The sequence below is a fragment of the Phycodurus eques genome, chromosome 20, assembly GCF_024500275.1.
Source record: "Phycodurus eques isolate BA_2022a chromosome 20, UOR_Pequ_1.1, whole genome shotgun sequence".
NCBI lineage: Eukaryota > Metazoa > Chordata > Actinopteri > Syngnathiformes > Syngnathidae > Phycodurus > Phycodurus eques.
The window spans coordinates 2916233-2987052 of NC_084544.1; the positions used below are offsets into that span (position 1 = coordinate 2916233).

The 70820-nt window shown below is 42.1% G+C and overlaps 5 protein-coding genes across 7 annotated transcripts; all 5 read right to left on the bottom strand.

Annotated features, from left to right (window-relative positions):
• Positions 1–86: 86 nt before the first annotated feature.
• On the bottom strand, positions 87–4983 carry mtdha (metadherin a). 2 transcript variants are annotated; one of them, XM_061665367.1, is made up of 10 exons: positions 4591–4983; positions 4053–4166; positions 3869–3980; positions 3576–3731; positions 3235–3507; positions 3081–3146; positions 2863–2972; positions 2667–2777; positions 1750–1825; positions 87–1666 (listed from the first exon to the last, which is right to left on the bottom strand). In XM_061665367.1, the coding sequence occupies exons 1-10, from the start codon at positions 4933–4935 to the stop codon at positions 1599–1601; spliced, it is 1431 nt and encodes a 476-aa protein (XP_061521351.1). In that variant the 5' UTR covers positions 4936–4983; the 3' UTR covers positions 87–1598. The 2 variants fall into 2 exon arrangements, with proteins under 2 accessions (XP_061521351.1, XP_061521350.1); XM_061665366.1 differs by having other exon boundaries at positions 2863–2999.
• A 753-nt stretch (positions 4984–5736) lies between these two features.
• Positions 5737–12999, bottom strand: rrm2b (ribonucleotide reductase M2 b). Its single transcript, XM_061664471.1, has 9 exons — positions 12024–12999; positions 11254–11403; positions 11075–11191; positions 9370–9503; positions 8792–8886; positions 7482–7615; positions 7314–7418; positions 7113–7226; positions 5737–6580 (listed from the first exon to the last, which is right to left on the bottom strand). The coding sequence occupies exons 1-9, from the start codon at positions 12090–12092 to the stop codon at positions 6428–6430; spliced, it is 1071 nt and encodes a 356-aa protein (XP_061520455.1). The 5' UTR covers positions 12093–12999; the 3' UTR covers positions 5737–6427.
• Positions 13000–13103: 104 nt separating this feature from the next.
• Positions 13104–16893, bottom strand: LOC133395512 (nuclear transport factor 2-like). The gene is made up of 5 exons (XM_061664472.1): positions 16796–16893; positions 14615–14732; positions 14461–14532; positions 13728–13826; positions 13104–13354 (listed from the first exon to the last, which is right to left on the bottom strand). Exons 2-5 carry the CDS (start codon positions 14720–14722, stop codon positions 13229–13231), a joined length of 405 nt encoding a protein of 134 aa, XP_061520456.1. The 5' UTR covers positions 14723–14732; positions 16796–16893; the 3' UTR covers positions 13104–13228.
• A 465-nt stretch (positions 16894–17358) lies between these two features.
• bloc1s4 (biogenesis of lysosomal organelles complex-1, subunit 4, cappuccino) lies at positions 17359–21626 on the bottom strand. Its single transcript, XM_061664289.1, has 5 exons — positions 21214–21626; positions 19664–19735; positions 19489–19590; positions 18517–18651; positions 17359–18058 (listed from the first exon to the last, which is right to left on the bottom strand). The coding sequence occupies exons 1-5, from the start codon at positions 21544–21546 to the stop codon at positions 17951–17953; spliced, it is 750 nt and encodes a 249-aa protein (XP_061520273.1). The 5' UTR covers positions 21547–21626; the 3' UTR covers positions 17359–17950.
• Positions 21627–23856: 2230 nt separating this feature from the next.
• Positions 23857–51630, bottom strand: pard6gb (par-6 family cell polarity regulator gamma b). Of its 2 annotated transcripts, none has more exons than XM_061664288.1 (3): positions 50803–51630; positions 47405–47627; positions 23857–25377 (listed from the first exon to the last, which is right to left on the bottom strand). In XM_061664288.1, exons 1-3 carry the CDS (start codon positions 50872–50874, stop codon positions 24320–24322), a joined length of 1353 nt encoding a protein of 450 aa, XP_061520272.1. In that variant the 5' UTR covers positions 50875–51630; the 3' UTR covers positions 23857–24319. The 2 variants fall into 2 exon arrangements, with proteins under 2 accessions (XP_061520272.1, XP_061520271.1); XM_061664287.1 differs by having other exon boundaries at positions 23857–25380; positions 50803–51629.
• Between the last annotated feature and the right edge of the window lie 19190 nt (positions 51631–70820).

Below are 70820 nucleotides of genomic sequence, written 5' to 3' on the forward strand. Positions count from 1 at the left end.
TACAATTTTCCTTTTTATACTTGTAAGAAGTAAACATAAAAAGTGAAATAAAAAAGTACATTAAAATTCATGAACTTCCAAGGGGAAAAAAATCAAGCAGTTTATTTGTACAGTTTTATGCATACAAACATCATTTGTATCACCTGAATAAAGTATTTTTTTCCCCAGACAAGTAATAGAAATACATGGATTCAATCAGCAGTAAAAATGGAGACCCCCCCCCACCCCCCTCAACAAATCTGCCTAGTAACATTTTTTTGTGTTCTTTTTTTTCCATAAATCTACAAACAGCTGTGTCATTTAATTTGTATTACAAATTTTATTATACGCACTGGATGGACAGACAAAGCCACTGCTTTCGATTCACAAGTCTTAACTATTATTCTTATCAAAGTCATGCAAGAGTCAGTTGACATCAAAATTTACAATTGGATGGAAACCACAGGAAAAAAAAAAGGCTCGCCGATGCACTTTTATGTACAACTAATGACAGTTTAAGGCAACGGAATCAAATTCCGGCGGTTGTTTGTTTTACGTGTTGGAATTAAAGTTGCTTACGCTTTACATTCACAAAAAATTAACGAAAAAAAAAAAAGGTCCTTACAACAGGGGTGAGTGAGCATCCTTTTGAAGGTTATAAAATGCTTATGTAATAGAAGCATAAAAGGGTAAAACTTAAACTAAAACTTAGGAGCAGGATAATCCCACTAAACACAAACTTATTATTTATGTTAAAGTAAATGGTAAAAATTCACTTAGAAAGGTCTCTTTACAGTGTCCCCTTGTGACTTCATTTTTCACATTACTGTGTCCCCTAGTGGCTATTACGTTCAGCTATATTTTGTAATCTTAAATTTACATGTTTTTTTTTCACATTCCAGTGACACAATCATTTTTAATTTTCAATCACACTGGCTCTTTACTGTCATTTTTTAAGGTGTAATTTAAAATTGCATTTAAGTCATTTTTTTCTACATTACAGCACCCCACACTGGCTCTTGATTTATATTAAATTGTTGTTTTCTCATTTCAATTGAACATGTAGAATTTTACACATCTGTTTACATTACTCTTATTTTATGATAACTTTCATTTCATTGTTTTATTTTTTTAACATTTACAGTTCTCCCTGATGGCTCTGAAAAAAAAAATTTGTATTCACGTTACAGTTTCCGCTAGTGGCTTTTAAATAAAATTTGTTTGAAGTATAATATCTCTCAAATGAAATAAAATTGACCACTTAACACACCGTCCCTCACTATAGCATTTTTTTAAACAAGGACGGCAGGGAAGTCATTCAATAAAAGTGTAACTGAACAAGTGCAAAAAAAATGGGACCTAAATATCAATAAATGATAAAAATTCATAAAAAGTCCGCTGTGCATCAACAATAGTGCAAATTAGACTAAAGTCCATAGGACCCCCTCCTCGCCACATTTCATCACTTCACGTCGCCGCGTAAGTGATCATCTTCGTCTTATTATTAATAATAATTAGATAAAAAACGTATTCCACAAAGAAGCTGCTCATTATTGCATCATGACGAATTCCACAATCATTTGCATAAAAAGGTTGGCAAAGGAGTCATCAGGTGCCTTCTAGGTTTCCCTTGGGACCTTTTTCTTGTCTTTTTTTGCCGCCGCCGCTGCGTTCTGCTCGGGTTGCTCTACCAGACACAAAATGGACGCCTCAACACACTCATTCGCTCATTATGAGTTGTTTTAAAAAATATATATAATTCGGACTTACTCTGGGATGATGATATGCTCGGGTTTTTGGAGGCAGCAGCGGGAAGATCTTCAGGTTTGGGTGCAAAGTTTCCCGCCTAACATTGGTCAAAAATGACACTTTCATTTAAAGAGACAGTAAAACATTAATACCCTACTGTAATTATTTAAAGTCATGTTGTGTTCATTTCAAAAGACAGACATTTTTCGCAGAAAGAGACCGTAACCCACTTTTCACCCTACTATATTTATTTAAACAGACTGACAATAACACAGTCTAGGGCATACTGTATTGTTTAAAAAGACAGTCAAATATTCCTTACGCCCTACAGTATTCATTTAAAGAGACGGTAACATAACACATTTTCACTGTATGGTGTTCTTTTAAAAAAGACCATAACCCCTTTTTCACCCTACTCTATTAATTCAAAGTGACAATAACAGTCTCCCTCCTACTATATTGATTTAAGAGATACTGTGTTGCTTTATAGAGACAATAACTGTTTTAACCAACAGTACGCTTGCACTCAAATCTGTATGGAAACGTTACATTCACCACGTTGCTTCTCTGGTTTGACAGCTTTTCACATATTGACTTTAAATTTAAGGTTTAAGCTCAAGGGCACAGCAAGGTCAAAAATCAAAACGAAAAAAAAAAAAAAAGTCATTTCTCCAACTCTCTTCTGTCGATCGTTTCCACATTTGGTGGCCATGTAGTGAGTACAAAGCTGTAGGCCTGTAGTTTTTTTGGGTGAAGACTGACTTTCACCTTAAGGTGATCGTTAAAATCCAGCAGGAAGAAATGTCAAAAACCCAAATGCAGCAAACCCTATCGAGTCACACGTTAAATTAAGGACTCCGAAGAGAACTTTCCAGATATGCAACTATTTTGTAGATACGATCTTATATGACGACATAATAACCAAAAACACATCTTGCCTGAGCCTGGCACAGGGCATCCTCTTCGCTTTTCTTTTTCTTTTTCCTCTTCTTCTTGGACTTTGCGGCACCCCCTAGTGGATCCTCGTTGTCCTTCTCATTCTCCATCACCTACAACAGCACCACCAATTTTATTTCCGTGCGCGCTTGATTTAAAAAGCCTGCATGGCATCATCAAGACTTCGATGAGTTGAACCTTGTTGGCGGGGGGCCGCTCCTTCAGCGGCCTCATCGGCTCCTGGGGCTGCTCGTAGTGGCCCCAGGGCTCCGCGGGGGCATTCCAGTCGGCGCCGGGGTCCACGCCGTCTGCGGCAGACGCACATTTATTCAGGTCTGCACTGGCGGTACAGCCGAAAGACCATGCGTGACTTGCTTGGCATTTTTCAAGACGGCGAGTATATTTGGTACACTCACTTGTACCGCCCCATTGGTCGTCAGCGTGGCTCGTCCACTGCAGCTCCATGGACTTGGACGGAGGCTCTGACGGAGACAAGATGGACAGAACAGGAGTGATTGCTGTACGGCCTTGAGACAGGAAATGTGACGAGGCGTCAATCCTCCGTCCTACCCGCCGCCGCGTTCAGTCGCAGCATGGACAAAGAGAGCGGGTTGACGTCCGATTTCATGTTAGCCACCCATGTCTGAGCGCCACCTTGTGACTTCTGGGTGCAGGACCGGGGTTCGGCTCGGGTGCGGCAGTGGGAACCCCAATTGCTCGTCTCTGCAGAACCCACCTGGGTTACCGAGATCTTGGCGGGAAAGTCGTTCCGCCCTCCGCTGTTGACGCAGTCTCCTCCCTGGCAGGATGGCCCTTTCGCGGCTGATCTTGAGTGCTGGGATTCTGAAAGTGGGGTTGCGTGCCACCTCATTGAGTACACGCACAGCAATGTTGGTATCCTCTAACAGTACCGTTAGCTACTCTGTTTTTCTTCTTCACGTTGCTGGTGGACTCCACGTGGCTCTTGGCAACGTGCGTCCTTTCCGGGCCACCGCAGGTCTCGGGGCACTTCTCCTTCTGGCGCTGCTGCTTCTTCTCACGGTTACTGACTTTGGTCTCCCACGTGCCTAGAAATCAAGAAATGGGTAAGGAACTGAATTTTTTGGGGAGAAATGCAGCGAAAATGGCTCAAAGCTCGGCAGACTAACAACATTTTGGACTCCACATAACTTGAGATCACCCACACGATGTTGGTGGTTCTTACCTTCGTCAGGTTCTTTCCCGTCATGCGTGACCACATACTGTGCCGATTTTACACTCTTATTGCTTTTCTGCTTGTCTTTTTTCACCTGTGCCGGCGGTTGCACGTCGGGCGCCTATCGACAAGCACACAAACGAAGGCATAAATCCGAATTTTGAGCCCGCCAAAGAGGTGAGGGCGGACGTACATTCCGAGTTTTGATGGGCAGCGGCAGCTTGGCAAACAGCTTCTGGACTTTGACTTCCTGTTGCATTATCACAGCGGCAGCAGGCTGTCCGTTGGACTGAGTCTTCTGTTGAAACTTGACAAACACAAAAACAAGTAGAAAATCTGCATTTCCAATGATTATAACTCAAATTTAAAAAATATTGTGGTTATAGTTGGCAGGGGCGTTGAACTGCACAGTGTCATACAGAGAGCTTTACATTTATACGATTAATACTCACTTTAATTGCTGACCTTTTCCTGTCAATTACATTTTTGTCGAAATAGTACCTTGATATTGTATGTTGATGTAATAACAGTCTATGAGGAATTCTTGTGAGTTTCGATATTGGAAATGAACTAATTTGAACGTGACGCGTCATTAACTCAACGATTAGCCTTGACTATTGAATTATGACAAAATGGCGTCGTCGTTCTTGTTGCAAATCAATCACTTTAATTCAACTTAGCTAAACGAGCTAGCCGACGCTGAGTGGTTAACAAGAACTAAAACGTCAAACCTTCTCCGCCGCTTTCTTCACGTTTCTTTTCTTCATCACCTCCGGCTTAACCGTTTTGGTCACAAGGCGCTTGGTGAGGGGCACACCGACGCTGGGGGTGACCGCCGGGATGCTGCGCTTCCTCCCGCCGCAGACGGCGGCCCAGAAGGCTGCCAGCAAGAACAGAGCGCAGACGGCGGCCGTCGTCAGCGTGAGCCAGGTCGGGTACAGCTCGGGCTCCAGACCCAGGTCCAAGCCCAGGTGGCTGCGGACATACGCTTGGCCAGAGGACAGCAGATCCTTCAGGCGCCCGGAAAAGAGCTCGGCTTCTTCCAGCGCAAAGCCTCGCCAGTCTCCTCGAGCCATGTTTGGGCTACGAATGAACTGGAGGACCGAAGCGGCTAAGACCTAGCTGCTAACTGTTAGCAGCTGCATGCTAACGGAGGAGTGACGTCACCCCCCCCCCTCTTCTTCTGTGGTGGTTAATGTTGGTTGGCAAAGTAGCTTTTTGGTACATAACTGCCACCAACTGGAGGGTAGATTGCTAAAAGGTGCTTGGAATAAATGGGATAAAAAAAACCGTAAATATAAATTATACCACACTATAAAATGAAGAAATCACAACTTTACGTCAATCCCTTGATCGAAGCGTAACCACGTTTGTACAATAAAAAAACATTTATTTTGAATTAACCATTAAAATGACAATACCACTTCTTACATTTTTAAATTGGTCAGTCATAGTTATACAAATAATGTATTAAATTAAGTTGATTCATTTTAATTTCTTCTCCTCATAAGAAATTCTTAACAAAAATCAATTTGCCTAAAAATTGCAGTATAAATACCTAAATATATAACCAAAATGTGATTCATTTAATTGAAAAGTCTCACAGCACGTGAAAGAAAGAAAACCTAAATTTCTATATTTTATGTATAAAGTAATTATTAATGAGGATGCTTTTTGTATCTACATATATATATATATATATATATATATATATAATAAAAACAATTATTAGCTCATTAATTATATGAGTTTGCATTTGTATTTATCTGTATGTATTTGGTAGAATTTCTTCACGAACATTTCATAAATTAAAAATATTTGAATAAAATAAAAATAAAAAATTACACCATGTGCCTGAGCAGACATCATCCAAAAAGCACAATATCATGGAACCTGATTTATTTAATGGAAATATCTCATAGCTTGTGAAACAAACAAACACAAAAATACATTTTATATTTAAGTAACTGTTTACTGTAGCAATACATGGCAGTTTTATATCAACTGTATGTTATACTGCAAAATAATTTATATAATTAAAAAATATTTTGGTCATAATATAATTGTTATTGAGTCAAAGTACAGACAAGGATTCCATTTTGCGGAAGATTTTTAGTTTGCATCAACAACGAAAACAAGATAAAACCACGACTGTTGATGCTATAAAATACACTCTTTATACGGGTACAAAACCCTAAAGCCATTTTTTAAAATAAAGTTCTTAGGTTGGAGGTGCAAATCCCACATCCAGCTTTCCTATGTGGCGTTTGCATGTTGGACGTAGTACCCGCAGAAATCTCACGCAAGCACGGGGATTGCGTGGGATTTGCGCGACACATTCCAAAAACAGGTTAGCGAAAATGGATGGATGGTCATAGAAGAATGACATATTTCTTATAGTTTTGCTAAAATGGGTGGAAATGTAAGTCCCTGTAGATGAATGTACTAAATGGTATTACTGACTGTATACAGTACTATAAAATGCTGATGGTTTGGTTTGTTTGGTATTTGTGAGACTGAATTCATGAATAAAATGTATATATATATTTTTAAAACAACACCGTAACTTCAGAAATCAGCATCCAGAGTGAACTTGCAGTCAGTCATGCTGGCCATGACTCCGAATCTCTGGTACTCTCCCACTCGCTTCTCGAAGAAATTGGTCTTCCCCTCCAGCGAAATGGACTCCATGAAGTCGAACGGATTCTCAGACATGTAAACCTCAAATAAAAAAGGTTTAAAAACCTCAATTAACATTTATGGTCATGAATGTTTACCAAATATACTTGTTGGTCAAACGCTCGAGTTAAACGCTGAGCCCATTTTAATTCTGTTGCTGACCAAAACAGCAGCATCCAAAAGGTTTCTGAGATGAATTAAACTGTGGAGTATTGGGACTAAGTTATTGTTTTTAATTCTGGTCAGCAGTAGACAATGACTTTCTGCTACACGGAAGTAGCCTGACACCTATTCAATTCAATCTTATAAACCATTAACGTGATCAGTGTCTTCACATAGATGAATATCATTAATTATTAATCATATCATATAATAATAACACAATTAAAGGCAAGTTCAGAAAATTTGTTATTTCAAAAGTGTCTATCAAACTGGTCTCCCTTCACATTAATCAGTACCCAAGAAGTAGCTCTCAGTTTCCAAAAGGTTGGTGACCCCTGCTATCGATCATCCCTGACAGTACAAACATGATGGAAAGGTCCATACAGTGACTTGATTGATCTGTCAGAATTACCTTGGCGAGTCCCAAGTCAGTGAGGAGGCGGTCAGCCACAAACTCGATGTATTGCTTCATCAGGGAAGAGTTAATTCCGATCAGATCCACCGGTAAGGCCTCAGTCAAAAACTCCTGACATGACAAAATCAGACGTTATTATTGAGGATTATTTATTAGTGTATGATGGCCCATTGGCAAAAGACGCTTAAAATAGCCGACCTGCTCGATGCTAACGGCCTTGGTAATGATGTCCTTCACCCGGTCCTCTGAGGGCTTCTTCAACAGGTAACTGTACAGCAGACAGGCAAAGTTGCAGTGCAATCCCTAAAGAAGAAAAATATATTTTTGCTGTCACGTTATGGCGTCTCTTTTCAACAACCATCTTACCTCGTCGCGGCTGATGAGCTCGTTGGAGTAGGTGAGGCCGGGCATGAGGCCTCTTTTCTTCAACCAGTAGATGGCGGCGAAGGAGCCGGAGAAAAAGATGCCCTCCACCGCCACGAAGGCCACCAGTCGCTCGGCTGCGAGCACAAAAGGACACACTCATCAAAAGTAGTGGGAAGTAAGAAAGAACAAATACTTTGTTACTGTACTGTCGAGGGTTGCGGTATTCCGGGTGAATGTGATTTGTGTAATATCAGTGGCGTCACTAGGTTTTGACATTTGGCGTGGCTTATCCCCCACCTTCAAAAATTGTGTCGAGGGGGGTTCGGTTTGCTGACAGAAAATAATTTTGGCCCAAACCGTAATTGCCAGCCATATTTGTTTAGGGTGGCTGGAGATTCCTTTTTTTTGTGTGTGTGGGGGGGGGGGGGGGGGGGGCCTTGGACTATGAACCTACACCATTAACACATATTAGCAAATATTTTTGTGGGGACCTGAGTAGTTTTTAAGGGGGCTGAAGCAATGCATTTTGAAAACAGATATCTGTATAGCAGAACCTCAGTTTATGAGTAACGTGACTTTTGTTTTAAGATACTAGTGGTTGCTCGGCTGCTTTTTTTGTTTTTCTACATCGTGGCTGCAAACTTCCAAACAAGCAGCAGGTAGCAGAAGAGTTATTCAGTTTTTACAGTCAAACTAAACACAAAACAAAGAAAATTACTCGTATTTAACCGAACCACCTAACCAACGCAAGTGCGCTAGCTTAATCCTAACCCACTATGCAAAACACTATCACAGAAAATCAATATTTGAACAATACTCAAACATATATTCTTCATCCTCTGCCAAAAATGACTAATATTACTGCAGTTTACCGAGTCAGTTGTGAAACTCTCCGTGCATTATGTGTAGCTGGATTATACTGCCCCCCTGGTGGCTGAGGTACACACTGCAAGGAGCACAATGTTAATGGTGATGGCAGCATGAAATCATGATGCACAAACGCTTTAATGCTTTGTATTCTATTACGTTAATACTGTTTATTTTATTCAATACAATACTGTAGAGTGCCATTTTTCTTACTAAATATGCATTACAAGATTTCTATTGGTGTTTTTTGTGGGTCTGGAATGCATTAATGGAATTTCCATTCATTTCATGAGCGCCAAGTTATCGAAACAGGTCTTGTATGTAGTTACCAGTAAAAAATCATTTTCACTTTTGTACTTAAGTACATTTCAGAGTCTTAACTTTTTCCCCCCACATTTACGTAAGTACAAGAGTTGAATGAGCACTTGAAAGTCCTTCCTCACCAAATGTGGACTGGCTGTCGTTGATCCACTGGAGCGCCCAGTCGGCCTTGCGCCTCACGCACGGTAGCGTTTGGATGGCGTTAAAGAGATAGTCCCTGGAAATACAACAGACACGGTAAATAATTGGATGTTCACCCAAAATGGTTGCCGTAGGTAGCACTTCCTGCTCTGTGGTTATAATGACACAACTTTCCTCTTTGCCATCACTGGTAGCCTCTGTGGTGGCGTCACAAAAAAGCCATAGAAAACGCAATTCCACGTGCTGATTAAGTCCACCAAATTGACATCCCATGTGACTTCACCTCAAGGGCTACCTCTAAAATTTGTTTTTTCTTCAGCTTTTGTGTGTGACTCCATCACAGTATAGTGATTCACTTATTGTTTGACATGTGCATGAGTTAAGAAAGTCGCTCCAGGTGCTGCAACCACAAAACATTCAGTAAAGTTGGAGGACGCATCCTGATATAAACAGGTGCACGGCTAAAAATGGTTCCTACTTCCGAGCTACCGTTGCTCACAGGATGTTGAGCCGTTGATGTACTTTTACGGAGGAAAAAACTGAATCGAGAGTAGCGGACCTTTCCTTCAGGTCCCGTATGTAGGTGTTGATGAGCATGCTGTACATCTCCGAGTGCACCGTCTCCATCAGGATCTGGAAGCTATAGAAGGATCGCACCTCGGGGACCTGAACCTCCTGACAGAACCTCTGTACCTGGTTCAACACACACAACAAGTAGAACAATAAAATAATTCACGTCACTATACAGTGGTAATTTGAGATACGACTAATTTCCCCCCGAAAAATAACAATTATTGTAATGTGTATTTTAATGAGGACAAACACTTCATAATATATATACTAAAATATACGGTAATGACAGTTGCAATGAACATAAACTGTTCATTGAGACCTAACTCCTCTGGGTTCATCAGTACAGCAATAATATTAGTAGTTGTGGGATTAAGAATATATGCCTTTGAGTACTGTTGCATGAACGCATGCATGCATGCATGTGTTCTAGCAACCTTTATGTTCAGATATCTGTTGCCTCATGGGTAGATGCTAATTGTTAGCCTGTGTGTCTAGTTTCCCATTGTATATTAGCATTCATCTCCATAAATAAAACGTTATTCAAAAATCAAACTACTCACTTTTTAAAACAAATACTTTTACTTCCAACACTTAAGTTCATGTAATATAAAAAATACTTTTGATAATTAAGGACAGCAAATGTCAGATCATTTAAGACTTTCACTCAACTAATATTCTATAACGGCTAACAAAGTATTTTTCTGTTAATGGTCCCATGCCATTAAAATCCATTTTTTCTACTGTTTTATGCAAAACACAGGTCAAAATAAGTCTGTAAAATTATAAACGTTTGAGATCTATACGGTTTGTCGATTGAATGCAAAAGGCAATAAACGGCATAAGGCTTGCAAAACGACAGGATTTGAAATCGCCGTCGATGTTGTGAGGTAGTTTCGTCAATTCAGATTGAAGTACGTGCCCACCCAGTCAGCTCAGCAGAACGGCAACACAGCATTCCCAGGTTTTAAACGTGAGTCTCAGCCGCTGCCAAGCCATACAAATAGTCTATAAACTATAAATGTCTTGTTTTACAACAACACTTAACTATATTTACAATGTAACTTTAGATGAACTAGTGTAGCTTGCTGTCACTGTCGTCAAAATGTGTGCGAGCATTGAACGTAACGTTCACGTGAATGGGAGTGGATGACGAGCCTACCCTCAAAATATCCCCCTCTCTTTTTATCCTCAATTAGTGGGCCAACAATCCAACTCTAAGTGAACTGTGCTTCACAAAGATAGGAAGACCCCACATAGAAGGATCCAAACATGACGACGCTATGAATGCTTGGCCGCCACGAGCCACAAGACGCCAAGATATCCCAAAGGACCAATTGGACCAAAGCTATTTTCCAAATTATAAATAAGAACAACAGCAATCAGAGAAAAACTTTATTTACATATTGAATATTATCTTAAAATAATAGAACATTATAATCAGAGATGCTAATCGCAAACCGGTTCTTTTTGAGAACCCGTTACCAGCAAGTAGATTCCCAGGAATCATTGTTTTCAGCTGGTGAGGCCGCTTAAAGTGCCTTGTTCTCGTATGATAAGGAATGAGGTGAATGATTCCCAACACAGCGACTCAGCTCATTCCCGACTCTCTAAATCACGAATCCCTACCCTGACGGGATGTATTTGTGGGAGGCGTTTATCCCTCCACAGTACAACATTATACTTAACCTCACCAGGTTCTCGTTCACGATGCCGTCGCTGGCAGCAAAGAAGGCCAGGACGTGCGAGATGAAATGCTTCTCGTCGGGTTTGAGTCGGTCCCAGTGCGGCAGGTCTTTTGAGAGATCCACCTGAAAGATGCCGGTTGACGATAGCAAGTTGTGGGATAAAATTTATTAAAAAGCACACGTACCTCTTCCACCGTCCAGAAGGACGCCTGGGCCTGCTTGTACATCTTCCAAACTTCTGGATACTGGATGGGGAAAATGACGAAGCGTCGGGGGTTCTCTTGGAGCAGAGGCTCATCCTCCTGGCAGTCTCCATCTTTGTCTTTTATGCCATTCTATGAATAAAAAGAAATTAAAAAAAGACTATTTCATTACGTTTCTGTGTAACATTGACAATTCTAAGACATTATTGTATGTTCAAACAGGCTTTTGTTAACTCAAACTGTTGCAATGTTATTGGTCGCTTCTGTTGCAGTTAGATGGGTCTCAATTGAGGAAAATAAATACCTCTCCTGAAATAAACACCTACTTGAGCTCGCGCCATATATACTTCAAACAGTAGAACATCTACTTAATACAATAAATATAAAGGTCAATGGGGCATCACCACTTTTTGGTGAAATGGGGAAGTCTCAAAGGCACCTTATATGGTCATTATGACAAATGAAATGCTTTACAACATTTTCGTCCAAGTATGTTTACTTTTGAAATTAACAATGATTAGATATATACACTGCGGTCGCCCAACGGACAATGCAAAAAGGATGAACGGACACAATTCAGCCGACTTGAAGAACAAACGATAACATTTGAGCTGCTATTTAAGCACACTGCAGTCCATTTTTTGTAAGATTTAACCGGAATTTGCAGGTGTTGGTCTTCCAGTATGCCGCTTGCTAGCTAGCGTTAGCATAGACCGCTAATGAAGACTTGTGAACGACGTTTATCGTCTTACCATTTCTTCGCGAAGGTTGTCCCTCAAACGGTCCATGTTTTCACACCTTCTCCCCGGCGTCGGTGTCATCCCAACCGCCTGGAGTCGACGGGATAGGTTTCAGAAGGTTTTTGCTGCTGTTTATTCCGTTGAGACATTTAAAGGGACATCCTTTGACAGAGGCAAGTGGTGAGTACACTGGCGCCTCTTGGTGGCAAGTCGTCACATTGCATGTCTCGGCCGAACACATTAGGCGCGCTACAACGCGTCACTACTGAATGCAGGGAGTCCTCGGTTTACAACGGTTAGGACGTACGTACAAATTCGGGTTACGTCATCACCTACAAAAATAGAATTGCGTCGAAAACCAAGGACCCCTTCATGTACATTTAAAAACTTGTCGCTTAATGAAATGATAAAAATGATCAAAACACTATTCAGGCAATTTAGTGGTACACAATGCAAAACAATACATTATTTTACTTAGTGACCTGTCCTGTTATATTGCGGGTCAGATTGACCCGATTTTAAATTTTAAAATCATACACAAAAGTATATTTCATTTTCATTAAACCCTCCTGTTCAGGAAGTGCAGGTAAAATGGACCAATTTCCAGTGTAAAAAAAAAAAAAAAAGAATTTTTTTTTTTTTTTAAATGTACAAAAACATACTTTGGCATAAATTTATTCTTTTCCTCTTATTATATATTTATACCTTTTTTGTAATTATTTGTATTCGAATGACTAAACATGCAACAGGTCACATTGATTTATGAACATTTATGCCAAAGGAATATATATATGGTCAGTGAATTCTGTCAATCATTGGTCCTCAACTTTTTCACCAAGGACCAATTACATGCACAACAAACAGTGAGAAAATTATGACAAGGTGTTAAACTGCACCTTGAGGGATTGTCCTAAGTACAATCATATATACTATATACTAACATTGGTAGTTTTTCCAAAACTAAAATATCTGTAAAACTTTTCTTTGATCTTGGTGGTTGAGGACCTCCAGCGTAAATGTCCAATTTTACTCAACCACAATACAGTTAGAATTCCAACAAACAAACAAAAAAGAACACACACGAGACTGCAGTAGTCTGAAAAAAAAAATTTGTTTTTGTTAACTCTTCGTGAAAACTATGACATGACATACGAAGAGGATGGGATGAACAAGTGGGCGGGGGAAAACACTGAGGGACTTGTTTGAAGGCTTGTCCGCTATTGCGACTCCACGGGTATGTTGTGTAAACCCAGGCGGAACACGTCGTTCGTGCACACCCAGTTGCCGTTCAGCGGCTTCAGCATGAACACTTGGTGGAAGGCCAACGGTAAATCGTTGTCAGCCTGTCGGGTAATCAAACAATTACATGAGGAAAAATAAACACATTCCTCAAAGAGAAGCCAACCCCAACAATGGGTGGAAAAGAAAAAGCTAGTGTGTGTAATGATGTCACTTCATACACACTATTGTTTAAAAGTTGATATTGAAGGGTCGTTTACTTAAAACAAATAAACACCTCTCGCCAAATAAACAAAAGGGAGTAAGTGTAGTTGCATCAGTTAAACTATACTATTGTTCACTCAGCAACAGTTCTAATTTATGTCATCTGTCATTCTCTTTTAATTCACATTTGGGGCTGCTAGTATACTATTACAATAGTTTTTTTTTCTTTTCAAAGACTAAGCACTATTAGAGGATACACAGGGTGCTGCTTACCTTTAACTGTCCAAACACCATGACGAGGATGCTTTTGTCGAATGTGGGCTGGATATCGTGGTCTGTGATAATGTGCTTAATTTGCTGGAACGGCATGCCCTGCGTGGTTCAAAACACAATTATCTTAACATGAAGAGTTCAAACGCAAAAGCAGACATCTCCCCGCAAATAATGCAGTAAAAAAACAAACAAAAAAAACAAAAATTGTATTGCAATATCTTTCAAAGAGGCCGATGTTATTTCTTCACAATGTCAGACAACTCAAAATAAAAGTTCAAAATGTTCATAATACAATAAAGTTACACTGAAATGGTCAGTATTATGCTTTGTGAATACAAACGTACATCAGGTGAGTGTACACGAAGCACAATCTATTGAACTAAGCATTAACCTCAACTTAAATTTACTTAAACCTCATTCACTGCCAGCCCTCCCAGTTAACATGGATATTTAACTTCAAAAGCCGTCTATGGCAGCGGATGAGTTTTAAAAGTGCTACAGCAAAAAGGGCCCTTTTTTTCATCCAGGGCAAAAGGGCAGGCGCTGGAGCACCCCCTAGTGGCTATGTGTGCACAGGCCTGGCCTGTGCAGTGCATAACATTTCAACAATGTCACCAAAAGGATGACAAATTTTCCTTTAGGTTCTATTGCATTTGTCTTGAAAGGGTGAGTAATTACGTGTCGGGAGTAGTTTTACTTTATTTGTCTATGACAGAACGCGCGCAATACTTACAGTCAGTTTTCCGGCAATGGCTTCTCTCCCACTGAAGAGGGTTCCTTCCCATGTCAGAGTAGCACCTTCAGCCTAAGAAATGACAAACAATATAAATAAAGTTACACAATTGACTACTGACACACTGCAAGCAATATTAACTGAGCAAACTCACATAAAGGTTAACCAGTTCCATCCTGTTGGTGTTATCAAACTGGTTGTAGTACCACTGCACAAAGTCTTCGCCAACTTTTTGAAAATAGTCATTGTCGCACCACTGCATGATTGACACCCTGGAAATACAAAATGGAGGGGGATTTGATTAAAAAAAGTAGTCATTATCACAGTTTATTAATGCAGCTTAATCAGAGAGGCGCGTAAACAAATGCTTATCTCCACAAAATAACTGAAAGTGGAGACAATACTGTACTATACTATTTGTATAGTTGCGCTACAAACGAACCCATATAAATGCAATCTTGGGATAAAGCGATGCTGACATCCGCAGAGTCAGGTTCCAGTCAACTAAGGTGTACCACACAGCTCTGTACTTGGACAGCTTCACTAGTTAACTGCCTGCATGACGCAAGAACCTGGATGACATTAAACCTACTCAAATTCAACACCAATTAAACAGAGCTCATAGCTGTGGCTGCTGAGGTACCGCTCAAGGTTGGCGACATCTCCATCAAAACAACAGAAGCTACCCTTATCCTGAAGCTTGCAACCTTACTTTTATTCTGGACATCAAGCTATCCAAATTTCATTCCAGTTCCAAATTTATCACCTTAAAAACATTGCCAGACTCTGCCCACCACTCACTGAATTTCTCACCCAGACCCTCATCCATGCCCACTTCTCGTCTCGTATGACAGGAAGTTCTCCAAAGACATTTGTTTTCCCACTAATGTTTTTTCTAGTTTGTAGGCTTACTGCTTTTATACAGTTACCGTGGCTTACGACAATTTTAATGTGTTAACTCAAATTACTTGACTATCAAATCCATATTCCCAGTTGAAATGACAAGCCGTAAGTCACATCAATATTGTGCACCGGTCCGTTGTGCTGTTAAAGTGGGTGTGGCCTAGTTAGTGAAAAATGGCCGGTTATTCTTTTTGAGTGTGTTACGTGACGAGAGTCTCTGCTAGGATGAAGGGGAGGGTGTACAGCAGTGAGGCCAGCCACGATGTGTACAGCTCAGTCAGTGGCACTGAAGAGACAACAGGAAGCAGAGCTGGAGGTGGCGGAAATGAAGATGTTGCGGTTCTCCTTAGGGGTGACCGGGTTGGATAGGATTAGAAATGACATTAGATGCTTCGGAGTAGTACGAGAGAGCAGACTTCGATTGTTACAAACACACCCAGAGGAGAGATAGTGAGTATATTGGTATAAGGACAATGAGGATGGAGCTGCTAGGGGTTGATAGATGTAGTGAGGGACGACATGAAGGCAGTTGGTGTGAGAGGAGGTTGTAGAAGATAGGCATGGCTGGAAAAGGATGACACGCTAGCTGCTTGCGTGTGTTCTTATTTTGTATTTGTGTTTTGACTGTTTGTACTGTTAAATAAAGGGCTGAAAGTACATTGGTGACTGTGGCACTACTCCCCCCCCCCCCCACACTTCACTTTAAAGCGTTATCTGGAGCTTGCCTGCAACAAGAAATTTTGCCTCATAAGACAAAGCAAAAAACAACCAACTGTTGGATCGTACCTCAAAAGACCTGTAAAGTGGGGCGGAAGTTGCAAAATTCCCAAGTTAAGGTCCCACTGTACAGTCGTCCCTCGCTATATTGCGGTTCACTTTTTCTATTGGATGAATAACTCACAAACTACTCAATAGGATAATATTTCAATGTGGTGTGTTGGAATTAAACCAGCAAATGTTACTGGCTAATTCACAGTACATATCTTAAGTATTATCCTGTTAATATCTGTGATGTGACATTTCCCATTTGACATGGTTGTCTGTCTATATCGGTGACAGGTCGAGTGGCTGGCGACCAGACCAGGGTGTAAGTACCCCGCCCCTCGCCCGAAGTCAGCTGGCATATAATATTGGCTCCAGCACACCCGCGACCCTCATGAGGATAAGCAGCAATGAAGATGCTGGATCGATGGAGTTGTTTAGCCTCACTGGGTCCCTTAAAAGGTGCGACATAGAGCTAAGGAATTATCATGAAGCAGCGCTAAAAACAAGCCCAAACTCTTAGCACCAGATGCTAACTCATGCACACAGTTAGCTTACATTTGACGTTCCCCCATTTAGCCACAAACTAACACCTAAAATACACCCATTTCGATTACATAAAGCAAGTCTTAATAAAGAGTATGCTTTACCAAACTAGTGTGGTACTCACAAGTTTTAAGCTACTTTATTCGATAGCCGGCCGTGCCTGCATTGACGTGACGCGAGGAGTGTCGAGACAAATGGACGACTCCCGTTCACCTTTCAACCTGTGACGTCACACACGTATCAGCCAATGGGCAATACGTATAGAGGTTCACGCGCGCTTTAATGCCCACTGATTCGCCCCACCTCACAAAAGGTCAAAGTGTTAAAAATTGATGTGATTGGGCGGATGTGTTCTTGGCCCGCCCACACTACTGGAAACTACATAGCCCACGATGCATTGCGCTTTCGTGTTCTCGGGTTTGGTGTCGACTCGTGATCAATGTAAATTAATTACAAAATTGACCATAAAAGAAGCTTCTGGTCTTGTTCACTTTCGAGGAACCGTTCGTGTATGTAGCTGCTGCCATAGCAACAGCGTGGCACGCTAGTGGTATTCTGCGCATGCGCAACCGTGATTCTCCGATCTGATTGGTCTACATTGACTGGGAACTCACTCTAGTTTCGTTTAAGCGTCGAACATGTAAAGGCTTGATAAAGCGACACACACACACACAAGGGCCCATTCAATAACATATAAAACTTTAATAATCACGGTCGAAAATGTGACCAAAACAAACCTGCAACGTCTTATTTTATTAATCTGACATTGCGATAAACAATGACGGTGACGTCTCACCCATCAGGTCCACTTGTCTTGCTAAAAATGGTCAGGCACAGTTTCAATATTAAGCCAAACTTAGGTTAAAGTCAATGTGCTTTTTTATGACAAATACACAGCCAGTAAGAAACAAGAAGCTAGAAATACGGTTAGTATTTTTAAATGGAAGACATTTAATACTTGGTCCATATTGCTTGCGGTGATTGACTAGACTGATTGGAAACTGACTTACAACAGCATGCAGACTTTTTATTTTTTAAACAAACAACAAACTGTACAAAAAAAATCTTGGGTTGGAAGATGTGTCCGGCTTGTTACAAAGCTAACAACCAGCAGAAAAACAAGACCGTTCAGGCACTTTTTAAAAAATAAAATCACATTATTATTTGTTTGTCGCTACAGTTCAGTGTCACCTCACGGCCTCCTGTGAATTACTGGCGAGAGAGAGTCAGCTATTGCTTGGCTGAGGACGTTGGTGCTGTCTATACGCTCTGCGTTGCGTCACTGCTCGGTCTGCTGCGATGTAACGATGTAGTTGTCCGTGCAGAACACTTGGGGGATTTCTTGATGCTGCTGATGTGGTGCTGTTCTTCGTGGGGTGTTTGGTTTCTATGACAGTCAAAATAAATAAATAAATAAATAAAAAATTATATATATACACGCACACTGCAGAACATGTACAAAAACATTATCCTAAAGGTGGTCTATAGCTATAGGTATACAGTGGACTCTGGCTATTCGCTGGGGACAGGGACTGGGCCGGACCGCAAATAGCGAAACTCCGCGGTTAATTGACGCCCATTATAACGGCATTGGAATTTTGTTGTTTTTAAGTCCCCCAAAATCTTGAATAAGCAGGGTTAAACCAGAAATAAGCGTTTTCAGGGTTGGTTCCCCCGCAAAAAACTAAAAACATTGGAATCGGTAAATTGAAAAAGATACTTCATGACCAGTAAACAAGAACCTAAAACTCCTGGGATCAGGACAGCAAATTGTGAATAAGGCACATCTTTAAGCTACAGGGGTTAATTTTATGGTGCTAATATTTCCAGCTGAGCAAACCTCACGTTTAAAAAGCCCGACACGCTCATTGTGCGGAGAATCTTCTTGAAGGCGCCCGGTAGCGTGGACAGATCTCCTTCTGCCTGACTCAACTGCATCTCCATGGCGCCGACATTAGCTCCCACCATCTTGACAAAGCCCTGCAAGCACACGTCAATACCGGAACATTGTATTGAGATCGATATACAGAAAGAAAAAAACAAAAGCTAAAAGTGAGTTAAACAAGGTCTCTAATCGATTATCAAAAAAGTTGTCGATTAATTGTTTCACCTTTGAGATGTAAAAACAATAACAGTCAGATGATTTGCGTCGTGTTATTTTAAGTTTCTTAGATGTTGAGGAAGTGTAAAAGAAATTAACCATTTTAAAAAAACAACAACAATACACACTACCTTAACTTTGATAACAAGTGACGACGTGTACTGTGACGTTGGAATCTTAATACTTTGCGTATTATAAAATATATATCTTACGTTGGATATCAGGCAATCATTGCTGTGGTATATCAAACGCACATACATGTCACAAATGTCAGATTCTGCTGAGTACCACCATGCTAACGGCTATCTAGCCTTAAGGCTAATGTTAGGCAAAGTCAAGGTTGTTTTAGCTCAAGTACGCCACGTTAATTGAAACAGTTTTTTTTTTCTGCGCGTCTTCACAAAAAAGATGTTTTAATTGTGTAGGGATCGTAGTTGTTTTTGACGGCAATTTTGTCATCCTGTCGTGTCTTTGTCACTGAATCCAAAGTTTCTTCACACTGTCAACATTTTACCCTTCAACGTAGCACGTCTAAAGAGATTGGAAAAATTATAACAGTTATACAGAAAAAAAAAATAAACAACCAAACAAAAACAAGTCGGTCTATTAGTTTTTGTGTTTCAAGTCCATCTTATCTTCCCGATCTCAACTTCCAACATGGCGGAACACAAATACACGACAACTGCCATCGCTGGCTTTTTTTTGACATCGCTTACCTCTAATTTGTCGACACGTCTATAAAGTTCTCTCATTTCCTCAGACTTCTGCTGAATTTGAGGTAGGTTTTCGCTCACGATTTGTGACGTGTCGCTACGAATCTGCGGACAAAAACACAGATGACATGATACAACGGCCATCTGTAATGTCCGACCCGTAGTGCCACTCCTTTACCATATCCAGCATGCCGACAAACTCGTCCACTCTGGTCAGCATTTCCTCCAGGCTTTTCTCCAAGCACAGAATCTGGAGGAGGAATATTTAGCGTCAGACGAGTGACCAGACAAGCTTTGGATGAAATTCAATAAATCGGGCTTGAATTTTTGTCCAGGAAGACGCAAAAGCACACCCACAGGAGGGCCTTTGTCTTCACTTCCCATGAGTCAATGAGGCCATCGCTACACGTGCTCAGCCATCACACGCTTTCACTTAACATCGAGGATTGACACTGTGGTTTGTTCAATTATGTTTTCATATTTTTACAGAGCGTATCATGTAAACATTCACAGGACAGGGAGGAAAAAGCAAGTGAACCATTGGATTTAATAATTGGTTGACCCTCCTTTGGCAGCAATAACTTCCACCGAACGTTTCTTGTATTTGCGGATCAGACGTGCACAATGTTGGACCATTCCTCTTCATAAAACTGTTGCAGTTCAGCAAGATTCGTGGGATGTCTGGTTTGAATAGCTTTGTAGAGGTCATGTCACAGCATCTCAATTGGGTTTAAGTCAGGACTTTGACTGCGCTACTCCAGAAGACGTATTTTTGTCGACGGAAGCCGTTCTGTTGTTGATTTGTTTCTGTGTTTTGGATCATTGTCCTGTTTTCAACACCCATCCTCTTTTTAGCTCCGACTGTTGGACAGATGGCCTCAAGTTCTTCAGCAAAATATTGTGATAAACTTAATTCATTTTTCCATTGGTAATAGCAAGCTGTCCAGACCCGAAAGATAGTCAAGCACGTTCATGTCATTATGCTCCCTTCACAATGCTTCACAGTTGGTATCAAGTTTTAATGTTGGTGTTCTGTGCCATTTTTATTCCACATATGACGTTGTGTGTTCCACCCAAACAATTCAACTTTGGTTTCATCGGTAGACAGAATATTTTGCCAGTAATGCTGTGGAACGTCATAGCGCTCCTTAGCACACTTCAAAGGTGCAGCAATGTTTTTATGAGACGGCAACGGCTTCCTACTTGGTGTTCTCCCATGAACCCATTCTTGTTTAAAGGTTTACGCATGGTCGATTTGTCAAGAGATATTGGCATGTGCCAGATACTTCTTTAAATCTTTTCCTGACACTCTAGGGTTCTTTTTTTTTAACCTCAGTGAGCATTCTGTTGCTGTGCTCTTGCAGTCATTTTTTACAGCCAGTCCTTGGAAGAGAAGATATAGTGCTGAACTTGGTCCACTTGTTGCTAGGCAGAAGTCGTTCTCTTCTGCCTAGCAACAAGTAGTTGAACTAAGTCGTTCTCTTCCGCCTTGCAACACGTAACCGCGAAAATGTGTCACGTGATCAGAACCAACTGCAGCAAGCGAACGTCGCCGCATTAGCTTAACCTTTATTCCTGTGGTGACGTGTTATAACGACTCACGAGTTGTTTTGGTTAATACCAGAGAACAGAAAGTTAAAAATAAGCTATTACCTTATGTACTATAGTTTATTAGTGATTTTTCTTTTTTTAAAGCTAGCCAACTGTTTGTTTCTTTCAAACGGTTACCTCTTCTCCCGCTGTAGCCCTCACGTAGGAGGAGTACGAGAGGGCGGTGTGGACCAAGTCCTCGTCGTGACGTTCCGTGTCGTGTTGGGACGCCGCTGTTGCGGCGGCAGCCCCAGCTGCCGCTTCGTGAAGGCTCGGACTGAGCGACGGGACGACGTTGGCCACCGCGCCGAAGCTGGGGCTCTGCGACACGGTGCCGCTGCTGAGGATGTCGCTGACCATCGACAGGCTGCTGGCGCTCTGCGACACAATGCCGCTGTCCCGGCTGATCTCGGCGCTCGACTCCTCCAGCGGGGACAGGAGTCCCACGCGGTCCACGCGACGGTGGTCCATGTCGCCTGACTCACTGGAGGAGAGGTGAGGTGAATGGGTGCTGCTAAGCTACAACCGTGTTTGGCTAGTCAGCTGACTGGGTCACGTGATTGGGACGGCGTCTCGCGAGGGTTAAAATACGTGAAAGAGCAATCACGTGAAATCAACAAATGCAGTAGTCCTTCGTTTATAAATAGAGGAAAAGTGACCGTATATTTATTTGATTTGATTTATATATATATATATATATATTTATATTTATATATACACTTTACAACCTTCCCCCAAGTTACATCATTTCCCAAATATGACAATGTCAAAATGGTGAGTCTGTTTGGAATGGCCACTTCAACCTGATTACAAACCCACTCAGAATCAGAAAATTCGGTGATGGCTTCCAGATAATTTTTTTTTGTGCGTCGGGAAAATAATAGCCTGTTTGGATCTCATTTTTGTGTGATAACACCTATAGAAAATCTGGCAAAAAAATCCTTCACATTAGAGTAAAACAGGATAACTTCATAATTTCTTAAAATATATTATTGAGCATTTAAAAAAAGACTTAAATAGTGCAAATGGAACATTATTCGTGAGAAGAGCAATGTGGGCATTGGAATAGTTCATGTACTTTAGTAATCAATTGCTTTTTCATGAATTTATTTGTTATGGAGGATTTTAAAGGTGTTTGATGCTCTCATTCTATGTTTATTTCCACAAATATGTCTGCCATTTGTCACATTAATACGTATAAACACTATCCGGTTCGGGGCCGTAGAATATTTTTTGAATCGATTATTCAACCGATCAGCCCATTGATTACCACCACCCTGGCGAAAAAGGCACAACAACGCCTCCACTTTCTACGTTGGATGAAGAGAGTCTCCCTACCCCCTTCCATCCTGACCACCTTCTGCAGAAGCACCATTGACAGTTTGCTGAGCAGCTGCGTCTCTGTGTGGTTTGGAGCTGCGAGAGTAACGAAATTTCATCGAATATGTGCAGTGACAGGTGTGTTTATAGAATGACAATAAAGCAAGTCTGAGTCTATTTTTCATGTGACAGTTGTAATAGTGTTTAGGAGGAAGCTTGAAAAAGTCCCAAGAACTGTGTTTCCATCACATTTTCACAGGTTCCCACAGAAATGGGGGAATCTTGAAACTGTAAAAGAGTCCAAGTCATGTACGTATTTGTATCCAACAATGTTCATGGAGGAGTTTGAAACAGTTCCAAGAACTGCTTGTGTTCCAACCTCAATTCATGGCAGTGACAGTGTGTTCGACAGGCTATTAATACAATCTGAAAAGATTTGTAGTTCATAATTTGATATAGTTAGTATGAGGATATTCTTGGTGCGGATCAAAATTTGCCCAGAACATACGTGTGCATGGAGAATGAACAGTATGTAAAAATAAATACAAAACATTATTAGCTAATTTTTATACTTGGTACTACTGTAAAAAAAAAAATTGATCTGCATCCAATTTTCATTTAACGCTCCCTTGTCCTGCAGGTGTAAAAATAATTAACCGCTGTCAAACTGAAGTACAAGGTATAAAAATGTCAACCATTGTTAGTATTAAAAATGGAAAAACAAAAGTTGGTGTAGCATGATTTATCACATTTGATAAATTATGCAAGTGTAAAAATAAGTTAATCATTTCATATTTTTTTCTTAGTTGTAGCTATATTTGTCCACAATAAAACTAGTTTATTAGGTTATTTTGACTTTTTCATTTTTGTGAAAGAATTGCAGTTAGTTTGACCCAGCAGATGGCAGCCTTGATCCTTGAATAGCAAAGGCAAACACCAGTTATATAAGATACATATACTTTAAATTGAAATGAATTCAATGGAGATTAGTGTATGGTGTGAAGTGTTAACATAGCATACCTTTTGATCATGCTCAATAATACAGGCTTGAAGTGAGTTTTCTCTCATTTCTTAGCTTTGTTTTTCCATTGTCCCATCAAAAAATCTCTCCCAAAGCATTCACTTTACATGTGAGGAACCTTTATTTTATACAAAGTGATAGGGAAAAAGGTTCCCCAGCTTTGTTTTCGTATTAAGCAAAGGTGGTAGAGAAAGAAACTGCTAGTACTGAGTGCGACAAGTGGGTCCATATTGGCAGTCCACTGATTGACTGTGCAGTCTAAAGTGGATCACTTTGGCCTTGTTGGGTGATTTATTCTCCTTTTGGACATTGTGACGTGCTGTGTAAACACCACAAAAAAAATTTCATTAGCAAAGAGGTGAGAGGAGGAAGACAAGGTTTGTACCTTGCAATGACATTTGCTAGTGTCAACATAAAATGAGAAGTGAACACCATCAACACACCATGTGAAAATGAATAATTTATTGGAACAGACAAGGATTTCATCACAATTGTCAAAAAGACCAATTAAAAAGCATACTCTATGCATCAAAGAAAACAAGAAATATAGATTTACTCTGTCAATAAACATGTCCACAAGAAAACCCCAGTTTGGTCCCAGTATTAAGAATGAAGAAAAGTAGCTAGATAAAAGTGGTCATTAAGTTTAAAAAAAACAAACAAACAAAAAACATCACTTGTTCTGACGCATATTACATACATACATTTTTTGACGTAAGACGCGAAACATTTAAAAAACTCCAAGGTGTATATACAGTACGACAAATTTCCGTGATCCTTGGCGTGCAACTTCCTGTTATTAAAGTAATTATCTTGGGGGGGGGAGGGAGGAATAACAAAAGTCTTTGAAATTGAGCCGGTGGTCCATGGCCTTATCCTGTCTGAGCGGGATATCTGCGGGTATTATAGCGTGATGACGGTGCCGTCCTCCTCCACTCCTCCCCTGGGGAGGGCCAGGCTGTGCCGTGGGTCCGTTTTCAGCGAGCTGAGGATTTTGTGCAGGCTCCCATTGCTGTGACGGAGGGCCGGGTTGCTGCTATGGTAGGGCAGCTGGGAGCTGGGCTGACTGTGTTGGAGGTTCAGGTCTCTGAGGAGCTGGTAGCTCAGGCTGCTGTGTTGCTGGTGGTGGTGGTGCGACCCCCCGTTGAGGCTCGTCTGTGAGTGAAAGGAAGCGGTGGATACAACCGAAGGGGGGCGCGACGGAGGGCTGGGTGGCGCCGCGGGATCCGGAACGGCAGTGCTCGACGTCTGGTGGTGGTGTAAGCGAGACATGCTGGAAGCCAAAGAAGCATTAGACCTCTGGGACGGCCGCTTCAGGCTGCTCTCGATGACAATGTCAGTCTCGTCATCGCTCTCCAGGTCGTCCTGGTAGCCCTGAGCTCCCGAGGGCAGCATCCCCCCCGGGGGCACAGACAGTGTCGGGTATCCGGTGGACCCGCTGCTGTCCGACGACTGACCCGAGCTTCCGGAGATGCGGCTGCTGCGCACCACGTTGTTGCGTTGGTTGACGGGCTTGACTGTGACGATCAGGTTGTGGCTGTTGGCGATCATCATGTCGGTGACCTGGTCCAGTGACTTCCAGCTCACCTCTATACCGTTCACTTCTAGGACTTCGTCGTTGACTGCAAGCAGACCCGTGCTCTCTGCTAGACCCCCAGGAACCAGCCGGGATATGAAGATCCCAGGCACCTTTTCTAACCCGTGGGGTGTCACACGGACACTGGTTCCATCACGGATGTAAAATCCCAAGGGTTTGTCCGAGCCGTGGCGGTAGAGTCGAACGCGGCGATGCGATTCCGGCAGGATGTCCACGTCGATAATGGAGGAGACGGGCCGGAAGTCTTGCGGCATGCCAATGCGGATGTGCGCCCTCTTGCGGTTGATGTCATTGTTGCGCAGGGCGACCACATTCTTCTTCTTGCGGGTGATGGTGTTGTTGCCAAAGTTAGCATAGTCCATCTCTTCTGAAAAGACAAAAAAACAAACAAACAAACAACAAAAAAAAGTCACACCAAGAACGAACTACACTTTTAAATCCAACCTCCCGCCTCAAATCACACACAGATGTAATCCCCAGGAATTTTCCTTGGAGAGTCCTGCTAATCATTTTCACAGATTGCGCCAGCTCTATTACAGAGGCCCTAAAAAAGCCTCTAAGCTTCATTTAAAATAACATTTGTAGCTACAAGTAACAAATGAAATCTCAATTGCATTCACACTATGTTACTAACGAGAGGCTGTGTGTGTGTGTGTGTGTGTGTGTGTGTAGAAGAATTGCTGAGTGTGCAGTAGAGGTTTCCCGTCCACGCGGTACGTCGAGTGACCCTCCTTTCAAATACCAGGAAGGCAGCTCTGGGATGACTAAAGCCTTTTCCACCAAACAGAACAGCTTCTACGGTCAACGTTTGTGAAGGAGGGACCAAAATAACAGATCATTGCCCTACCGCCTTTTGGCACCCCAGCTGGACGTCCTCCATTGTTGTTTATTATGATTTAGCCTTCTGAACTATGCCGGAGTGAACTGGAAGATTTGGTGAAATGCATGTCAGATCAAGATTTAGCGTTCCATGCCACACTGGAACGGAGTGAACTAAAGCGCTTTGTGGAAATGTCAGCTGTTCTAAACTATCCCAGTCCGAACTAAAAACATCAGGATTTTCAGGAAACATCAGGATTTCCAAACCATGCAGGACCAAACTGTTATGCTTGGTGGAAACATATACAGTACCACCCTTCCCTGAAAATGCAAGCTGGATCAAGATTTAGCATTCCAAACCATGGCAGGCTGAACTGGTACGCTTGTTGCAAATGTCCGCCGCCTTGAAAACGCAATTCTAAGCAGGCTTTAGCGTTGCACACGATGCAGGATTGAACAGAAAAACTTTGTGGAAATGAATGCCATTTTGTGTCAAATGAGGAACTGGTTTTCCAAACTATGCCAGACTTAATTGTAATGCTTGGTGAAAAATGTACAACACGCCACCCTATACACCCTGCGCTGAAAACCAAGCAAGCGTGTTCAGGATTTAGTGTTCCAAACCAAGGTGGACTGAACTGAAATACTAGGTGTAAACATATGGCATCCCGCCGAGACATGCCATGCTAGAAATACAAGCCAGATCAGCTTTACCATTCCAAAACACACCAGACTGAACTGGTACGCTTGGTGGAAACGTACACCATCCAGTCTACACACCACTTTGGAAATGCAAGCCAGCTCAGGATTTAACATTCCAAACTATGCCGGATTGAACTGGAACGCTTGGTGGAAACGTACGCCGTTGTACCCCACCACAAAGGAAGAGGTGTTATCTAAATGATGAGTCAGAATTTTTAACAGGAAGCTTGATGGGAAGAGTTCTTCCAAAGCTGGAAGAAGGTTGGAGAAGCCAGCTGGCTCAACTCTTCCTCCCTTGGGTTTTTGTTGTTTTTGGCCTTATCTTCAAAAAGTGCACACATGAGTCATTTTGCAAATAAAGCAGGTGTCCCATAGCAGAGCGAGTCATCGTGTTTTCGCTCACGGTCTCAAATCAGAGACGTTCACTTCCTGTGTCCGCATTTCCTGTATGTCTGAGAAGGGAAGATTAGATAGCAAGGCTGAGCTTATTGGCTGTCCTCAAACAAGTCCGTTCACGTCGTGTTCCTCCTCAAGGTGCATCACTTATAACTCGCCTCCCCCACCCTCCACCCCTACCAGCATGTTTAGACTCGCTGCCTTGTCTTCCTCATTGTTATCTGCGCCACAGTGAAGGTTACCATTGTCTGATTGTTTCCAAACGGTTAGCTAGAATATTGTTTTTAGGGCTGAGATGTTCCAACAACCTGAAAGACTATTCTTTCTCGCACTCTTTTGAAGCCACGGGATTGGGTCTGCAACCCCACACAAGTTCAGGGGTGCGAGGTCAGAGCATGTGACCTCTCCAAGGAATGTAGTCTAGAGACGCTGTCTATTAACTGGTTGAAGACCCTGAAGCAACTGTTGGACTGACTTAGAGACAGGAACTCCCTCCTGTAGCTCATATGAGCAACCGTACTATTTACGTGACCCCAGGTGCCTGGGAAATATTTTTAAGACAAAGCTGTTCTCATTCAAAACGAAGACTGCTCAACCCTAAATGTTTTTCCACCGCCCCCAATAAAGAAAATCAATACAAGGGTTTTATACTGAACCCTTAGAGCCACCCCCTGCTCTCACTTGCTGCTGCTGGCTGGCCTTCACACACTCGCCCGCTGACATTATGGAAATTAACCCCCCCCGCCCCCCAAAAAAAGCAAGAGTGTGAAGCAGTTGTGTCAACAAATGAGCTCCTGGTAACTGTGCAGGAGTTGGTATGGAAGGTAGTGAGTGGCCAGACCACTAGGGTTCTGACTCAGCCGGGTGGGACATTTCACATGTAGCTCGGTGAAAGGTTGGACATCGTGTGTTAGTACCTCTCCCAGACGACAAAAGGCAATGCTACAGTTTGGTAAGCTAGTGAACAACATGAAGCAAAAAACACTTTTTCTAGATGGAAGGTGCAAGGTCACTGGATAAAAAGTTTCGTAAAGTTGTGAGAAATGTATCATCACGTCCTGATGTTACAGACGACTTGCATTGGGGCCAAGTGTTGCAATATCAATGTTGCAATTTTCCATTAAATTATATCATTTTGGGACCAAGTCCTGCTGGCATAGTGAAAAAACGCAATAACTGAATTTTTTTAGAATTGCCTACAACAGCCCTAGCCCCTAGTTTATACTGTAAATATGCAAACTATGACCTCAAAACAGTTAACTACAATTTTAAACTCATTGTACGACATTACCCTTAAAAAAAAATGGCTTACACGATTTGATTTCGGTCACTGTTGGTCTAGTGGTACAGCCGCCTGAGTTTGGTGTGGGCAGCGTGGGTTCAGTTCCCACTCAGTGACGGTGTGAATGCGAGTGCGAATGGTTGTCTGTGTCTATATGCGCCCTGCGACTGACTGGCGACCAGTTCAGGGTGTAGTCCGCCTGTCGCCCGAAGTCAGCTGGGATAGGCTCCAGCGCTCCTAACCAGGATAAGCGGTGTTGAGAATGGATGGATGATCTGATATGATTTCGATGGCTCTCACTTCAACATAGTTACTTGGTACCAATGTACTACTTTCCTATTAGACAGCGATGTGGGGCCATCTTGTGGTATGTTAGGCCAGGCGTTTCAGCAAAAGCACAAAAATGTGAAAAGGTGAGTTTTTCAGCGACTAGCTGGGCATAGGTTCCACACGGAGAGAGTGGGGTAACAGCAACAAAAAACAACAATAGGCAGGAGATTGCAGTAGTCTGACCAAATCTCTAGGACAAGTCTATTTTTCAAAATACCCCTCGGAATGGCCGAAATGACTCGAAAGTGGCTGCTTCAAACCAAGATGTCAGACTTCCTGCATACTCATTAATATCTAGATATTAAAGAATGTGTCTGAGAAGCCCATGTTATACTTTCCATGCACAACTATGTTATCCACAATATGAACCACACACAAAGGTTATATCATCATTGTGTCAGGACATCTTTGCTTACATATGGATCTTATACATCGCATGTCGAAACTAGCTAGCAGTATCATACTGTCCAGACTGTACAACCCGTTCCGACCTGCAGGCCATTGATTCACATTCCTGCACCCCAACAACCCCTCGGACATCCCCCTCCATCCCTCCCTCTCTTTTGATGGCGTGACAAAGTGCTTAGTGACAGAAGAGCCCATAATCGCTGGAAAAGGGGGGGATGGGGCTGATATAGGGCAAAGAGTGAATAGTGAGAGCATGAGGTCACTCAATGCTGTGGTAGTGGCGGTGGGCTTCATTCGTTACCCCCAAACCAAAACACACCTGGGAGAGGTTGCTTTTCAGGCAGCCAAATCGAAAGTGACACGCAGGACAGTTGCGCTAGCGTAGTGTGCTTTTCTGCATTGTTGAAAACAATGTGATTATTGAAATGCAAAGTGATTATTGAAATGCAATTCAGAGCTCATTGTGCGTGGGGTGATTGCTTTGAGTGGCCCACCAAACATTCAGCAACAGAGAGTAAGTACATTTTCAAACGTCGACCTATCTGATGACTAAAAAAAAAAAAAAAAAACCCAGAAGAAAACGGGAGGGCCGCATGGAGTTCACATCGGAGACGTCCCGGGAAGACTCGAGTGTGTGTTTAGGTGAGATCGCTGCCAAGGCACATCAAGTGAAAAAAAAAAAAAAAAAAAGAAGCAGAGACAGAGCAAAAAGAACTTTAAACAGACAAACATATTTGACATTCCTGCCTGGATGGAAAATAACGGAGGGGCTCGATAAACTAACCAAAATGCGTAACTGCCAAATACAAGAACACTTCACTCCGGTTGTGGTGCAGGTGTGTCCCACGGAGAACGCAAGTAAACACCAAAGGAATGTCTTCGTCTTCCGGAATGATCTTATTTTGAAAAGCACACCTGAGTACTCTGAAGTGCGGAATGTACCTGGCAGTCGGGTCGGATTGAGGTCAGACCGCTGATGAAATTGGACTCTAGTTGTTTCGAGCATGATTGCGGTGCGTACGGATGTAAACAAACGATTACGTTCATCTGGAATGATAGCTTTCATCTTAGCTAAATGACTCATTTTTAGTGGACTCGATAGGTCTGAAATCCCACGACCGATATGTGACGTTTTCTCAATCTTAACATTCATATCGGCAAGTGTAGCTTTTTGTAGTCATACGGTCTTGTGGCAAATGTGGCATAACAGATTTTTCGATACTTTGCTACCTGAACAGGCAGTGGAGGAAATCAAAACAGGAAGTAAAAGCACACATACCAGAACATGTAATGCTTATGGAAGAGAGCAAAGGTTTGTGCCCGACAAAAATCACTGCCGAATCAAGGCCACTTCCAATTTCGTAGCCCAAACGGTTGCTGCTCTGCCTCTGCTGTCTTGACATTCAAAGTTTCGGCTTAGCGATCAAGGAAATGTGTTCGGTTATTTTCTGTCAGTGCACATTTCTTGGTCAGGTGAAAAGAAGTTTTCTCGCTCAATAGAAGCCCTGATAATCTTTGCGTGCGCACATCAACCGCTCGCTCGCCCGCCCTCCCCTCTTAGCGGCGAGCACCCCCCGCACTCTCTTCCCAAGCAAACATCTCCGCACATCTGGGACGACTTAAAACGAGGCAACGTCGGACACGCAGGGGCAGGAAAGGGAGTTTCAGGTTTAGCGTTCTCCGTAGGTGTCACAGCCCCACCCTTCCTCACGTCACCTAGTCACCACTAGCAATTAATATGCGCAGACATGATGGGTTAATCACAAGGGGCGACAGGGGTTAAGATCAAGAGGAGGGTATTTAAAGGGAAAAGGTGTAGCAGACGCGGTAAACAAAGTAGGAGCATTTCTTGCACCGTTCAATGGGAACAACCTCGATTATGTGATCAAACGTTTCCCTCCTGGGGAGGGGGGGCTGTTTTTGGGGGTGTCTTCTGGTTTGAATCCCGTTCATTTAGGCGGCATAAAGACTCTGCTGCCATCTGGTACACAGGTACCACTCACGTTGAAGTTATGGAGTTATAATCAAAAGCCACAGTGGAACAAGAGGGAGTGTCTACAAATCCCCACTTCTTTCCCAAAAAATAGACACGATAATAAACCCATTTGAAATCTGTTGATAACACACACAGCAGCACCTACCGAAGCACGTAAAGAGTTTCTGGTGGAGCCCATCTTGTAAACGAGTTGTCCGCACTGTATTAAGGATAGTTTCTTAAACGGCGATTGTATCTTTAACGATGATTAATACTACGGTAGACTGACATGTGGTCGCTCCACAATGCTGTGTACATCCATGTTAAATAAGTGAACACCTCCCTCAAATAGATGCCTTATTTATTTATTTTTTTAATAAAGTGTTTAACTATTATTGTGTTCCACTATGTTAATCTAAAACATGGCCTGTACATTTAACATGACTGCATTTCGTCACTTCAATTATTTCCTATGGAGCAAAACAGTTTTGAAATGGGAACCACTTTTAAGTCAACCAGCTAGATTCCTATGAAGACGAACTACAATGTAGCTGCGGTCGATCCAGTTGCCATGACAAGAGATAGCACGAATAAACAAGAAGAAAGCGGCGGTTTCTGCGGCGGGAGAGGGTGAACGGAAAACACACGACGCTCGATTGAACGTCTCCCCCTCTTTCGCTCCATGTCTCAATACCTGCTAAATATAGCCGCTAACGTAATAGCGACACAAGGGAGTTCGTAACCTCCACGGCTCGTCCTCTCCCCGAGCGCTCTCCCGGAGTCACTTTCTAATCTTTCTTACGGGCTGGCTGGCAGTTGACAGACAACAAGCAGACAAACGGGATTAGTAGCGCACTCGCAGCAGGAATGCAGAAAGAAGGTTGTGAGGTTTGGGCAAAGAGATAAGGAAAGCAGACGGAGATTAACAAATGACTAATATCCTTGGACAAACAGGTGATGAGTGAATACAGGCGACAGAGGACGCCATTCAGTATGGTTGTTTTATTTGTTCTATCCTTCAAAATAGATGATTTGAACTAAGGTTGGGGGAAAAAAAATATAGATATTGTTGCCAATGCGCTAACGATACAGCAACATCAGATATTGATATTGTAATGTGCGTTTCTTTTGTGCCCAAATCTTTCAAAATATCGATATGGCTATTGTATCAATATGCAAACATTAGCTGTCGCTACTGCGATGTATGTTTTTGTGTCTTTTTTTTAAAAATATTTAATTATTATTTTTTTTAAATCATGATTTTATTATTGCGAGCAAAATATTGCAATATCGTTGCATCACCCACCGCAAATCTGCACGATGCTACGTTTTGCCAGCCTGCTGTTGAGGGACCAACCGCAGTAGTAGGGTACCACCACTAAACTATAATGTAGTGTTGTGCAGCCGCATCTGGAGACATTTAGCATGTTCACTACTGATACAAAGGAATAAAACAAATACACATATTGCAACTTGATTTGTGTCCCGCCAGGGAAAATATTGTTATTGAAAGTTCAAAGAGATCTGTCATGTTCTGATTGAGCCAATAAAAGCTTTTTGTTGGTGCTACGCTGTTCCTTCATGTTTGAAGTTGACTCAGCAGGAGCCTTCTACATAACTCAAAGTGCCTGTAAAATCTGGCCGTTTCCCACCTTTTATCTCTACGTATTGCTGTTCGGTTTAATTCCATATTCAATCAAAATTCACAATTGAAATGAATTGAAATTCTATTATTCTTTTCTGTTCCATGATGTGGCAATTTTAAGTTATCAAAATGAGTATTGTACACAAATGACAGTAAAACGTCATTTTTACTTTACGTTCCGAGTCTGTACTTGTTCCACTTTTACCTAAAGTCCCTGTGAGGTGAAATAAACGCCTTCTAAATGTAACCCCCCCCTCACCCCACCCCCAATTGGGTAAGTTCTTTACAGGCCTCCTCTTTCTAGTCCTCCTCACACGACACCTGAACCACACGATCACAGCAAAGAAGAGTTCCTGCGCGTGCTGACACATATCCTCGGCCTCTTCCTGCCTCCCCCTCCTTTGCTCCACTGACTCCATTTAGTTGCTTCATCCAATCAGCCTGCCTCCAAACATGTCAGTGGGAGTATTTCGACACGAGTTGTCATGTGCCTATTGTTTTCCACCGCCCCAAAGAGTCAAGGCCTGCGAGGGTCCTCCCCACGCTCCGGTCCTTTTCCTTTTTCCTTCCTCTCCCATCCTGAAGTGCTGAGGTGACCTGATTCACAACACTAAAGCGTGGCCCACATGTTTGGAAGGGGGTGGCGAGGGTGGCACAGTCTTCTCACACTGGTCTGTTATGCTCTGTGCTACATCGATACTCATGACAGCAGATATATTTTAGGTAACAAACCACAAAATATTGTCATGGTATGTCTATGAATAATTAAAAAATGAATAAGAGGTGGCACGGTGAACGAGAGGTTAGTACATTCGCCTCACACTTATGAGGTCAGGGTTCACATCTAGGCTCCGGCCCCCTTTGGATGTTCTCCCCGTGGCTGAAGTGGGTTTTCTTGGGTACTCTGGCCAACAGTCCAAAAACATGCATGAGTCTCAATCAAGGGTGTCCAAACTTTGTCTTTACAACGGCCGTTTACGGAAAAATAGAAGGGAAGGACACTTTTTTTTTTTTTTTTTTTTTAAACTGTCAGTATAAACCTGACAGTATTACATTACTAAAATGATAGGTGTGTGGGAGAAAAAATAAATAAAATCATTCCTTTCTGACCCCATTGTTGTAGCTGTAATTTGATTTTTAAGAAACTGCCGCGCCCGCGGAAGAACAACCAACCAGAAACCGTGATTAGTGTAGTCAGGCTATGTTTAAATCTTGCTCACGGTTTTAAAACGGCAAACGGCAAACTCCCCCTTAAATGTATTAATTATAAATTCTATAACCAAGAAGTGCATAGTACAAGTACGCTAGAAAATGGATGGATGGATGGTTTCCCAAATCATACTGAAAGGTTCTAAGATTCAGACCCTCTCACTTAGCTAACTAACCATTCTGATGGCTACGGTCTCTGGTGATGTTCGCTAGCCAGTCAGAATAAACCAGGCTCTATTCCAGCCAATCATAGCCCTCCGTTGTCATTGCAGTACAATCGCCTGCAGGCTTTTAAAGGCAACGGGGGGGGGGGGGCTTGGGTTAGCGCAACAGCTTGTACCATTGTTTTAGCCTGGTGACCTATATATACACCCGCTCAGCTGATGCTCACTGGGACGTGAAAACCATATCAGGTGATGATGCTTTTGATGTCAAATAAGATGTGGATATGGCCAACAAAAGAAAGACCAAGCGAACCTGAATGCATCACAACAAACCCTGGGAACAAGCCTCTCTTCTCTAATTGGTCAAAAGAATGTAAACGGGAAGAAGGTTTTTACTATGGACTAGCAAGTCAAACAGTACTAATAACTCAACTTTGCATAGCACCAAAGTTTTAGGCAGCAAGATAGTTTGAGACTGCATCAACAATCAATTCCACACAATCGACATAATTCTTAATTAACCGGTTATGATGCTAATGCATATGATAAAAGGTATGTTTGGAAAGATCACAGCCCCGTTCACACTGCCTGGTGAAGCAGTAATTTTTCCTGGGTCAATGATCCATCTAAATGCACTGTGCACATGATGAATATGTGTGCATACACGCTAAATATGAAATAATCATTGAAACTTATATTGTATCATGAAGATATGAGGCTATTTGCGGTTCCACCACAATTTGGCTCATGGTGGCTCCACAGGGCCACCACCCAAACAGTCTTAATGTCGGACTCAGTAAACGGTAGACTTTACACCGATTTTATCGGCCGATAATTAGTATTTTATGCTGATCGGCTTTGTCATAATTCGTCGAGCCGATCAATGAGGGATCGGCTCCGCAAAAGACATTTTCTCCGCGTCGCCATCGTGCACAGTATATTTGAATCCAAAAGTTTATTTTTAGCCTTGTCACATGTCTTTTTGGCGTAGTCCTGTAAATGGCTGACGGCCAATAAAGTTATTTAACAAAAAAAAAAAAAAAGATGTCGGCGGTGTGGAACAGACAACACGTAATGCCGGATCAGACGAGAAGACAAATTTGCTCTTTCAAGATTGCACTATGTCAGACTAGTGCAATAAAATCTTGTATTCCGATACCACTGAATGCCGTTTTTTACGATCATTGGGCTTCATCTTGTCAACTCAAATGCGACCTGATACACTCGTTACCTTGGCGACGACAACAAGAGCTGATCGCGCCGACTATATTATGAAGACAAGATGGGGAAAAACGTGTGTTGGTGGTCACCGGTGCTCAGGACAGGAGAGGACGTTCGTTTAAGGCTTGTTCACATACTTTTAATACAATACGGCTCGCAAGCAGGCAACAAAAACGATATGTAGCCTAGCAAGCGAGTGGTAGCACGAACGGTTGGAGGTAAACATGCCGCCGTTCTGTCGAATCATGCTCTAAAGTTTCGGTGTGGGTGAAGTAATTCAATTAAAAACAAAGTAATTTAATTACAGTAAGTTAGCACCCCTTATTTCTGTCATGTAATGTTGGTTTGACCTGACGAATTAGAATACACGATCTGACGAGAGCAGTGATTTCCAAAAAAAAATGTCACAAAAAGTGGATACATTAATTACCGTATTTACTTCACCATTCATTTGTTCTGTCTGTCACTATGCCTCACTGGCATAAATAGAGGAATAAAGATACATTATTGATTGCAAATATAATTTTTTGAGCAATTAAGTACACAAGTATATAGAGTCAATAAACAGGTTATTTAAATAGACACATTCCTCCACCTTGTGATCGGATCAGTGATCGGTTAGCGTTTTTTAAAATTTGCTGATCGGCCCCAAAAATCCTGATCGTGTAAAGCCTAGTAAACGATGCTCGTGCAAACCCAGTCAACATTCCACATAGAAACATGAGTGGGGACCAGAGTCAAAAACATGCTTGTGGATCTGCAGTCAAGCATTGAAAATTGTCCATTACTAAGCTAGCAAGGGTAGGTGTGTTTGTGCACTCGCAGATGAAAAGATCGAGCGCACATGGATGTGATCTAAGGACAAGAGCTCCTGTAATCCAATCTCCTCGGGCTCTTTCATGTTTGTGCCTCTGAATTTAAATGCGCAATAAGTGACCTCACATGCTTTAAAGGAGAGCACAGGGACGGGCCTATGATAGAATGTGTAGCACTCGTAACTTGCAAGAGCCTCTTTTATATAACCAGCGAAGTGGGCCGGGTTGCCAGTGCGGCCGAGCGAAGCCACTTTGTAATTACGGCCTCCCAAAATATCCCTTTGCACAAGAAATGCTAGCAAATTCTTTTGGATGCGGGCCTACAGCGCTTAGAGGATTATTAAGACTTAAATTCAGATGCTTCTTTAAACGACATGAATGGCCATTCTTCTAAGACAAAAATCTTTAACCCGTGTGGTTAAGTGAGATTTCAGATGCATCGTCACAGCATGCCAGGCCTGGCCTGCATGGAGCAGAGCTGTAATTAAGGAGGCGCTGCTGCGAGAGGCCTTCATGCAAACCAGCAACTCCCCCCTCGCAGAAGCCACTAAAAACCCACTCCGAGCCCATCTGCGATCTTTCCTGCACTCACTTCAGCCTGCTTCAACCGTGGTCCCGGTCTAAAGTTTACCTCGGGACTTTCCGACAGCGCTCTTCAGGACGAGGTCGCGACTCCTGGTTCAGGACTCCAAATTTCACTGTCGGGATTTGTTCCAAAATCTAAACACCAGAGTAACCTCTTTCACACGTAGATGGTGCAAAATCTGCTCATACAGACCCAGCAAAAGCAGGATATTGCACACAGTAACCAGATCATTGGATGTGGGAAGATGTATAAAATACTTGACGGACACCAACAACAAGGCGGGATAAATGAGTGCCAGGTGTTAAACTTCACACTTCTGTCCCCGTTGCGGAACGGCCTTGCACACAGGCATTGTCCATTTATGGCTCTGATACTACCTCAAAGGGGTATAATTGTTAGGCCCACTTAATCTTCCCACTTGTTTTCTGTAGCCTCTTTCATGCATAGGTTCTACAACAGTGGCGTATGAGAAACCCAACAGTTGCAACAACAGGGTGGGTTGAATTGCGTGACAGGTGTTAAAATACCCTTACATTGCCTCGGTTACTACCTCTAAAAGGCGGAAAATGACCGGGTCGATAATATCGTCAATGATATACGCAAAGAAAACCGTACAAATCATCCTGGCTTTAATGCAATGAAATCTCATTTTTTAAACAAATTGTAAATCAAAAGATATCCCTTTAAATGTATGGTTTAATGTAAACTGTGAAGCGTTTCACTTGCTGTCAGAAATGCTGTCAAAAGTTTACAAAATGCTTTTTGCACAGCTAGACTGTTTGGTGGCTTTTCTAAAATTAAAACATTACACCAGACGCGCGTCAAAAATCAATTTCGCTCACACCACATGATTTTCTTCCAAGCCATTAAAAAAAGAGGCAAACAAGAGCAACAGACCGCAGCTTTTTTGTTCTTGTGCGCTTTGAAGGCCAATGCTGACTCAGGAAGTTGTTTGTTTATTCCTTAAGGAACGACTATAATCATCACGTTGAGAAAAATAGAACCGGGTCAAATACAAGTCACATTTTCAGGGTGAACAAATGTCGACCAATATATTACAATTTACACAACTGTCGATGGGGAGGCGTTTATTCTCGGTTTGGTATATCACAACCTATTTCAAGTGGAACTCAACTTCAAAAACAACAACACAAAAGGACTAATTTGGCGTAATGCAGAAAAATGGCAAAAAACCGCATCAAAGAGGTTGTGTAGCTCCCGTGGATCATAAACGTGGATGCGAACATGTCGTAACTGTCATTAATGTAAAGCAAAAGACCTTAAGGTCATTTTTACTTCGTTTACAACAGCCGATAGGTCGCCACACTTTAATTAATCTGAAAGACTTCATCTGCTTCGACAGAGGCTGCTGTTTTGTTTAAGCAACTTAGGTCAAATCGGTCAACTCTTGACTAATAGCATCTGGGAACTGACATAATTTCACTAATTACCCATTTGCCCCCTTAATTGGGCTCTCATGGAAGCATTTATTTGATGCATGCTGAAATGACTGCTTTGGCTACCGATCCTTTGTTGGGAGCTCCCGCTAGTATTTCAAGCAAACAAATACCTTACAAATCGTAACAAGTGTGACAAATTGAAGATGTGATGAGAACAAACACGAAACCCAAAAACAAAAACTTTCACCCCTCCCGACAGTGTCTGGAGATTTCCCCACAAGGGAGTAGGAGGCAGAACGAGGAGGGGAAGTGGAAGGCAGGGGGTTGGTGGATGGGGTCACGGTTCAAAGCGTGGTCGTAAAGCAAAATGAAAAGCCTTGAGGATACACAAACACAAATGCGGGTTAAATTAAAAAGACCCAGGGCCTCCCCATTCCAGTGGTGTCTTTGTGGGAGGGGTGGTGGTGGTGGTGGTGGTAATGAATGATCAAAAACTATGGCATAAGTTTAAAACGGGTGCAGATTTGCATTATGGCGCTTCTCCTGCTGCTTTACAAGACGGATCACGCTGGGTTTCGAAAGCAGATAGCAAGACGGCACCCCACTGTAAATGGCAGCCCCGTCTGACTTCAAGGGGCATTGTCTCAAGACGCCAACTGCTGCTGCTTTTTACTGAATGGCGCACACACTTTTTAACAGCAAAGACCTGTTTCCAAGCAGAAACCTGGATTTATTCTCGAGCCACGTGCACACACAGCTGGTGGGAAGCGTTCCCAACAGGCTTTAGACACCACAGTGAAGCCTTTCCAGAGGTAGCTGCTGCCTCGCGCCAAAGTGTCTCGGCGGCCAACCTGATGAACAAAAAAAAAAAAAACTAACACCCCAGCCCATCACACAGAGCCAGGAATGACACTCCTGTCATTTTGCATTCGTTTCGCGGCTATCTGCTGCTTCATTTTTGTAAGAACGGCAATGGTGTTGGCCACCCTTTGTCTAGACTGTCCGCAAAAGCCTAATATTTTTTTTTCTTTTATGTTTTGGCCACTGCTTACAGGAGCTTTCACCATTCTTCAGCCACTTTCTCCCATTTCTGCTTACATCGCAGCAAAGAATAGCGTCCTAACCACAGGATGGCCAATGGTGTCTTCAAATTGCCCACTTTCTTCCCGGCTGCTTTGTGCTTTGACTCGGAACAGTCTGCAGACGTTTTCTCTCCGCCCTCGACAACTGACTCATGCCTAAGCGCTAAACCCTTGAGGGGGTCAGACAGATGAGGTGGGCTTTACCCTTTAAGTGTGTGGCTCCATCAGGCAGCCCGGAGGCTTGGGAGCTTGGCTTGCTGCGATACATCTGGGCTTAACCCTTTATCTGTCCAGAAACCATACTTAAGTAGGAGTTTAAAATGGACATCCTTGTACGTTTCACTGTAAGTCAGTAGAACTGCATGCTTTCTCAAAAAAAAAAAAAAACAAAAAAAAAAAAAAAGTAAGTAGGTCTGAGGAGGTACTCCAAAGGTTATCCAAGTATACTGGACCCTAGGAAGTTGGCCACAATCCATCCTGTCGATTGTTTATTTGTTTAGATTTCCCCATCAAAGAAAGGGTAGATCTTTCATCACCATAAAACCTTTAGTCTCTCATAACTCTCCTGCTGCTGCCCGAGTACCGACTAGAACTCAGACTAGCTTCCACGGTACTGGCTCCATGACATTTGCTCTTCAAGCAACTGTGGCCCACCACAAAACCTTAAAATAAAATAAAAGGCATTGTTTGAAGTAACAATTTAGCATAGTTAACCATTCCTTACTGTAAGTGGAAAAACAAAGGCTCAAGTAACTACAAAAACCACAAAAAAACAAAAAACAAAGCTATACTTCGAAGAGAGACCCTTTACAGGTCTTTCAGTGTAAAAAAAAAAAAAAAACATTTTCCTCTTTGGTCCATCACTGATAAGATTGTGTGAAATTAAACAGGTCAAAATATACTTTAACTTTTGGTCAAAACAAACGTTATCATCATCTTGTTCGGGTTGCTGCGTTTCAGTTTTGTTTTTTGCACCATATTTTTCTTGAAAATTAGGCCGAATTTCCAAGTAATCCAACCACTCCACCATTTCAGTTCTCGAATAAGAAAATGCAATACAGCGTCTTTTCACATTATCTTGACAAACGACTGTACAGAATCGTCTCTTCTTCATAAGCCATGATGGGTTTTTTTTTTTTCATATGGTCAAACGGAAGTTAATAGGCAAAAAATGCTCCATCACAGATGAAACAATTAGTTTGCGTGTGACGTGTAAAATACTTGATGGCAATAGCAGGATGGTAGACAAGAGTCTCCTGGTTGAGGCTTTCTGTCTCTGATACTAACTTGAAAGCCAGTAAATTCATGGATTGAGATTTCCCCCATTCCCTGCCGGTGCCTTTCACACAACACAGCAACATGAGGAAAAGGCTGTTTTGAAAAGGGGCTACAGTGTGTCTGGGGGCTAGACCCTCACCCTACCCTGTAGGTACCCGGTGTCAAGAAGTGGTACAGATAGGTAGCCTTCTTGAACATCAATGTAAAGACAAAAAAGTAAGGAAGTCAACCAAATGGGTATGGCTACTTAATAGACACCACAAACACTAATCAGCCAGAACAAAGAGTCAGCACGTTCCCATGGCCGACGGACTGGCTGGTACGAGGAAGGAAGGCCTTCACTCTTGTCGTGGTATGGCTGGCATGCAAGTTAATGGTCCACTGCAAGGCTTCCAATACGCAAAAGAGCAACATAACATGACATGAGTTTTCTAGAAATTTATTTTTAAATTCACGGGACCAGAATCAGCAGTGGTGGCTGGTATACATCAAGTCTTTTCAAATCTGCAGCCAGCATGAGCTAGCACTGGCATGTTGACATCCAGTGTGTGCATGTGCATGTGTGTGTGTGTATGTACACAAGCACGAACACTCACAAGCCCTTTGGAAAACGGGAGAGGCAGATGTACGCCAGTTGGCCGCCTCCACGGCGCACAAAGAGAAAAAAAAACAAACAAAAAAAAAACAACACGCTAATATCACCAATGCGCGCCAGTGTACACTGACAATGACTCAAACACAACAGAAGATATGACTAGAATGTATTTAACAAAAACTAGCTTGATCCAAGACAAGCAAGCTGACATTTCTGCCCAGAGGAAATTGGGTGTCTACCTGCGCTCTTTTTTTCTTCAAAAGGAAATACTAATAAATCCTGGCGATTAAAGCACAACAAAACAAACGTGTTCTTATCATCATTTGGACTTCATGCTCTTACAGTATCATCAAATAAGAGATGGAAGCAGGCTGAGAAAACATGTATCGCTTCCTCTTGGCTCCTGTGTCAGTTGAACAGTCGCATGAAGCTCAGGCTCTTACGCCATGCTAACATCTCAATGTTGATAAACTGCAAAAAAAACAAAAAAAAAAACGAAAAAAAAAACAACCCAATTAGATGACTAAAACTCTATGAACAGGCTGCTCCAGCGTGTCTCCAACGACTGACTCTCCTGCTGCCGCCCGAGTACCATCTAGAACTCTTGACTGGCTTCAGTGCACGGACTCCCTGTAAATTATGTTTGATCTCAGAGCAGCTGCGATCAGTTGCCAAGTCGTTAAATAACAGCAGCTTGGTCTGCTCATCTGCGTTTGCAGATGAGCATCTGCATTTACGTCTTTCCGATTGTCTTTGGCCTTTGCGCGCAGTTTACGTAAACTTTCAGGCTCCCTGTCTCTTCTCTTTGTTGAAAGTTTAGTCTGAGCTCAAGTGTGCAGGTCACCGGCGCTAACCGGAGCTGGCAAAACAAGCCCTTGTGCTTTGCTTGGACAAAACCCTATCTGCGAACTGTAGGTGTAATTATCTTGTGCTGCGGAGATAATGTTTTTAACCCGACTAAAGGCCTGTTTGACGATTAACTGCTTGTTTTGTTCCCCCTCGTTATTGTATTTGGCAGCTCACCCCGTATCAGTTGTTATCATAGAACATCAGGATATACGCTCTGTGGATAAAAGTATCAGGATACATGGACAACGCAAGGAAGAAAATATACAGATTTTCATCACTATAATTTATAGAATAGCAGACCTAGCTATCCCATCTCTGGTCCCAAGTTCTTCTACAACAAATGTAGAACTCAAAGCATAGAATTGTCCAACATGTCTCAGGATTAAGGGTGAAGCAAAGGAGTCTAGACCATGTCTGAGGTAATTATTTTGTTGTTTGTCGAACTGACACCATCGGATTTGATATCAAGATGCAATTTAAAATAATCTACGGGCTCTACCTTTAACGCCTTAACACTAAGACAGGAATGTGGGCAGCAAGCAATGTACTCGTGTTTCCATCCTGATTTTTCTAGCCCCAAAGGTTTTTTTTTATTTTTATTTTAGTATTGTTGTTTCTCTATGTATCTTATCAAGGTATCCTTGTCAAAATATTGCAAGTGTCTTGAGTTTTCCTCAGTTAAATAGATGGTGATGTATCAGATGTTCTTCTTCTAATATACTGATTATCTAATATACTTGCTGTATCGTGTTACCGTCGGTATCGTTGGTAAATATACAGAAAATTGAAACTATCAATATTGTGAGTTTTATTAGATTTCATGATGAATTGTACATGTGTCGTGAGTTTTCTTCAGTTACATAGATATAACGCGATATACCATAAATGGCTTTTCTTCCAATATATTATCGCACAATCTCTGTATCATGATACCACTGTTATTGTTGCTAAAATATCAAAATAACTGCAGAAACTAGGAGTTTTCTTCAATTACATCGATATTGGGATTGTGCATGAGTTTTCTTTGTAATATATTGATTATTACACAGTCGCTGTATCATCATAAAACTGACATCATCAGTTAACTTACGCTATTGTGAGTTTTCATTAGATACATCAGAGAGGGTTTTCCTTCCAAGATGATCGATTATCGACCAATCCCTGTATCATAACATGGGTAAAACATTGCACAGTTTTTTTTCCAGTTCCATAAGTATCGCCATATATATTGATTATTGCAAAATACCCGTTTTGTGAAACCAATATTGTTGGCAAAATATCGCAATATTAGCACACCGTAAGTTTTTTTTTTTAGTTACATAGTTCGAATATATCCATTATCACACAATCTTTGTACCATTGATACAGTTGGCAAAATATTGGGAGTTAATCTTTAATTCCCACTAATTAAACAAACAGTACAGGTCCATCTTCAGACCAATTCAAATACTGTGAAAACTGCACTTTTATGTCATTGTTTTGTCATTACTGTACTGCAATGGGCAGGAGATGCTTGTGACAAGTCGATCTAGCTTAAATTAGCTTCCTGAACACGTTATCTTTGGCTCGAAATAAACAAACGTCGACAGTCCACACTCACGCAGGCCTGTCTCCAATTGCAGGATTTGTCATATGAATGAACAACAATGTCAAAAACGTACATTACCGCAAATGCGTCACAAAATGCTAATTTAGCCAGATTAGCTCAGGAAACGTGATGGAAAAAACAAAGAGCTTGGTCATTAAATTTCCACTCCTCGTAACACCCACGACATTCATTATGACTGCGTTTATTCCCTACATCACCTCCATTCTGATCTTCCTCGTAAAGCCAGCAATTACCAGCAGCTATTTTAGCGCTCCGCAAGGTTTTTGTGGCTGACTCACATCTAGGGATGTGCATTCCTCCAAGTGCAAAAAATGACGTGCTGTTCCTTTTTGTCGCAACGCAGACCGGCTTGACTTGTTCGTTGACGCGGACGTGTATGTGCAAACCTGCATGCAGAGTGGGAAAATGTTAGCATTTTCATGCGGGGTACACAAAGCAACAGGTTTTGCATTGCAAACGCAGAACAATGGAAGTTCCATAGTTCCAGAAATAGCGGCTAGGGGCGTTTATTTACTCAATTGGAGGAGGAGTCTATGACAGGTAAGGCACATTTTGGGAACAATACAAAACAATGTTAGCAATACTGCCTACATGTGAAAACAGATATCTGTACTTTCTACTCCTTAAAATAGGCTTTTTACTTCTTTTTTTTGTACCTCGGTGGATGTCACCACAATGTAAAAAAAAAAAAAAAGACCTAAACGGAGAGCGAGAACGTCAACCTGAATACTTGCGTTAACAGCGTAAACTAACTTTCCATATCATAAATTGTGTCTGTGGCATTCCAAGCTCTGTGGTTTCCCATTTGAGAATATTTGCAATCAGATGAACGTGAGAAGGTTCTCAGAAGCGCAAGAATCAACAATTTGTATTTTGATCCGGTGCAAAAAGGCACACAGAAATGCTCATGTGAAGCCACCACCGTTTTCTACCACATTATGTTTACTAATTTTTCTGGTAGTTAAAGCGCTCAAGTTTTTCTGTCTATTCATTTCGAATAGAGCAGGAAGCTAACCGAAAACCGATCGGAAGCTGGTGCAGATCGTACACAAGTATTTATATTTTTGTGAGCAAATTGTTTTTGTTAGTGTTATCAAGTTAGCCAACGGGTATTTTATCTAATTGACGGTAGAAATTTATTTTTACTTTTGTACTACACTGCCCTAGGGTAGGTAGATCTGGCAATTTTACAGCTTCTGAGGTAGTTAAACCTATAAAAACAAAAAGGTATGTTTTTTTTTTTATCCCTGGCTCACTGTCTGATCATCCTTCTGAATAGATTTACACGCTTTCACTGTCGACCTCCATTATTCCCGTGTCCCCCACTTCAGGGTAGCAACAGGTATCCTTTTGGCCAGCACGCGTACTACTGATCTTCCGAACCATGACGAGCCGGTGACAGCGGTTGACGAAAGACGAGAAGGTAGCCGCGTGAGCTCAGGCTGCTGAGGGAAACGGGTTGAAATTGGACATAGGACACGCCAGTGAGCACGTCTCCGATTGACTCCTTTGCTTCTCGGTCCGATTTTCGATGTGATGTCACAGTGACGCATGACGCGGCAGCATCTTCAGTCGTCACGCCAGCGCATTGTTGCATTGTTAGGCATTTAACAAAGAAATGTGTATGCGTGCTTAAAGTGTATGACTACCTCACACGTCAGTGGTGTGTGTGTGTGTGTGCGTGTCTGCGTGTGTGTGATGGCTGTGTCAGCCAGTGCCACTAGTCCAGGTCATCATGATTGAGTGCTCGGCCTCAGTGTGCAGACCACCTGCTTGGAAGACCTTCGACATAGAGAAAGACCCCTTTTACTCTGCTTGTAAAAGCCAGCACGTCTGCCTCTTTGTTGCTTAGACAGTAAACGGCACAGACACGGAATGGGGACATGAAATCGACCAGGCAACTTTCCATCTTCGAATGTAGTATCAGAGCATGTAGCCCCTTCCACACTGCTTGTAAAAAGCCAGCATTTTTCTGCGCCTGTCGGCGATAAAATAACACTGACATGGAACAGGGGTACGAAGTCGACCCAGCAGTTTTCTACCTTCCGAGCCTGTAGCTCGTTTCACGCCGCTTGTAAAAAGCCAGCATTTTTCTGCATCTCTGCTACTTACAAAACGACACAGACACGGAGCAGGGCTATAAAGTCGACCCAGCGGTTTTCGAGCTGTGGAGGTAGTATTAGGGGCCTCGGAGATAGCTCATTTTACACTGCTTGGAAAAAGGCCATCATTTTCCAGCTTCTCTATTTCTTATAAACAGCACAGACACAGACTGGTTGGCAAAGTAAACGCTCCACTTTCCCACCTTTGGAGGTAATATCAGGGCTTGGTTCACACTAATAAAAGGCCAGCAATTTCTGTGTTTTTCTGTATAGCTGTGTGTGCTGTATAAACGGCACCAATGCAGAAGGGTAGGGAGGAAGTCAACCTAGTATTCTTCTGCCTTCAGACATAGTATCAGAGCCTTCAGCCTCGGAATTGAGGCACAGCAATTTTTCCCCTTCTGGAGGTAGTATCAGAGCCTGCAGCCCCTTTCACGCTACCTGTAAGTTTTTTATTTTTATTTTAGCCTGATACTAAAAGAACACAGTATGTTAATTTCGAGGAAGGATGGCGAGAATTAAGTAAATCTACACTACCAGTCAAAAGATTGAACACGATTCTTCATTCAATAGCATGAGAAAGTGTGTCCAACCTTTTGACTAATAGTGTACATGAATATTAATGATGTATACATTTGCATACTCGCTAGCGGGCCGCCACTGCAAGGTTCTCCAAGTCGGAATCAGCGGGCGGGAATAAGACGACGAGTAGACGGGTGTCGTCTTTATACACGCACACATTAAAAATAGACAAAGGCGCGCACGCACACACACACACACACACACACACACGGTCTCTCCTTTCATTCCGATCTTTTGTCTCCCAGTAATGTCTGGTATGCTGGGATTCAAGCTTTGCTCAATGACCTGATTTCTATGGGGTTGTGTGTGTTTCTGCATGTGTGCGTCTGTGTGCGTGTTCGTGCCCTTCCTTTGGATAAAACACAGGGCTTAGCTGGGCAGACAGAAACATCCAGCCAATCAGAGGGCACTAAACACAAACAAACACACACATACACTTACATGAAGTAAACGAAAAGGCCTGGCGTAATTGGATTAGGAAATATTCTGAGGGGAAACCTGACTCTGGTCCAGTGCAGCCATTACCAGCCAAGATGCATTTCACGAGATAAATGGTCTTTTTTTTAAGGTTTAATGCTTGTAAGAATAATAATAGAAAAATCAATAGCCATGCTCGCGCCAGGACTAAATATCATACTGTTTCATCATCTCTTTCGATCTTAAATATCGATACACTGTGATCAAGTTGCGATACCGCTGCAGTGCGACAACAATCAAGTTGAGTTGCACGCTGGGCACTTTGATATATCATAGAGGTATGTAACATAAACTGTATATAGCTCAATATAATGTGCAATTACTCTATTGGGATACCATCGTTTGAAAAATATCCACAATAGGGATGCATCATAGATGTATTTCTTCTAACATATCGTGCATTTGCTGTGTCAAGATACCACCGATATCGTCTGCAAAAAAATCACGACAGAAACATATCACATAATCACTGTGTCGTGATCGCATTGATATCATGGCAAAATATCGCAATACATCACATTGTTTATGTTTGCATCAAGTTGCATACAACAGATTATCGTGATGCATCATAATATGGTTTTCTTCCGTTATACAGTGGACCCTTGCTATTCGTGGACGACAGGGACCGAGCCAAATCTTGTTTGCAAAACATCTGCAGTACATATAAACATACGGTTGATCATACCGTAGCTTGAATTTTATTCAGATATCATCACGTATCATAGATTGTTTTGTTCCAAGATCTCTATTGTCGGCAAAATATTGCTCCAATGTCTTATCATTTTCTCTTCAGTCACATAGATGGCCTTCCTCTCGCATATTAAACAACTGCCGTAGCGTGACCCCGGTGATCTCGTCGCCTTACCTTGTCTCTGTATAAAGATCCTGAGCAGGGGGTGCGCAGTGGACACGGCCTTACAGAAGTTGTCGTCGTTGTTGATGGGCAGCAGGTCTCCGTGCACATCGGCGTACCCGATCATCACCTCCATGTTGGCGATGCGGTGGATGTGCAGGATGAGCTTGTAGAACTCCTCAAACTTGCCTGGCTTGAGGCGGTCCACAGAGAAGCGACGGAACTCGGCGCCGTACTGAAAAGATCAAACAACGTTTTTATAAAAAGGGGGGGGGTGGGGGGGGGGGACAAGTCAAATTAAACTGAATTAAACTAAAAAAAGAGCTGGTTTACCCATAAAGCCAAGATAACAAAGCAGCGCTAACCAAACCACTTACTGAAGAGTTAGCATTACGCTAAGATACACTACTCACAAAAATTTGGATATTGGGCCAAGGATACCGGAGGTAGCACAATACAGCGATTGTGCAATAATCCATGTAACCAATTATTATGATTTTTGTGTGTGATAATATGCTAACGATACCAGCCTTTATTGCTTTAAACAAGTCAGAATGCAAGATGGGTGGTGATGTAACACCTGGCAGTGATGCATCCTTCAGTTTAGCATTAATCATGTCATGTTTGGGCATGCTTGTACCCCGCGGGCTTGTCTTCCGTTTTTCATAGCAAAGAACGATCGAGATTCACTTTTTATTTCTTTCTTTTTTAACTAACTCCAACAAACCAGTTTGTCAAGGAGCCTTCTTGTTGCCTTCAGGTTAGCATGCAGGAATCCACGTTGGGTGCAAGGAGGTCAGGTGCACCACCTCACAAACTTTTTTCAGAACGCATTTTCTTCCAATTATATCGATTACTGCACAATTGCCGTCTCATGATACTATTGGTGTTGTCTGGACAGTATTGCAATAATATTCTATCATGAGTTTTTAGTGACTTAGCTATCGTGATGTATCATAGATGTCTTCTTGCCAATATATTGATTTGTTGCCGTATCGTGGTACCAACGATATCGTTTCCTGACATATGTAAATATCATGAAAGATATCTATCATGTCTTCTTTTCAATGGTTACCCATTGTGGTCGTATGGCATTAATGGCTCTCTTTCAAAAGCAAGTATTTTGTAAATGCTGTATCGTCATACCACCAAGGTCATTGGCAAAATATTGCTGCAATATGGTTTGTGAAGTTTATTCTGTTACATAGATATCGTGATGCATCATAGGTGGTTTTCTTTCCAATATATTGATTTTTTGCTGTATCGTGACCCCAAAGGCAATATATTGCACCTTACAGTATCACATATTGATTTATTTAGTGACATAGATATCATGATGTATCGTAGATGGTTTACTTGTGATATATACTGTAGATTGTTGCTCTGATACCACTGATATATTTGGCCAAATGTTGCGCCAATATCATTGTGAGCTTTATTCTGTTAAACATAGAAACCGTGATATATCGTACGCAGTAATATGCTAGACAGTAGTATCGTACAATTGCTGATATCGTTGGCGAAATATTCCCGCTATAAATGACACATCTTCCAGATAGGACATCATCTCCAGGTCACAAAGGTTTAAAAGCAAACTGACTTCAGGTGATGTCACACAAGATCACATTTATACTTAAAACGTCATCTCCAAATCATAAAGCTTCAGTAACAAACTTTCTCTGAAGATGATGTTACATAAAGGTCCTAGATGGTCCTCCCCGAGACAAGAGCTTGAAGGACAGCCAGGAAATCAACTTCCTGAATCTCAAGAAAATGTAAAGGACAGAAAAGGTACACAATATTTCCTTTCACCCATGTAATTATAGTTTTGTTCTTCGTTATTGTGATATCGTGTTTATTTTTCACTTCACTTCACTTAGTTTTCACAATTCCCGATCATACCAATCTGAAAATGAAGTGAAACACCCTTCTGGAAACATCTTGCTTGTTGATTGAGCTGAGGGACAGCTACACTTGCAATTATGGTATTTACGGGAGTTTTCTTCAGTTACAGAGACACCGTAATGTATCGTAAATGGTTTCCTTGACAATATATTGATTGTTACTGTACTGTTTCCTGAAAAAAATGATTAGCGTGCAACCACTCATGATCATAATCTATTGCAAGTAACTTTTTGATCGCTGTACCTACTAAAACCATTAAAGAACCGGATCTGCAGGGTGCCAGGGATGCCCTGGAACGAAAAAGTATTTGGTTATCTGCTTAAATCAAAGCTGTGGTGTCAACATCCCACCTAAACACCGCACCCTGACCAAAACAATCCCACCTGGCCTGTGATAAGAGCCTCACAAGAGAGTGAAACCAGCTCCAAGCCTCCTGTCTCCCTGATAGGTTTATCACGGAAACAACGCAAATGCTAACGCGACGTCTTGTGTCGTGCATCAGCAGCAGGTGACATGATATTAAACTACCCCAAAACATTGACGCTGTGCAAGCTGAATGACGGTACGATACATTACAATATCTAAGAACGAACTCACAACAATGATATTCCAATATTTTACGAATGATATCAGTGGTGTCACAACATCAGTGGTATCACGATACAGCGATTGCACGCTAATGATATATTGGAAAGGAAACCACCTATGATACATCACACCATCGAAAAAAATTCACATTCACACCCATGGGCAATTTAGAGTCCTCAGTCAATCTACCACGCATGTTTTTGGGATGTGGATGTAAAAAATTGCTACAATATTTGGCTGATGATATTTGTGGTAATGATAATGATAATCAACATGCCATTGGCAAGAAAACAATGATATATTATCGCTATATTTATGATAGATATCACAATACGTCCAATGTGTGATAATTGTATTGCAAAGTATCGATTTAACTGAAGAAAATGTGTCTTTAACACGAGAAAACTCATTATGTGCTATTTTTCCAGCGATATTTGTGGTATCACGATACTGCGGTTGAGCTTTAGCCACACTGTCAAAATTGGATTCAACTGCGCATAAATGGATACTCCCAACCAAACGCAACCAACCCTTCTGGTTGCTTTGCTCGATTAATCAGCAGTCAACCTCACTGCTAGTGTTCAAAACAACAAGGGTACCTGAACTCAGCACAATGTGCAATAAATTGGACAAATTAGCGTACAATTTGACGGGTAAAACGTCGCCATTTCAAGCTTTTGGATAATCACATTTCCCATCTGATAAATCACTACAAAATTCACAAACAAAACGCAGCAGATGTATTTAAAACGAATACAGTGTCAAATATGGAGTAAAATAAAAAAATAAATAAATAAATAGGCCTTCAAATCCACATGGAGTGCTCGTTTTTTTTCGCATCCCCGCGACCATGTGAACTCGTTCAGGGTTTTTACGCCATCCCCAAACAAACGTTTTTAACGCACCATCACACCCACCTTGCTTTTCACCTCCACGGCGTTAAGATCCACGTTCCGCAGGGGTTGAGACCGATGAAAGCTCCGATTCATTTTGGTCCTTTAAAAAACACACACAAGGGAAGGGAGAAAAAAAAAAAAAAAAAAAAAACTTGTGCCCGCTGAAACAGGGGCTTCCAATCGCAATCAAGTCCTTCGGGTTCGTTTACTTAGATTATTTCTCCTCTCAACATTACATATATTTTTCCTAGTCAAAATGTGCTCCACATTTGAGAAGAAGAATACTTTCCTGTAGAAAAGACAGAGAGCAAATAGCCGTGTGGACTTTAGGAGGCTTGGTTTAAGTTTTGAAATGACATCAGCGCTCCCAAAAAAAAAAAGAAAAAAAAAAAAGGGGATCCTGTGATGCTTTCAATGTAGCTCGTTTGTTACCCTGTCACAGAGCTAATACAAGTGCCGTGTCAAGAATTGTACCTTACACAGGTGTGTATTCGATACACTGAGCCTATATAGTTTTGTAAATGTAATAAGAAAGAAAAAAACAAACAATAAAATGCTCAGCACTAACTAGTGCCCGACGAAAATGCATAACACTAGTAACTCCACTTGTTCATGGACGCACCATTTCCAAGTGTTGGTCTTCGAGTTCGCATTTACGGTAGCTCACTAACGCTAGCTGTGTTAAGCTCCAATTCGCTTATTTGCAGCAAAGAACAGGTTAAAAGCCAAAATAATCGCTAAATAAACTTTTAAGTAGTTAGTAATTGGCTCGTCTTCTGAGTAAACTTTGTCAATAACTACTGTTATTGCGACATTCCAACACAACAGCTGCAGATTGCCTACCACGACTCACTACCTGTACAAACAATGAGTGTAGTTTCACTTTCGTGTCATTATGTTATAATAATATAATATTATGCGGTATTATCTCAGGACAAAGTTGGCAAATCTACTGTTTAAATGACTAAAATATATTATACAGTACGCTGAAATTTTATTTGCGACAATTTATTATAGTTGACGGTAATTCAAAATATCGTGATTGAGCCTATGGCGCCCTCTACCTGGTCAATGAGGATTACTACATAAACGCAGCTTTTAAAAAGCGCACGTGAATGCAGCTCACAAGATGACCAACAGATTGTCAGCAAACGATCTTTACATATTAATTCATCCCAAAGGTAATGTTCTTCCTAAAATATTCATGTTAAATATTCGAACATTTATAATATTTTATTTAAACATACTGTATTAAGGATTGTGTTTAAAGGGCCATTTTCTCCAAGAGGAAGCACATTTATTTTCACATTGTCTGTCATAAAACAGAACCAATACATTTTATTCTTTCTGTGGAAGTGAATACAGCTGGGATAGGCTCCAGCACGCCCGCGACCCTAGTGAGGAGAAGCGGCTCAGAAAATGGATGGACGGATGGATAGTTTAAAAGGCTATTTTGGTTTCAGGCTGAATGAAGCAAATCCCAGAAGATTGAAAAAAATACAATCATCAAAACCTGTTCAAAATAATGTCATTGTCAATTGCATTTTCTTTATTTTGAAGGGGGGAAAAACAACAACAAGAACGGAGATTTAATTTTAAGGCCACATCGCCCAGCCCAACTGTACAGTTAATAAAGGTTTTATGATGGTGACGGTTTGATAGCTCTCCACCACGGGGTGCCATTGCCACATAAAAGTGAGCCATCCAGGGAGGGGAAATCTCTGCTTTTCCTCCCTCTTTCGCCTTCACTCTCTTTTATGTTTCCCACAGTGGCACATTGACGACATCTTGTCTGCTTTGCTTCAATCGCACACGTCCATCCTCATCCTCGCAGGACCCCGGTCGTGATTCAGCAGCACTCCAAGTGGCCACTCCGGCAAGGCTCGCTGGGCTTCTGCTTGTCCCTCTCGAGGAAAACACCAGCCATCTGGTCTCGCCAGGGGTCAGAGGTCAACTCTCAGGCTAGTAATGAGGGTGGCGTTGCCAGGGGGATGAAGGAGGAGTGGTGTGCGTGTGTGTGAGTGTGAGGCCAAGGGAGGCGGGGTCTGTCTGCTTCCTGAGTAAGCATTAAACATTAACGAGTCTGGCGGACGGCACGAGGAGGACTAGTTAGACGAGCGGAAAGAGCCGAGGAAACGATCAACAATATAAAAGTAGCGCATATCAATTTGAATGTTTTGAAAGTACCGTATGGTCAAACAAAATTTTCCCATTGGGATGAATTTTGTATGAAATGGAGTAGCGATGGGCATACTTTTTCAGTCTTGTTTTCAAAAGGGATCGGATTACGCAAGTCATCCCAAGATTAATAATAATAAAGTACATTTGACTTCAATAATAGAGTCGTTCTTGTAATCATATTTAAAATGATATTTCTGTACAGCCTATCATTTATTATGACAAATTATTTGATATATTTATTTAATTCGTCTACACTACCAGGCAAAGGGTTTGGATGCACTTTCTCATTCAGTAGCATTGGAAAGTCCGCCCAAAATGTAAACTGGTAATTCAGAATGATTACCCATTTTAAAAAAATAAAATCCTCGGCTAGAAACGTGCCAAGAAAACGCTAACAGTCCTAAACACGGCTAAACAGGAAAACACCTGCGTCCACAATCCCCCAAACTAGCTAGGTTGAAGTTAACATAACAGTCTAAATCATCACTCTGCGCACCTTCTTGTCAAATGACACAACCAGATGGCATGTCACTGGCTGTAGAGTATCTCAATTAAATGAAATTAAAATTTTCACAAAAAGTTGGTAGATACTCTTCCTTGTTGAGCTCGCTAGCACGAGAAGCTAATGTAGAAGCTCGACATCCACAGTCAACGGTCCTTGTCGTAATGATGGACTCAAATGTACAACACCCGACGCAGAAGATCCAAATTAAAGATGATTTGTTTCACAAGAAGTTGGTCAATATTGGCTCTGGCTGTGCTGACTAGTGCGAGAATATAATGTTGCAGTCAACATCATCAGTGAGTGCACCCTTATCGAGCTAGCGCAAGAAGCTAACATGGTAGTCTAAATCTTGACTGAGTGCTCCTTCTTGTGAAATAGTTGGACTGAAATGCACCACAGCAGTTATAAAATAGCCAAATGAGTCCCTTTGTCCACAAAAAGTCAGTCATTACGCCTTCGATTTGAGCTAGCTACAAGCTAATGTAGCACTCAGTACTCCTTGTGAAACAGATGCACTCAAATGTACAAGACACTTAATACAGACTGCTCGAGCTAGCACGGGAAGCAGTTTACTTCTTCACTCGGTGCTCCTTGTCAAATAAATACACTCAAATCTGTCATGTCGCTCACAGAACATCCAAAGTTAATTGCAGCAGTTTTGATCACAATTTAAATTGGGTCAGTACGAGGTAACAAATATGCTAACTACCTGCATCATTGTGTATTTTTTTTAACCCTCGTTGAAGGTTAAAGTTGTGTAGATTTTGCTGACACGCTCGCGACGGGCTCCCTAAACTCCAACTTTTACAAGCTCCCCCCCCCCAAAAAAGGTGTTAAGAAGAGTGGAGGCTCCACTGTTTGAGTCTCACAAAGCACAATGGCCCAGTCCTCCAAAGTCAATGAACTGTCTGTCGTTGACTTCATCCCGAATCATGGTCTACACGTGTTATTGTGTGTGTGTGCGGTTGCCATGGTGATGCAGCTGGGGGGGAAAAAAACAACAAAAAAAACGACAGCAACGATGGCATTGGCACATCCTCAGTAGTAACGGAAAAGCAACCTGGACGAAACACAATTCTAATATTATGAACTGATCCGTTGTATTTTTAAATACTGTACTGTAGACTCATGTTGTTAGTGGTGACATCATCGTGTAGGGCCAACACAATAGCGGCGTGGGCTGCAGACAGGACGTCTGTGGCGGGATTACGCCCCCTCGATTGAAAGAAAACAGCATCCATCTTGTCCACGCCCCCGAGGCCTTCAAATAAACTACAGAGCGATGGGTCATGTGACCTCAGATGCAACAAAACAAACACCCACTGGCCCTCGTGCAGTGTAGAGATCTTTGTTTTGCGGCAGAACCGCTATGGACCTTGCAGGAACGTGCCATCTAACGAACTATAGCTAACTAACTGCACCAAAAGTTTAGTGAGTGCTTTGAATGTGTGTCCTAGTAACTCACTAACTGACTGACTACTAACTTAAGTTGAACAAGTTGAAGCAACTAAGTTGAGTTGGGTTAACTAGCTGAAAAAGCTAACTTCACCAGAAGCTTTTCGTGTCAAATCAATCAGCTGCTGCTTTGTTGAACTTTGCAAGTGTGTGTGTTTAGCACGTCTGATGCACACACACACACGCAAATGTATATTTACATGTGCGCCCACATGCAGGAAGTGGTTGTCCTTTCGGCTTTTGCATGTCTTTTTTTTTTTCCCCCCACTGTGTGTGTGCCTGCGTGTGCGATGTACGTCATCGGAAAGAGTCTCTGCTGAAGCTATCAAGGCCGACTTGGTCCCTCCTTTCTTTGTCTCTCTTCGCAGATCTTTTTCATTGAACATTGAACATGAGATTGAATGTGATTGGTTAATTCTGAACACAGCCACATCCCAATTGTGAACGTGTGCACACTTGGGCTGTGTAGAATACTTATAGCCTGTGTACAGCCCCCGAGATCTGAATCCATCAAGAGCTCAACTAGTTTGACTTTACCTCTCTCTCTTTACGTGTTTTAAGTCGTGTTGTCATCCGGGAGTTGGAAAAATCAAAATTAACAAGCCTCTTTTGACAAAGGAAGGAGCAGAAATGTTTGATATCTGTTTTCAAATGAAGGAAGTAACAGTAAAAAAAATAAAATAATACAAAAGTAAATAAAGTGAAAATTACTCTCCTGTACATAAGTACAATAACAAAATATTACATTATTACTACAACCCCAATTCCAATGAAGTTGGGACGTTGTATTCAACATAAATCAAAACAGAATACAATGATTTGCAAAACATGTTCAACCTATATTTCATTGAATACACGGCAAAGACAAGATATTTAATGTTCAAACTGATAAACTTGATTGTTTTTAGCAAATAATCATTAACTTAGAATTTTAGGGCTGCAACACGTTCCAAAAAAGCTGGGACAATAGAGGGTGAACATGATTTGCAAATCATTGTATTCTGTTTTTATTTTTGTTTAACACAACGGCCCAACTTCATTGGAATTGGGGTGGTACAATATTACATTAAGTACTTAAAGCATTTGTACTTTGCTACCTACTTCCTACCTGTGACACACAAACGTACACACACACCTGATATTGTTTCACGACGTGACTCGATGAACCCCCTCTCCCTTCCGTTATGACGTTACCACGGCAATAATGGCTGGTCCTTTGCACTCTGAACTCTGGCGTTTGGTCCTCTCCTCAGTATTAGCGCATGTCCGAGTCGTTAAGACGACACGTGACATAGTATCCTGTTTAATACTGCGCAGGGAAGTTTGCAATAGGGTACATGATGCTGTTTTGGTTAGCAACACAGTTCAAATGGGAAGCCTATGCCCAGTGGGCAGTTCACCTAATTAATACCGGTTGACTAATTGATTTCATTTTGTCTAATTCAGTTCCATTCTAAGATGAAATACATTTTTGTGGATAAATTCCAGTTCATTGAAATAAAAAAAACTTTCTTAATGTCAAATAAATATTATAGAATATTTAAAATTCAGCTCACACTGAATTTCTTTTTAATTTTGACTAATATTTTTTTTATTTTTTTCCGAGAAATTCCAGTTTATTAAATTGAAAATAATGCTTTAAAATGTTTCGTATATGTAAAATTCCGTTGATTCATTTGGAAATATTTTCTTAAAAAATAATAATAATAATTTAATGAAATTGTGACCTAAAGGTGACAATATTGATGATATTTACAAAATGTAAAATTTTATACAACTCAGCACCGGTTTATTTTTGACTAATTCTGTTTAATTTTAAAGAACATTTATTTTTTGTAATGATACATTTCAGTTTATTCAAATGAAAATTCAGCTAATTAAAGTGAAAATAACTGAGAAACATATTTCTAATAAACAACAATATATTGACAACAATACAATATTTCGTTAGGTTTGGGGGGCTCCACTTTGTCTTCAATTTTAGGACAAGAAAATTGATGATTTGCAACTATTGGAAATATTTTTAATTCCTAAGTTTGAAAAAAATTACAATACGTACTTATTTAATTAAGAACATTTATTGTATTTTTAAAAAACTTAATACACTTAAGGAATTAAATCAAAGCAGGAAAATGATCAATGAATTAAAAAAAGATATATTATTGACTTTGCTGTGTGGCGACCATTTTGTTGAATTCCATATTTAAATTTACTGATAATAGGTAGCGTTATTCTCTCCATATTGACGATGTTCACTCATGCGTCTACAGGGTAAATAATCCCGGCTTGCTTGCCTGCTTATTTTTGGGAAGATGGAGCCTTCACGTACGAATTTGGATAATAAGTGTGAAACGTCATGAATGCAGTGTGGCTGCTGAGCTCCCAGCCCTCTTGTATTGTCACTCTCCTCTGGGGCCCCTGAGCGCTAGCTAGCTAACTAGCATCATCGCCATGGAGACCCTGCCAGCTATGCCCCCCTCTTCTCCCCCCGACCCCCACTCGTCAGCCTCAATCCACACACACACACACACACACACACACACACACACACACACACACACACACACTTTGCAGCCCCCCTACCCCTGGGCTGTCTTTTTGTCCACTGACAAAGCTTGACAAACCGCATGTGACTCGCAGGGCTTGGCACCGCACCCGGGGGGAATCGGCGCAGCGCACCCCCTTGTCCTTTCACACACAGACGCACACACACACGCAGTCGCAAATGAAAAACTAAGCAGCCATATTGATTTTTAATAATGGACCCTCGCAGCTGGCAGAGAAGGAAACAAGGAAAGTCAGCGGGAATTGTCTTAGTGGGGTCAACCCCCGCCCACCCACAAAAAAAAATACATTAAGCGCCTTTTGATTTGATAGTTTTTACTACTGATTAATACAAAACGGAAGTATTTGGTTACAATTATAATTTCTATAAATTGTATGATTTTGTGATAACAAATATAATGCATATAAAACATGAATCAACACATTTTGGCATGAATATTTAGTAACAATTGACTCAATTATTCTCCATCATTTTAAAGTACCTAAGTAGTGTACATTTCATTTTATGATATAATACATAAAAATAAAATAGTAAATTATTCTAACTCTAATTTAATTTTTCGACAATTCAAGAATCATAATAAAAAATAAATAATTAGAATTAAGTCATAAAAAATAGTTCATAATACTTTTCCAGAATAGTTTCTCATCATGTTTTTATCATTTTTAGATTATTAACACATACAAAAATAGGACTCTAATGTACTGCACTTTATAAAACATACTGTAATAACAATTAAATGAAATGTAAAGAATTAAACCATTTGTGCATCATGATAATTCAATGGGCATTGTGCTGTTCCTTCTGGTGCGCATGTTTGGGCCACCAGAGGGCAGTATAATACACACAGACATACTATCAATAGATTTAAGGATGAAACACGGAAGAAGACCATCACAATTAAGCCGCCATAACATTATTCTTTTTTTCTCGTAGCGGATAAAGAATATATGATTAAGTATTTTGGTATGCTTTGTTTACATGTTTTGCTACATTGTTTGTGTTCAGATATCCGTTGTTTAAAGGGTTAGAAGTGCTGCCACATTGATGCTAGTGTAGTTAGCCGATCTATGGCGTTTTGCATTGTGTATGAGCATTAAGCTGATGTTGTTTCATAAGGCAAATGTATGCGTTTTGAAAAAAAATTGGCCGAGGGATGGCTTATACCTGGAAAACCCGTAAATCGGGGCACCGCTTGTCGGCATCCAATGACGCTCACACAAGTCATTTGCACGGAGCCAAAACATTGGCAGGCTCCCAGTGAGCCGCGTGTGGCCCGCGTCCAAGCCTGCGTAATAATATCCACAACGAAACGCATACCGGCGCCGACTCCACATCTGGACTTGATTTAATAGATCAAAGTGCCTCTACAGCTAATTAAGCCGCATCCACGTTAATTAATCAACTTAACCTCGGCCGTCTGTAGACCACCCTCAATTCCGCGGCCTAAATCACGCAATGTTTCACTTAAGGTAAACGGCAGGGAACGGCGTATGCGTGTGCGCGTGTGTGTTTAAGGCAAACACGACAAGCGCGAGAAAGAAAGCGGGAGGGGTGAAAATGATTAACCCTGTAAGACATTGGCCTAATTAATTCCGTTTAAATGCGGCGAGCAACCTTGAAAGGCGCCAGCCGGTCAGGTGAACTCATGTAAAATGTATGTCGACGTACATTAGCGACACGTGTAATCTTTCGTCCGGTCCTAGCCCGCAGGCTTTGCGTAATAGGCTAGCTGCGCTGTAGCCCAGGCGGGAAACCCACACAGCTGCCGCGCGGCTATTTGCGCAGGTGGCGGTCTTTTTAAATACGTTTGCGCGGAATTAGCATGTTGCTGCTATTATCGATGTGTTGATGGGATTTAGCGGATTTAGCAGGTGTAGCTCTACTTAGGACAAAAGCGCATCGCATTGGTTCTGTGCTGGCCACACAGTGAAACCATGCATATTTGGCAGTTTTATTTCTCTTTGTGCTAAATTATACATAATTTGAAAACAAGTTATAGAATCAAGCATTTTGTTGAAAAAATACTGTACTTTAATTACTTTTAGACAAGTGACTATTATTGGGTTTACTTGGTTTTGTAGAAAAAAAGTTGTTTAAGCTAAAGTCTTCAATTTATTCAAAAGTGGAAAATTTGAAAAGATCTTTGTAAATTTTTAACAAAAAAAAAACAGGGTTTCCTTGAGATTTTTTATTTTGTATTTTTTTTAATTACCTTTATAGATTCTTTTAACAAAAACATACTGCATCATGTTAGTAGAAAATTTGCTATATTGGTGATTTAAAAAAAAAAAAAAATATTGGCCACATTTTGTGGAAATGTATTTATAATTTATAATAATTTGTGGAAGAATTGTTATTGTTTTAACATTCTTTTAAGTAGCACAAAATAAAAAAATTTTCAACAAATTTGCTTTTTGTGCTAAATCCTACAAAACCTTTGAACAAAAATACTAAACTGTAATTAGTACAAAAGTGACGAATTTGGTGACTTGAATTTCTGTATTTTACCACTTTAAATCCCATGAAATGGTCTTATTTTATTTTTTTTTGTTGCACAATGTAGCGTTGTTAGCATGCGACGTGGGCCTCGTTTGCGCAATGTGCAACTGGTGGTTTCCTCCAAGTAGCTGGTGCGAACACATTAGCCTCGTTCATGCCGAGCTCCCTAATCAGGCCAACATGCCAATCAGTGCACCCTAAGTGTTTCTAATCAGGCCTCAAAATGGCTGCTTTGGTTAACACAGACGCTTGATTCCTTGCCATCGCCCGAGGAAATGAAGTGGCTTCTTTCACACCTGCTGGTGCGCCGCGTGTCGGGGATTCCGAGGCCCGTTTCTGCTCCCTGAGCATTCCTGCGGTTTCGCACCACGCTTTGGAAAATACGGCCGCCCCCTCCCCGTCCCCCTTAAAACCGCCCGTCTTCACTTTCCAGCCTGCGGCATGTAATAAAAATATGAGAGGTTGACTAGTGGTAGGGATTTTGGCAAGCTCCCGTGGACACAGGCCATGTCTGTGTGTCGGAAACACATGTGCACGAAACATGCTTAGAAGCCGAGCCCCCTTCCCTGAGTTTAAAAAAAAAAAAAATTATTATATAAATGTGGGGAGCACGGAAAGATTTACATAAATGTACAAGTGAATGTTATGGTGTCGCTGTTAAATAGATCACCACCGAAACCTGTCCTACCATTTCTAGGTTTAAAATTTTGGACACGTACAACGGCTGATATTGCTCTGCTCAAATTGACCAATTCACATGTTTTCTGTGGAACCTTCCCACAGGTATTTGCGTTTGTTGTGAGCTTTTTGAAGCGCCCAAACGTGTCACAAGATGCCGTCCTTAGCGTTTTCTAAATAAGAATGGCGTCAAGGAAGTGCAGTACATTGAAGTGATAACGAAACAGTGGTAATCCAATTGTGATGGTAACTGGTGCTTTGTAGAGGTCATTAAAAAGAAGACAGTGGACACCTAGAAGGTAGTTCAAATGGTTTTATGATTTCCTCGCAGATTACCTGATTGACTAACTCATTCTTTTCCCCCTTGATGAGAAGACTCATCCCCACCGTGTCCCTGGTACCCCCCCAGCAGCTCCTTGACAATCCGGATCCGAGAAAGGCTGAGTGTCTGTTGCCTTCCCAGAGTTCATTGTCACAGAAGATGTCGTTGAAATGCACCACGCCAAAGCCAGGGTTTTTGTCTTTGACCGAGCTGGATCAGCTGGTTCACTTCATTCCTCACAGCCAATCAATAGGTTTCAGTGTGTCTCGCTGGCACCCCAACATTGCCAAAAAGTGGTGTGATATCAGTTCTATTGCCGTCTCAACCTTTGACAGTGAAAATAACAAAAGAACAAATTAGGTACCAGACCGAACTATCCTACTAAGCTTGACATTTTGATGACTGCTTCCCTTTGGATTTAGCTGGCAGGTTCTGGGAGGCTCCCGCTTGCCTGCACCGCCTCTGGACCAAGAGTCTGCCTGTTTCTCGAGGCTGGATTACTCTGGTTGCTTCTGGGACAGAGCAGAGGTGGTTGAATGTTGTAGTTTGTCATGGGGTTATCCCCTGTTGGCGGCTCGCCGGTACCAGTCTCGAGTGGTGGTTTGCCTCTTCTGAACCATGACCATTAACTGCATATTCTGAGTTAAACCATCAAGAGGATAGTTTGATGGATTCCCTTTTAGCTTGTTGTCAATCACAGATTTAACTTCCAGTTCTGGAATATTGTCACTTGTTTGCAAGGCCTCTGGACTAGGGTCTACCTGCTCTATCATTTTCTCTGTTTGTTGACATGGGGTCCACCCTCTCTGGGCAATTTTCCAGTTTCAGTTTGCCAGGTGATCCATGTGGGGGCTGCCTCTCAAGAGCTATGATGCTTAACTCCGTATCCTGCGTCTGAGGAAATTAAAATTTTCCATTGGTACTTGCTGCCAGACCCAACTATACCTAGCAGTTCTATGAAGGTTCTCACTTGCCTGTACCACCTCTGGACTAGGGTCTACCTGGTTTCTCAGTGGTTTTTGACTCAGGGTTATCCCCTCTGGGCAGTTTGCCAGTTCCAGTCTCCCAGGTGATCCATCTGGGGGCTACTTCTCTGGAACTATGATGATTAACTCTATATTTGCATTTGTTTTTCCAGAGTCAAATCGTCGAAAGGACGTTTTGATTTTCCACTGGGATTTTCTACCACGTTCAGTTATACCTTCCAGTTCCGTGAAGGTTCTCACTTGCCTGCACCACCTCTGGACTAGGGTCACCTGGTTTCTGTTGAAATGGGGTCATCACCTCTGGGTGGTTTTCCAGTCCCAGTCTTCCTGGTGATCCATCTGAGGGCTATTTCTCTGGAACTAAGATTAACTCCTTATTCAGTGTCTCCTCAGTCAAACCATCAAGACCACATTTAGATGGATTCACTTCCAGTTTGCTTTTGTGTAAGGTTCTCATTTGATTGAACCTCCTCTGGACTAGGGTTTTACTTTGTTGTGGAGGTTGTATTACCACTGGTTTGCTTCTCAGTCAGAGCAGAGTTTAGTTCTCAGTGGTTGTTGACATTGGGTTATCCCCTCTGGGCGGTTTGCTGCCTCTCTGGAACCACGATGATTAACTCCATATTCAGTGTCTCCTGAGTCATACTGTGAAGAGGGCATTTCACAGGATTCCCTTTAGACTTCCTGTCAGGCATTACCCCTTTACTGCTAGTAGGTCTGCCTCGTTCTAGCGGCCCATAAACCCCGACACAGAACAGCGCAGTTGTCAGTGGTTGTTGATACGGGGTCGCCCCATCTGTGCGGTTTCCCAGTCCCGGCCTCCCAAGTGATACATTCGGCAGCTGCGTGGCGTCACCTCTCAGCAACCAAGACCATTAATGCTGTATTCTGTGCCTCCTGAGTCAAACTTGTCAAGAAAAGCTCCTCCGAGCCTGCAGTCTTCATGTCTATTCACCGATTACCATTTTTCTGACAGGTACTATGTATGTGTATCCATTTATTTGGAGTTCCTCAGCCAGACACGGCATCATGACATTTTAATTGTTGTGTTTGGCCCCGAGCAGGAGCCAGCAGGCAGGCTGCCGGACGACAGGTTGTGTTTTATTTTTGCTGCGAAGCCAAACAGCGTCTGAGTGTTGGCTCCTCGATTGGGCCGTCTGCACGAGTTATTGAGGCACAACAAGCTTTATTGCTTGTTAGGAAAGGGAAGCAGGAGGGGAAGGAGTGGATGTGTGTGTCTGAGAGAGCTAGTATGTGTGTGAGTATCAGTGGTTCAGAGGTCTAATCCTCTCCCCACTCCCAGCCCCATAATGGTGGTGTTTGGTCTCCCTAAACTGGACGCAACATCCACTTCACTCGCTGCTCGGTGGGGGTGCGCAGCCGAGGTCAGGGGTGCTCATCTGGATAGTTTTAGCTACTTTGGGAACGCCCCCCCCTTTCGCGCTGATTGAGGTCAAGCCGTCCAAAACCTGTGAACCGTAATTCCAACATGGGCCTCATCTGGCTGTCAGAGTTTTCCATGCTCAGGTGAGATGGCCTTTAGCGGACGAGACAAATAATTCATAAGGGGATAGCTGGAAGGGTTTAAGATCTTGCTTTTGTTGAGGTAAAGTTCCACGATTGTTTCGGATGCCTTTGTGGAGGTAATCCACAGAATGAGAATCTCCAGGGAAACATTGGAAAAGCAGGGATTCCTAAGCGGCGGTGACTGCACTTAATACAGTACTAAATGTGAGCGACCTTCAGAGGGTGCGTGAGATTGAAAGTAGAATGCCAGTCTGGTCTCCTCCACTTGGGGGTGGGAGTGCGGGGTGCGGTATGATCTGTGCCTTTGTGAAAGACTGGTATAGAACCATGGAAACAAATCCTATGCTGAATTAGATGCATGAAACCCACATACAAGGATTACCAGGGACTTCCAAACTGTGCTGTGCGCACCCCTGGGGAACTGACCCCCCAACCTCATTTCATACGGTACCGTTTATACAGAACAAACACAGGAAAAAGATGAGAGAATGCCATTTTTGTAGGCGGTGTGCAAATACCTGCACTGAATCTTGCTGACACCGTTCGTTCCCGTGGCCGATTGAACTCTTGTGTCCAATAGACTTTTATGTGCTCCCGCTGTGTTGATAACATGGCCTTTATGGAGTGTGTTGTTATTGAATAATGCACGTTGACTTAAATTCTGCGCCCCTACCATTCTTTCGCGGGCCCTAATGGGATACAGATGGTGGCCAGAAGTTGGATGAATGTTCTTTTTAAACACAACCCCGTAGTTCACTTTGCGTCTGGTACTCTGGGTAAAACGGTGCAGGGATTAATCGGTACTGTACGGTAGTGTGCGGTGTTCGTAAGGGACAGGTGTAGGTGTAGGTGTAAATACCTCGCGCTTGACTCACACGTCTATGGCGGAAACAAATATACAGTGGTGCTCATCCTCTGGCTGGCGGACGTTGCGGCTAGCAGCTAGCGGCTACCTTCTGATTGAGCCAATCTTCTTTTAATGTCGCACTTAGCGTTTGTATTTGCAGCCTTTGTTTCCTTAAAAAAAAACATTGACGTTGCACTTTCCTAAAACGACGACGAACTATTGACTTTGCACATTCCTAAAAAGAAGACAAACTATTTATATTGCGCTGTACGATTTTGGAAAAATAATCTTCTTGTGATTTTGAGTTTATTGCATTTTGTTTGACTTAACTAAGCTTTCCATGACTCGACATAAATACTAATGCGGTGTTAAAAAAAAAACTAAGACAATAAAAAGGCTTTTGTCACATTTTATCGCATAGACTACAATGACAATATCTCGTTTTATCAAATTGGCCATTTATAGGATATTTGAATACTTTTGTAGTTTGAAGTAAGTTCTGATGGTGGACCTTGGTGATGGGGAAGTTTTGTAGGTTGTGAAGTTCTTTGGATTATTCCCCCAAATGCTCCGCAGGACTTAATGGGATGTGGCATTTCAAAAGAACTCTAGGGGTGGGTCAGCGAGCCTTTAAACCTTGACCTTTGACCTCTCTCTCTCTCTCTCTCTCTCTCTCCACAAAGCAAAGGGGGTTACTCGGGTAGGTGTTGGGGGGCGGAACCAGAAATATCACCTCTTGAGCTGATGAAGGATCATGGCAAAACTCGCAAAATTACTCAGGGAAGAAAAAAAAAAAAGGTTTAATGGCATCACACGGCGAAGATGATGGTGTGCAAAGAGAGAGCCACTCATGGTGGGGGGTGTCGGTGCGGCTGGCAGCCTTCCTGTTTGATTAGCCATTAGCCCGTGGTGGCGGAGGGAGTCGCAGTCGGAGCGTCACTCCCTTTGATTACGGCACAAAAGGGAGCGCTGGGAGAAAAAAAAAAAAAAAAAGCTTCAGCCTCCCACCCGTGGCCAATACGCGGCTCTTCGGGGGGCTGATTTGGCTTGTTGCTCTTTACGCTCCCTCGCCCGCCGCAATCAAACGGAGGACAGCGACAAAACACACAAACTTATTGGCCCTAATATTATGGGGGTGTGATGTGCATGCCAGGCCATTAGCTGGCCACACTGAACATGAGACAGGCATGTACACTGTCACTGTTCAGAACAAACTGTTAAAGTTGCACTTTCCTCAAAAAGATGACAATCTATTGATGCTGGATTTTCCCAAACGAAGACACGCTATAGATGTTACTTGACTGAAAAGAAGACAAAATATTGATGTTGCACTCGCCTAAAAAGAATACAAATTATTGATGTTACATTTTCCCATAAAGAAGACAAACTATTGATTTTGCACTGTCTAAAAAGAAGATAGCACTTTTGATGTTGCACTTTGGGAAAAGACTATCAATGTTACACTGTAAAAAAAAAAAAAAAAAAAAAAAAAGACAAATTGTCACTTTTTCCAACAAGAAGACAATTTATTGATGCTGCACATTCCTGAAAAAAAGACAAAACGATTGATTTTTCACTTTCCTAAAAAGAAGTCAAACTATTAATGTTGTACATTTGTAAAAGAAGACTAAATATTGATATTGCACTTGCGCCTTTCACATTCACACAGCCATTCATTCACTTAGCCACGTCAGAAACTCCCACAATGCTTTGGGCTCCGACCGCGTGCTTTTAAAAGATTTGCATGCAGTCTGCAATGGTTGACCATTGCGCCGCTTTGCATGTCGGTACCCTGCTTCTCCTTTTTAATGGCGTCCCGCCGCTGCCTGTTACGACTGGCGTTTTTACAGTCTGGTTGCACTCCCAACGCGGAGGCCCATCAAACGTGTTTCCTCCCGCCTCCTCCTTCCACTTCCTTTGCAGTTAACGTCTGTGTCTCGCCAATTACTTTGTCACTGACAGCGGCCTCTCGTCGCTTCCTGTTTTCGACGTTTGCGAGACAACTCATTTTCTGCACTATGGTTCACTTTGGTCCAGGTGTCCCTCAAATACACTCCTGACTTGGGATTTTGTCCGATTGCAACCACATTTTAACAGCAGATGAATGATGCTAAATGTCAAAAGTGTCAGGGCAAAGTTTGATGACTCACCATAAAATAAAAAACTCTCATAGCTCAGTAGTGCCCTGCAACATGAAATAGTTAGTTAGTTATGTGCTCAATGGCGAGTCTTCGATCGTCGCCGCCAGGCTCCGCTCACACACAATGATCAAATGTTAGCAATTCAACGTGGCCCATCTTGTCTACTATGCGTGGTTCAAGTTTGTAGCGATCGAAAAAAATATCTAGGACAAGTTTGTCTTTTAAGAACTCCTGGGAATAGACCATGGCCCTAAAATGGCTGCTTCAAACCACAATGGCAGACTTCCTGTGTACTGTCGGACATGGATTCTTGAGCCTTTTTTTGTATCTACTTGTGATAGACATGTCGACAAAATGTCATATTGCGACGTGAACCTGGCTTCAGGGGCTGAATTCAAGAATCATTTATTTGGCTTAAGAATAACGGTGACCCAGAGCCCCACCCCCGCCCCCAACAAGAAACATAAAAAATCAAAACATAACACAAGCCCTTCTCAGTCACTGGACAAAAGCTGCTGCAATTCAAGCATAAAAGCGGTGGTGGGGAGATGGGAGAGCCAAATAAGAAACGCGGGGTATGTTGAAGAGAAAATAGCAGGGGGGTCATGAACTGCCAGCTGTTGTGTTGAAGTCCAGCCAGCTCCTGCAGTTAAAGGGTGCCATCTTGGGCCAACGGATTACAGGGTAAGGTATCAACACGGCCGGCCTGTAAAAGCTAAGCAAATTCCCCCAATGAACTCCCGACACTCCAGAGTTGTTCTGTTGTCATTTCCATGGGCGAGTCCTAAGTTGTAATTCATTGCGATAAGCGGGGTCGTCGCATCAGGCTATGAAATAAATGGCGAGTGCAGCACTACATTGTTGCATTGACATCTTTGATTTGAGGTGTTTCCGCTCCCTGGTGCGTTAAAATACAGAATGCGTCGATTTAAAAAAAAAAAAAAAAAAAAAACTCTTAAGGTTTTTTGGAAGCTTTAAGGCTAGTTTCCATCAACAAACATGGTTCAGTCTGGTTCGCTTTGGCACGGTATGGAGACATTTTGGTTGACGACTAGTGAACTTCAGTTATTCTTCGTAAGTCCTGTCGGTGTCGGTAGCGCACTTTGAAATTGTCAAAACAAAATCAAGAAGACGACTTTCAGACTGTGGGAAAAAAATGCTAATGCTAAGAACAACAACAACAACAAAAATGTCAAACAAATTTCTTCTCATTCAGCTAGTTACAAAGACAAACTAGCGTCACTCGAATTAGTGCGGTCGTTAGCGCTGATGCTTGCCGGAACATTTTTTTCAAGCCGATAGCAAAGCCTCGAACTGCTTTACGACTAAACAGTCATATTCAACTCGGTTTGCTTAAGTCCTTAAGGTGTCAGTAACATTTTCAAAACAAACTGACTGTCAAAACAAATCAGGAAGTTATTGTTTTCCACCTTCTGTAGGTTGGTAAAGATAATCCTGAAAACAATGCTAACAACAAATCAAAGTGCCTCATAACTCTTTTCCAACAAGATGTCTCCTACTGCTTCAGTCATGAAAGCCTGGTATATCCATAAAAGGCATTTAACAGTTTTAGTCTTATTGTGTGTGGTGCGCTTCGATAATCTCAACGCAGAACACCGCACACGTAAAGATTCTGTTCCACCACAGATCTCACATTTTGCTCCCCAACGCCGAAATCTCACGTGATCAAACGTGATCTAACAAAAATGAAGAAGGGGAAACACTTACGGCTTGCCGATGTTGTGCCGATGTCTCCCCGGGTGTTGCCGAAGAGACCGGAGGGGGGGGGGGGGAGTGTTTTAGAAAGTTGCATGAAGGTGATAGCGTCGCCATTCAAGTGCTTAAGTAAGAAATCATATACGAATTAACATTCTCAAGCCCTGTTGGTATTGGCAGCGTATTTTCAAACTGTGAGCTTGGAATGCTAATGCTAAAAATAAGGCTACCGACAAAATGATTTTCAAAATAATTTTTTTTCCATGACTTTTTACATGATTTTCATAAATTCCCAGCCCTCTTACTGTATATGAGATGCATACGTGAACACCTGTTGCCCTCAAACCGCCGTGGTGATCTAATTGTTACGTGCGCTGGCGGGAGAAGATAAGATGACGAGCTAATTGAAATGTTATCCCGATCTGATCTGCCATGATTACTTAAACACTACATTTTTAATGCATTGTCAATGAGGCATTTACATGCGCTTTTGTGTAAGTGCGTGTGTGTGTATGTGTGTGTGAAGGAGATGGGCGGGATTATCAGACTGCGACGAGAATATAGTCAGTGCGGGGTCAAAGCACTTCTTGGCATATTAGCCACATGCTTCTCATAAACGATGACTGTGTTGCTACGGCAACCGTGCACTTGTCGCTCATAGACCCTTTTTTACCATGATGTCACACGTGATTCCAGGTGGCAGAAAATGGCGCTTTACACGAGCAAATGAAGCTTTGCGTGTCGTTTGACCAAAGCGGCGTGGCTTGAAAAGACGAACGATGATTTGAGCCTTTGCAGTTTGAACGTGTGACGTGTCGAAAAGACGACGTTACGTGACGTCTGTTGCTCGGAAGGCTGACAAAACGCCAGCTGTAATTTACATTTCAACAGCTAAGTTGATTGACAAATACACCCGATAGAAATTCAGATGTATTGAACATCATCGCAGAGTTGTTGGAAATCTTTAACGCTTGGTTTGAAACAGAAATTTGTGAAGGATTGTGGGTAATATAGCTCCGTTCCTTTCGTAAAGGTTGCTCAGGAGTAAGCTTTGCTAAAGGTGACATCGAGGCACCTTTCTCAGGCAATTCCAACGAAGTTCCTTACGAGTCATCTCGCTGTGATAGGATGGGAACGCTCCTAAGCAAAAACGTGCCTCCAAAGAGGCCCGCAGACTTTTTATACACGAGGAAATGGGACACAGGTGGAGACAATCGCAATGACGAGACGACATCAGGGCAGGAAGTAAAGCGTGGGAAGCAATTACTACAAAATAAAAGCAGACGTGACAACATATGACAGTTTCCCTCATAGGAATGCCGGGTGAATGGTGCGGCTAAGCGGCGGTATTCCCCCCCCCCCCCCCCCCCCCCCCCAAAAAAAAACAAAAACTGTGAAGCTGTCGCGTTTGCTGTCAAAAGAAGAGCGACTTGAGGTCAGTCCCTTTGGACACGGATGGATGCATGAATGCTTCTGTTTCTTCCATTACGCTCGCCTCCTTTTTTTAAACGCGTGATGAGAAAATGCAGCAAATTCTCAGGCCTTGGCATCTCAGGACACTCGTAAAAAGGACTCTCGAGTCTGTGTGTGACATTTTTAGTATGCTGTGCAGCATTTGCCAATAAATCCTTAATGGCACAGGCCGTGGTTTAAGTAACGTTTTGTGCAAAAACAAACTAAACAATAAAAGAAATACAACTCAAATGAAGTGAAACTGCTCAATGCACTACCCTAAGCCCGGCTCGAGACCCTAATTTAAATTCCTACCCCTGGTTTGAAACCTTAAACCAGGCTTAAAAAACGTCATTTGAAACCACAACCCTTGTTTGATACCCTAAGCCTATCAAAATGTACAAATTCCAAAAAAATGAAAACGTCCTTTTTTTTTTATTAACCAATGAAAAGCGCCTACATTATTTTTTTTTTTGTCTCCACTTTTGACCTGAAAAACACACACAATGACAAATAAAATCAAAAGTGTCCATCCGTAGATTTCACCCCCAACTGACGATGATCCACTCGGGCCTCCGGAGGAGCCGAGACACAGAAGCCTTTTCAAGGCGCTCAGCTGTGGTCCATCTAAGGACACGTTTTTCAGTGCCTCCGTCCAAAAACCGCAGCAGCAGCACAGCTTGGACTTTCCCCGACGTAATCCCCGAAGCTCCCCTAATGGCCGCTCGCTTCCATCTTGCGCCCGCGTGCACTCGTGCAAACAAAGAGCACTTCATCTCCTCTTTGAGAAGTTTCCGTCGAGGAGTTCACGCTCGGTCATTTCTTCCTCGTTTGTCTTTTATCGCGGGCCGACCGCCGGAGACGGGCACCTGAATCCAGATGTGGACCGGGACTTTCGTGCGCTTTCCGCTTCCTGCGTCCAAATACTTTTGTCCCTACGAGCCACAGAGGAGGTCTGATTGGTGGGAAAGGTCGGCCCATATGGATGAGTCACTCGCCCGAGGATGTGACCTCAATCGGAAATGATTCACGGAGCAACATGACATTTGGTTGGCAGGTCTATCAGTAAGGAGAGCCACAAAAAAAGTCTGGAGACGCCATGTCAGAAAATACACAGGAAGTCAGCCGTTTCAGTTGGAAGCAGACATTGTAGGCCACAAC

What these genes read in the sequence shown, in the direction of transcription:
- LOC133395512 (XM_061664472.1), bottom strand. Translation starts at nt 14,722, where the DNA reads ATGCAGTGGTGCGACAATGACTATTTTCAAAAAGTTGGCGAAGACTTT. An exon ending in TGGAACTGGTTAACCTTTAT is followed by an intron (nt 14,533 to 14,614) that starts GTGAGTTTGCTC and finishes GTCATTTCTTAG; the next exon opens with GCTGAAGGTGCTACTCTGAC. An exon ending in TGGTGTTTGGACAGTTAAAG is followed by an intron (nt 13,355 to 13,727) that starts GTAAGCAGCACC and finishes ATTACCCGACAG; the next exon opens with GCTGACAACGATTTACCGTT.
- rrm2b (XM_061664471.1), bottom strand. Translation starts at nt 12,092, where the DNA reads ATGACACCGACGCCGGGGAGAAGGTGTGAAAACATGGACCGTTTGAGG. An exon ending in CCTTCTGGACGGTGGAAGAG is followed by an intron (nt 11,192 to 11,253) that starts GTACGTGTGCTT and finishes GGCATCTTTCAG; the next exon opens with GTGGATCTCTCAAAAGACCT. An exon ending in AGCTCATCAGCCGCGACGAG is followed by an intron (nt 7,419 to 7,481) that starts GTAAGATGGTTG and finishes TTTCTTCTTTAG; the next exon opens with GGATTGCACTGCAACTTTGC.
- bloc1s4 (XM_061664289.1), bottom strand. Translation starts at nt 21,546, where the DNA reads ATGGACCACCGTCGCGTGGACCGCGTGGGACTCCTGTCCCCGCTGGAG. An exon ending in GGGCTACAGCGGGAGAAGAG is followed by an intron (nt 19,736 to 21,213) that starts GTAACCGTTTGA and finishes TTCCTCCTCCAG; the next exon opens with ATTCTGTGCTTGGAGAAAAG. An exon ending in TTGTCGGCATGCTGGATATG is followed by an intron (nt 19,591 to 19,663) that starts GTAAAGGAGTGG and finishes TTTTGTCCGCAG; the next exon opens with ATTCGTAGCGACACGTCACA.
- mtdha (XM_061665366.1), bottom strand. Translation starts at nt 4,935, where the DNA reads ATGGCTCGAGGAGACTGGCGAGGCTTTGCGCTGGAAGAAGCCGAGCTC. An exon ending in AGCGGCCCCCCGCCAACAAG is followed by an intron (nt 2,778 to 2,862) that starts GTTCAACTCATC and finishes GTGCTGTTGTAG; the next exon opens with GTGATGGAGAATGAGAAGGA. An exon ending in ATGCCCTGTGCCAGGCTCAG is followed by an intron (nt 1,826 to 2,666) that starts GCAAGATGTGTT and finishes GACCAATGTTAG; the next exon opens with GCGGGAAACTTTGCACCCAA.
- pard6gb (XM_061664287.1), bottom strand. Translation starts at nt 50,874, where the DNA reads ATGAATCGGAGCTTTCATCGGTCTCAACCCCTGCGGAACGTGGATCTT. An exon ending in CCGTGGAGGTGAAAAGCAAG is followed by an intron (nt 47,628 to 50,802) that starts GTGGGTGTGATG and finishes TGATCTTTTCAG; the next exon opens with TACGGCGCCGAGTTCCGTCG. An exon ending in GATCTTTATACAGAGACAAG is followed by an intron (nt 25,381 to 47,404) that starts GTAAGGCGACGA and finishes TTGTCTTTTCAG; the next exon opens with AAGAGATGGACTATGCTAAC.